General features: G+C 41.8%; 1 protein-coding gene across 2 annotated transcripts; it reads right to left on the bottom strand.

The window, feature by feature from the left end:
* Positions 1-33,916: 33,916 nt before the first annotated feature.
* LOC110498032 (paired box protein Pax-1) lies at positions 33,917-38,747 on the bottom strand. 2 transcript variants are annotated; one of them, XM_036954954.1, is made up of 5 exons: positions 38,441-38,747; positions 37,347-37,973; positions 36,254-36,387; positions 35,725-35,932; positions 33,917-34,617 (listed from the first exon to the last, which is right to left on the bottom strand). In XM_036954954.1, the coding sequence occupies exons 1-5, from the start codon at positions 38,442-38,444 to the stop codon at positions 34,598-34,600; spliced, it is 993 nt and encodes a 330-aa protein (XP_036810849.1). In that variant the 5' UTR covers positions 38,445-38,747; the 3' UTR covers positions 33,917-34,597. The 2 variants fall into 2 exon arrangements, with proteins under 2 accessions (XP_036810849.1, XP_021430251.2); XM_021574576.2 differs by having other exon boundaries at positions 33,917-34,624; positions 38,441-38,742.
* Positions 38,748-72,089: the final 33,342 nt, after the last annotated feature.

Genomic DNA, 72,089 nt, shown 5'->3' with positions numbered 1-72,089 from the left:
TATTTGTCAATGTGGCTCAGGACAACCTGAGTTGTTTGGTCTTTTTCCACAGTCATACAATTCCATGTTTAGTTCCCAGTTCATTTCTCTCTCACAATGCAATTCAAATGAATTAAAAAGTTTCGTCTGAACATTTCTTATCTTTTTCATCTTGGCCTATCCATTGGCTTTATTTAATTTTGACTGATGTAATGTTCTGGGTTATCTATGTGGAGCGACAGGAAACTCTCGGCTCACAGTCACTGCAGGGAACAGAAGCTGACGTTGGAGACAGATAGAGGGAGAGAGAGAGGGGGGAGAGAGAGAGAGAGGGGGATAGAGAGAGGGGGGAGAGAGAGGGGGAGAGAGAGAGACAGAGACAGTCACTGCAGGGAACAGAAGCTGACGTTGGAGACAGATAGGGGGAGAGAGAGAGGGGGGAGAGAGAGAGGGGAGAGAGAAAGAGGGGAGAGAGAAAGAGGGGGGAGAGAGAGAGAGGGGAGAGAGAGAGGGGAGAGAGAAAGAGGGGGGAGAGAGAGGGGATAGAGAGAGAGGGGATAGAGAGAGAGGGGATAGAGAGAGAGGGGATAGAGAGAGAGGAGATAGAGAGAGAGGGGGGAGATAGAGAGGGGGGAGAGAGAGGGGAGAGAGAGAGAGAGGGGAGAGAGAGGGGGGAGAGAGGGAGACAGATAGAGGGAGACAGATAGAGGGAGACAGATAAAGGGAGAGAGAGAGGGGGGAGAGAGAGAGAGACAGAGACAGAGAACCATGTTATCAGTGTCTGGTGGTAGAGCTCAGCACTGAGTTGTGGCTCCTTGTTAAACAGCTGACTGCCTCCAATTAAGTGATAATGCACTATAAAGTGGAGGAGACAGGGGTGGCTTTTTGACCAGCTGACCTGACCACCTGATGTATGTGCCTTTAGAATTACAGTAGAACATCTGCCTAATACTTATGCCATATTAATTTGAATTTAAATGTAAGAAAATTACTTATGTTATTAATATGTAATAAATATGTAGTGATATGGAGTTCTACATTTATCAGTAAAAAATAATAGAGCAACTGAATGTGTTTGACTTATTCTGGAAACACAGTAACCTGTTTTGATTGAACAATGACCTGTGTGTCTGACAGGGAGACAGAACTCCCTCCTCATTAATCTCCCAGCAGACCTCAGTGGCAGACTGGATCCTCAATGGGAACTTGAGCCTGCTACTGATGTTTGGCTTGAAAGAAGAAGAAAGAGTCTGAAACAATTCCTCCATTAAAAAGGCCAGACATTCGTGTACCTTTAGCTTTGTGGGACATCCTAAGTGACTCACAGCATTATCATTCTGGACAAACCAATATTTGCTTGGAGGAACGCCAAGCAGCCTCATTTACCTGGCCTTTATCCTAGTATGCCAATGCTGATTGATTAGCACTCACAGTGGAATCCAACCCTTCTGCAATGCAGTTTGATCTTAAGTCTTCAGATCACTGCTATGGTAGAGCAGCATTTCTTATTTTATTTAACTTGAGTCTGTATAAATGAGTTTGTTTAGGTGTATTCTGAAACACATACTTGCATTTGTTTGCAAACTGTTGCCACAGGACATCTTTGAGTGTCTCCTAAAATGAGAGAATATAAATCAATGTGCATTGCCAAGAATTTCGTTGACAAATTGTCTATCAGCTGCTGCTATATCATCAATGTGCAAATGGTTAAGAGAGACTGTCTCCAGCCATGATGAAACAAATTAAAGAAAAGTCAAATGACTGTTTTTCACTGAGTTCAGCAGGAAGGAGATTTGCAGCATTCTGAACATGAAAAGGAGCAAGTAACGAGCTGGTTTCAAATCCGACCACAGTATGGTGAATCTCTGTTTAAGTCTGCTTCTAATAAAAACTGATTTGCCTCCCCCTAAATTTAGTCTCCTAAATTACACACTCCTCAGAGCATTGTAGGAATGCAGGCCCTCCTGCACAGCCCAGTGTAATGAGAAACTGCTTGTGGAAGACACTGCTCATAAAAGCAAACACCTGTGATGATGAGAACAGGGGCATCAATCTTCCTTTATCCCCACCATCAACACCAACTAGAGAGAGCATTCTCCTGACCTCTCTATTATTCCCATGCGATGAAAGTAGGCAGACCACTTGAGGAGGTTGAGATGAAGACAGAGAAGGATGGGACACTTGATAACCAGCCATCGTTGGGAATGAAAAACTGCAACTGAAACCAACACAAATTGACCTCTGATGTCTTAGAGGAAACCTGCCAATAAGGATTAGAAGAAGACTGCCACTAAATATTAGAAGAAGACTGCCACTAAATATTAGAAGAAGACTGCCACTAAGGATGAGAGGAAGACTGCCACTAAAGATTAGAAGAAGACTGCCACTAAGGATTAGAAGAAGACTGCCACTAAGGATGAGAGGAAGACTGCTAATAAGGATGAGAGGAAGACTGCTAATAAGGATGAGAGGAAAACTGCCAATAAGGATTAGAAGAAGACTGCCAATAAGGATTAGAAGAAGACTGCCAATAAAGATTGGAAGAAGACTGCCAATAAGGATTAGAAGAAGACTGCCAATAAGGATTAGAAGAAGACTGCCAATAAAGATTGGAAGAAGACTGCCAATAAGGATTAGAAGAAGACTGCCAATAAAGATTAGAAGAAGACTGCCAATAAAGATTAGAAGAAGACTGCCAATAAGGATTAGAAGAAGACTGCCAATAAAGATTAGAAGAAGACTGCCAATAAAGATTAGAAGAAGACTGCAAATAAAGATTAGAAGAAGACTGCCAATAAGGATTAGAAGAAGACTGCCAATAAAGATTAGAAGAAGACTGCCAATACAGATTAGAAGAAGACTGCCAATAAGGATTAGAAGAAGACTGCCAATAAAGATTGGAAGAAGACTGCCAATAAGGATTAGAAGAAGACTGCCAATAAAGATTGGAAGAAGACTGCCAATAAGGATTAGAAGAAGACTGCCAATAAAGATTAGAAGAAGACTGCCAATAAAGATTAGAAGAAGACTGCCAATAAGGATTAGAAGAAGACTGCCAATAAAGATTAGAAGAAGACTGCCAATAAAGATTAGAAGAAGACTGCAAATAAAGATTAGAAGAAGACTGCCAATAAGGATGAGAGGAAGACTGCCAATAAATAGAAAATAACAAATCCCTTTTGTACAATTGACTGTGCTGATGACAGGATTGGTGTGGTCCGTTCATAGTACAGCCACTGACTTTCAAGCCTCTTCGAGTTCAACTGGTTATAATATACTGTAGAGAAGATTGTGTTTTCAATGGGCCAGCTAGTTCCTCTAGCAGGGGCATACCAGGGCAAATTCTGTAGGGAGAAACTTTCACCTGCATACAATCATTTGTCTGTTTTAGTTTTGCAGGTGCCAGGTGGAAGCCAAATAGCAGACTGCTAAATTCATACTGCATCATGTTTCTTTTACTGGAGAAAATGTATTTTTTGGGGGAAAATGAAGAAAACCTGAACTGCTATCAATATACTAACATAAACAGATTCCTCCCATGGCATTTTTAAAAAATGGTTTCTTCTTGTGTGAGGGTATAATGACAGACATTTTCACCAAATAGACCACGTTTTCATCAATAGACCTCCCCATTGAGAGACACACCCGGGGGCGGATTGGCCATCTGGCAATTTTGGGAAATGCCAGAAAGCCTGGGACTTCTTGTTTTGGGGTGAGCTGGTTGAAATTGACCAAAAAATATATGTTATAAATAAAAAACATTACATGGCTGGCGGCCCATGGGCCTGTTTTTTTAAATCATTTTTGCTCAATTTCGCTGTCGTCACTATAATCTATATTGAGCATTTGGCTGACCAGTGGGCAATGGCCAGCCTCCTACCAAGATGTGCCGGCACGGTTTTCTTATTGGCTGAGCTGAGGTGACACAAATTCACATTCAAAGTGAAGCATCCATCATCAAATAGAGTGAGACCCACTCTGACTCTCTGTAAGTCACTCAGTCAGATCAGAAAGAAGGAGAGGTGGTGCCGGAAAAATAGGGCTGGAGGCAGACGGTGCTGAACACGCGGTTCTGGTTCTGCTAGTCCAAGTGCTGTGTCTGTGAGAAATGACAGATCAGCTGCTATGGTGCAGTTGAGGTAGGAAGAAAACAGAGAAATACACATTCACACACATTGACACAGATTGTGTAGCCTACTCCTGCCAGTTAGGCCTAACAGGCACGTGCACAGATAGGGCTCATGTTTTTAGGAGGCACTGTAACTAGCTTGCTTACAACTTGTGATGATGAGTGTGTTGTTGCAGAAATAAATAGGACTATGCTAGAATTTTTGCTACAGAGGCATTTGGTATGTTGTGAATTTCAAGATATGAATTATGAAAGTATACATAATTATTTCTCAAGTGGGGAGCTTAGTCCATTTTGAGCACCTGCCCCCTGAAAGGGCTGTGCACGGCCCTAAGGCCTAATATTTTGGCTGTATATTGTATGAAATACCTACTATAGTAGGCTAATTAGAGAAGGGGGATTCGGGGGAACAATTAGACGCTAGGCTACTTGCAATATAGTCTAACAAGTAGTTTGATTGGCTTTTATAACACATAGGTAAGGTAATAGCCATCTAGGCCTTCTAGACATGTATACAGTGCTTTGTATTAACACAAGTCATCATGTATTACAATAAAGGTCCATTTGGGGACTCTGTGTAATTTCTTTGTTTTATGAATGTTTATTTGCTTCTGAATCTGTCTCTTCAGCCCAGCGAGTGGGTTTATGAGCTGTAGTAACGAGTGCCTCTGGTGTTGGATTACATTACATAGCCACCACCACTGGAGACTGGAAAGTCCCACCTATTTCATTCACTGAATGGCCCTTCACTTTTTCACTTCTTGTCAAGCACAACGCTAGAAATCTATCGGCATCCACATAAACTAGTCCCGGCATCGTTCTATGACAAATACAGAAGGTTGTATATGGAATTCAATCTAAGAAAACGGGAGAGAAAGTTCTAGTTATTGGTTCTGTGGGTCGGGCGGATGGGGCACCAGGATGGGGCACCAGCATGCTTCTCCTGAATCCTCCTCACAATGGCTGCAGAAGCTGGGGACTCCTCTGGAATTGAGGTCTTACCAATGCCTTGCCCAGCTCATCGAGAAAGAGCCATCTCCTCTGGAGTTTCCCTCTGTTCCAATCTGGGTTCAACGCCATCCAGATGACAAATGCATTGTACGCCGAGATGCCCAAGATGTGGAAGAATATCACAAGCGGCCAGTGTAGGGTTCTTCTTTTGCAGCTGTAGCCAGTCACCAGTTTGTCTAAATTGTCCACTCCCCCTTTTGTGGCATTGTAATCCATTATGATTTCCGATGTTCCTGGCCACAGATTCTCCAATCCCTATGCAGCATACTCATGAGTACCACATTTTTAACTTTTTTGGCACGGGGACACTAGGGACGTGTCGGCCGTGAACACAAACTTAGAGGAATTGATAGGCCTGTACAGTGTATTCAACAGCTGTGGTGGGAGCTCTGGCTTGTTTTTTTTGTACCGTTCCTATCATCATCAGCTTCCTCTTGAGGAGCTCCGGGCCCAGCATGTGTGCGAAGTAAAAAAGTTATTGCATGTGATGTTGTGGCCATCTGGTCCCTGTGTCACATCCAGGACAACCCGCATCCCTTGGTTAATCTCAGGGGCTCATCCATCTGGCTTCCCCATATACACTTGCAAGTTCCAGACATATGATAAAGCAGCATCACAGGCAGACCAGATCTTGATTCAATATTATAATATATATAAATATTATAATATTTAGACGATATGTACTGCCTGAAGGGGCCGTGGCCCCTAACTGTCATAAGCTGCTCATCAACAGTAACATTGGGCCCAGGGTTGTAAAACAGGGGAAGGCCACTTGTCCCACACTGACCTGATTGCAGCTAGCTTGTCTCTCTGACGTCGAGCTAGTCTGGTGTCTCGGTTATCAAAGCACATAATCCTGGAAATAATGTGGAAGTTTTCCAGAGACATTGTTGCATAGAAAGGTTATCTGCCAGTTTCTGCATCCCATAGGGATTCTGTGGATTCCCCATTGGATCTGAACGCTAGAGTAAGGATAAGCACCCTAAAGTATGCATGTACATTTGTTTGGTCCATCTCCTTCCATCTCTCTACAAAAACACACCTTCCCTCCAAATTTGTGCAGTCAGAATGATTTGAACAGTTCAAAAGATAACCGCCATCCATCTCGGCCCTGGATGCATCCTTATCACATTGGCAGCCATGCGGGGTGGCTCATTCCTTGGATATGAAGACCATTCAATTTCATATTTTCTTTTTTGCATCATATTTCTCCTCCTGCAGGCTGCTGATGAGCTAGTTGCTGACGGGCTGGTCCTGGGGCTGGCTGCTGATGGGCTGGTCCTGGTGCTGGCTGAGGGTTAATCTCATTCTCTTCTTCCAACTCACTGTCAGTCTCCGAATTGACAGAGACATGATCCTTGTATTTGGAAAATTCTCTATCTTCCAAAGTGGAAGACGCTCCTTCCACACTAGCATCTCTCTTTGCAAAAAATAAATTCTAAGGCCCTCTGAGCAGAAATAATTTTTGCCATACTGTTTGATTGTAATGAGTGCGCTGAGAGTCGGGAAGAAAGCTCAAGGAGTGAGTGTTTTAATAAATAAAATAAACATTGAACACGACAGAGTCGTTAACACCTGAGGAAAGAACCAAGGGGAGTGACAGATATAGGGAAGATAATCAAGGAGGTTATTGAGTCCAGGTGAGTGTCATGAGGCGCAGGTGTGTGAGACGATGGTGACAGGTGTGCGGGATAATCAGCATCCTGATGACCTAGAGGCCGGAGAGGGAGCATACATGACAGTACCCCTCCCGAACGCACGGCTCCAGCCGCAGGACGCCGTCAAAGGGGACGAACCCGGGGATCAGGACCAGACCGGTCACCCCTGCTGATGCGCGAGAACCTGTCACGCCAGCTGAGGCACGGGAACCTGTCGAGTCAGCTGAAGCACGGGAACCTGACAGATCGGTTGAGTCAGGGGAACCTGGCGATCCAGCTGAGGCATGAAAGCCCGACGAGTCGGCTGAGGCAGGGGAGCCTGGTGATCCGGCTGAGGCATGAGAGCCTGACGAGCCAGCTGAGGCAGGGAAGCCTGACAATCTGGTTGAGGCATGAGAGCCTGTAGCAGTTCCCGGACGTCAGTACTTTGACACACACACAACAACAAAAACGCTCCCTGATGCTTTCGTTAGGTGAGGTAATATTCTGTAACGAGTGCGCTGAGAGTCGGGAAGCAAGTTCAAGGAGTGAGTGCTTTAATAAATAAAATAAACAATATTCACGAAACTCAAACAACGCACTGACAGGAAAACAGAGTCATTAACACCTGAGTAAATAACCAAGTGGAGTGACAGATATAGGGAAGACAATCAATGAGGTGATGGAGTCCAGGTGAGTATCATGAGACACAGGTGCGCGAGACGATGGTGACAGGTGTGCGGGATAATCAGTAGTCTGATGACCTGGAGGCCGGAGAGGGAGTATACGTGACATTAATTGTGGTAAGGAGCCACACATGCAAAGCTATTTATTTGTTGTGTCCCTCCCCCAATTTGCACCTGGCTGGGGTAGAGTGTGGGAAAATACATTATTTTGATACAATGTAAAAAATGCAGTATCGAAATAAAGTATTGTATTAACATTGTGCAGGTTCCCGCAAGACATTGTGTAGTTTCACACACTACAAAGGGTAAAGAGTGCGAGAAAAGCAGGAGACAGGCAGACAGGCAGGGAGACAGACAGGTTATTGGAGCAATGTTGAAACAGCAGGCCCAGGGAGGAGTAAGACATAGTGAAGGCACACAGCAATCCTTTTTGCTTGTTTCATTTTTACTTGTTTTCACCTACACACACACACACACACACACACACTTTTCCACACTTTTATTACCCCAGAACACCACGTATGTAATATAAGTGTGTAGGGGGGTGCAGTGTGCACTCAATGAAATGTTTTACATGTTCTTCACAGAAAATGATCCAAGGCCAATATTCATTGTATAATTGTTTATTTTAGTAAAAATTGAAAATGGGTCCCACAGACCCGAACGAACACAACACGGGTTAATTATTAATAAGGTCTAAAAAGAGAAAAAATAATTCTAAACAAAACGAAAGAACAACTTGTTTTAAATAGGCTATGTCACACTTACAGGCACCATAATTTCTCCCTGTGGGAACACAATATTAAAACAATGCAGAATTGAGGGTTTTATGCACATCCAAACTTTTCACGGTGTCTGGACAAAGATCCAAGAAAGGGAGAATATCCACTCACCGTTGTACTGCTCCCAAATAGGCCTATGTTTTATGAACATAGTCGGAACCATCTTACAGATCAGTTCGCATTCACACATCTCCAGAAGTTGCATTGCAAGAGCGACACGGACGTTGTCACCATATAACTAAGAAGGTGGATCATTCTAATAAGTTTAGTTAAAATACAATTTTACGAAAAACCAAGCAATCCATATTTTTTTTAACATAATCAACAATAAATACATGTAAATGTAATGATATCATAAAATAGTCAGGATAAAAAGACACGCATTGCTGTTGTACCAGCCTTCATAACATAAGAAACAGAAAACAAACTATTTTTACAGGTTACAGATAACTACTTTAATGGTATTCACAGAGGTTCTCATCTTTCGTTTCATGATGGGCATGGACACATAGCATACATCATGGAGGGGTGATTTATGTATCATCTATAAGTCTTTGCTAGGTAAAGCTCCATCTTATCTCAGCTCACTGGTCACCATAGCAACACCCCACCCATAGCACGCGCTCCAGCAGGTATACTGGTCATCCCCAAAGCCAACACCTCCTTTGGCCGCCTTTCCTTCCAGTTCTCTGCTGCCAATGACTGGAAGGAATTGCAAAAATCACTGAAGTTGGAGACTATCTGCCTCACTAACTTCAAGCATCAGCTGTCAGACCAGCTTACCGATCGCGGCAGCTGTACACAGCACATCTGTAAATAGCCCATCCAACCAACTACCTACCTCATCCCCATATTTGTTTTTGTTTTCCAGCTATTTTGCACACCAGTATTTCTTCTTGCACATCCTCATCTGCACATATATTACTCCAGTGTAAATTGCTAAATTGTAATTACTTTGCCACTATTGGCCTATGTATTGCCTTACCTCCTTACTTCATTTGCACACACTGTTTACAGATTTTTGTATTGTGTTATTGACTGTACGTTTGTTTATCCCATGTGTAACTCTGTGTTGTTGTTTTTGTCGCATTGCTTTGCTTTATCTTGGCCAGGTCGCAGTTGTAAATGAGAACTTGTTTTCAACTGGCCTACCTGGCTAAATAAAGGTGAAATAGATGTCCAAAATGAGACCTGCAAGGCTAAAATAATGTGGGCATGCCTACAATGTGTAAAAAAATAAAAATGGAATGTCAGCTCGCTGTTTTACTCCTCTCAAACTTGATATTTTAATAAAGTTTTGTTGAATGAAGTTTATTTACAAGCAGTCTCAGGAGCCAACCCCTTTATCAACAGTCTACTTCGCGATGGCTTTGGACAGACAAAGAAAAGCCATTGAAAGAAGGGGAGAATATGCATGTTTTTTTTTATCAAATAAACAAAATGGGGAAAAATACAAAGTATACAGGCACCAAATGCACTTTTGGCTACTCTTGTTCCATGCGCATATGGGCAGTGTGTGTCACAGCTGGATAGGCTGCGTTTCTGCTGTCAAAATCCATGCCATAACCAGCTGTGTTGGTCCATGCCTTAACACAGTTGGTTGGTCTTAAATATCCCTATCAGCGCTGCCTGAAATTAGCACTTTGAATCATGTGTTTAAGGACACACCTCAAATATTTCCACCACTCCCATCTGAGCGAAAGCAAGTTGATTTAAGACAGGTAAAATGCCAAACCTGGCATTAGGCCTGGAAAATGCCAGTGCGCCAGTTTTTACATGACGAAATTGCAAACTAAACGTGCGCTTGACACTAGCACCGCCTTAACGCCAGCTGAAAATAGAGCCCATAATACTGCAGCTTTTCAAGTCTCTCTAATAGGAGACTCTCAAACAAAGCTCATTCATCTTATTCTCGAGTGACTGGACATTTGCAAATAGAACGGAGGGGAGTGACATTCGTTTTTTCTCTTCACCTCAATTTCAGCTCTTCTACTGCGTTTATGCCTGCAGCGTTTTGGTAGCCCATGTAATTAACAAATAGGGTCCAGTAGAAACAGTGGAACAGCTGAGTTGGAGTTGAAGTCATATTTGAAGCCAAAATCGATATTAGTAACTATCGATCTGATGTCCAGAAGTGCTTGGCGGTCATATGTGATAATGGTATGAACTTTCTGTACAGAAAAAGTCTAGATAAACACAATAAAAGTCACTATATTAAAAAGTGACCCCAACATTAGTAAAAGTGAAACATCGCCTTGGTTCATATTTCCATGAAAGTTGTAGCCCACCAGGGTACAAAGATTGTCCCAGTCATTTTTGACTGGGCAGTTATAAAATCATATACACACACACACACACACACACACGCACACACACACACACACTGAGGCATTGAGATTATGTGTGTTACTGACTGAACTCAGCCAGCAGCTCCTGAAGAGGAATATCACCATGGTTGGCACAGTTAGAAAGAACAAGCCTGAGCCCTCCCTGCACTCCTCGCAACAAGGGGTAGAGAGGCCTTCTCATCAAAGTTTGCCTTCACCCCCACCACCACTCTAGTTTCTTACCTCCCAAAGAGGAATAAGAATGTGGTCCACCTGAGCAGACTGCACAAAACGGCTGAGATCAGTGATCGTGAGGACAGGAAGCCAGCCATCATTCTGGACTACAACCACAACAAAGGAGATGTGGACAACCTGGACAAGGTGATTGGAACTGCAGGAGGATGACTGCCCGCTGGCCCCTGGTCATCTTCCATAACATCATTGATGTGTCCTCATACAATGCCTTTGTGATATGGATCAACCCTACCTGGATGCCTGATAAGTGGAACAAGAAGTGGGTGTTCCTGGAGCAGCTGGTAAAGGCACTTGTAAACTCCACACATTCAAAGAAGGGAGCGCCTCCCCCACAAAGCAGCGCTTGTGAAAGCTGTTCAGGGGGCTTTACTTATCCTGATCCACCTGAGGCTGCAGATGAGGCAGGCAAGAGGAGGAGATGCCAATTCTGACCCCCAAAGAAGGACTGTAAAACAAATACTATGTGCTGCGTTTGTGAGAAATACATCTGCAAAGTCCATGTACACACTCTTGGCTACTGTCCTACATGCGCTAATTAGAGTTGATTGATGTATGTTCTTCACTTTTTTGTTTTGTATCTATTGTCTTATTTTATTCTTGTTTATTGTTGTTGTTTACACACCTTGTGGGTGGGGCAATGATTCCAAAAATGGGAGAAGACTAGTATTTTGTAGTTGAATTCCTCATTGTACAGTATATAAGAATATGTCACTATCTTTCCAAAAAAGTTCAAGAATGTTATCGTTTCCCTTCAATAAAATGCTTTCAGAACTACCTTCTGCACATTTCTGCTAATTTCTTAGGATATACATGTGCTATCTCTTGCAAAAATAATTGTTTACTCCTATGCAGTGCCTTTTAGCAATACTAATAATAATAATAATAATAATAATTTAAAAAACTCTACTTTAGTAAAGAAAACAATTATGACAGGTGTGTTGTAATAAAAACGAGTGGTGTCCACTGATTAAATGCAGTCTTTCTGCATTGTGAAGAGGGAAAGCCTTGATATTCACAAAGTTTGTGATGAATGACAGGTTGTTTCTTCATGCAAAATAGATTTGGGTTTTAAAATTCAATTAAGCTGCTTTATTTTAGGGGTTTAGCGAAGGCGGCTAATTTTTTACCGTTAGGACAAGGGGAGTATACAGAATGTTAACACTACACAAGGGTTAAACATGAGTTGGTTAAGCCCCGTCTAAGCCGGGGGAGGGGGTTCTACTAAGCTATATTGAATTATTATAAGAAGGTCATACCAATGATTGTTTTGCTATTTGATTTTAAAGTATCCTCCCCCAAAAAATGTGTGTGTGTATATATATTTATTACTCTGCCTTCAGAAAGTATTCAGACCGTTTGACCTTTTCCTCATTTTGTTACATTACAGCCTTCTACTAAAATTGATTAAATAAAAACATTTCCTCAGCAATCTATGCACACGATACCCCATAATGACAAAGCAAAAACAGGTTTCTATTTTTTTTGCAGATGTAGAAAAATAAATAAAAATAATACCTAATTTTATATAAGTATTCAGACCCTTTGCTATGAGACTCGAAATTGAGCTCAGGTACATCCTGTTTCCATTGATCATCCTTGAGATGTTTCTACAACTTGATTGGAGTCCACCTATGGAAAATGTAATTGATTGGAAACCTGTTTATATAAGGTCCCACAGTTGACAGTGTATGTCAGAACAAAAACCAAGCCATGAGTTTGAAGGAATTGTCCATAGAGCTCCGAGACAGAATTGTGTCGAGGCACAGATCTGGGGAAGGGTACCAAAAGTGTTCTGCAGCATTGAAGATCCAAGAACACAGTGGTCTCCATTGTTCTTAGAAGGCAGACATTTGGAACCAACATGGCTCTCCCTAGAGTTAGCCGCCCGGCCAAACTGAGCAATCGCGGAAGAAAGGCCTTGGTCAGGGAGGTGACCAAGAATCCAATGGTCACTCTGACAGAGTGAGACGGAAGCCACTCCTCAGTAAAAGGCACATGACTGTCACACCCTGGTCAAAGTATTTTGTGTTTATCTTTATTTATTTGGTCAGGCCAGGGTGTGGCATGGGTTTTTGTATGTGGTGTGTATGTATGGGGATTGTAGCTAGTGGGGTGTTCTAGCTAAGTCTATGGCTGTCTGAAGTGGTTCTCAATCAGAGGCAGGTGTTTATCGTTGTCTCTGATTGGGAACCATATTTAGGCAGCCATATTCTTTGAGTTTGTCGTGGGTGATTGTCCTTAGTGTCCTGATGTCATTGTTCTGTGTTAGGTTACACAAGTATAGGCTGTTTCGGTTTTCGTTAAGTTTATTGTTTTGGTAGTGTTTGTGTTTAGTGTGTTACTTCATTAAACATGGATTGCAATAGACACGCCGCATTTTGGTCCGACTCTCCTTCTCATCAAGAAAACCGTTACAGAATCACCCACCACAAAGGGACCAAGCAGCGTGTCAACAGGCAGGAACAGCCCAAAGTGGAGTACAGTATGGACTATACTTCTTGGGAGGAGATAGACAGGTGGGCGGTCGACCCAGGGAGAGTGCCGGAGCCCGCCTGGGATTCGATGGAGCAGTGCGCGGAAGGATATAGGAGAATGGAGTTTGCGAAGCAAGCAAGGCGGCGCGGACGGAGGCCCCATAGTCAGCCCCAAAAATTTCTTGGGGGGGGGCTCAGGGAGAGTGTGGCAGAGTCAGGAGCCAGACCTGAGCCAACTCTCCCTGTTTATCGTGAGGAGCCAAGGAGGAGACCAGAACCAGAGCCGGTGTTGGAGGTGAGCGAAACAGAGACTGTGAAGGAGTTAATGGGGAAATTGGAGGAGAGAGAAATTAGGGAGTTGCTGTGTTGGTGTTTTAAACATGGAATTCGCCCGACGGAGCGTGTCGGGGATTTGATGGCACCTGGGTCAGCGCTCCATACTCGTCCTGAGGTGCGTGTTAGTCGGCTGGTGAAGATGGTGCCAGTCTCACGTACCAGGCCTCCTGTGCACCTCCCTAGCCTTGCACGTCCTGTGCCAGCACCGCTCTCAAGATCTCCAGTACGCCTTCACGGTCTAACCCATCCTGTGCCACCTCCACACCCCAGCCCTCCGGTAGCAGCTCCCCGCACCAGGCTTCCTGTGCGTGTCCTCGGCCCAGTACCACCAGTGCCAGCACCACGCATCAGGCCTACAGTGCGCCTCGCCTGTCCAGCGCTGTCGGAGCCCTCTTCCTCTCCAGCGCTGTCGGAGTCTCCCGCCTGTTTAGCGCTGTTAGAGCCTTGCTTCTCTACAGCGCTGCCGGAGTCTCCCGCCTGTTCAGAACTGCCAGTTAGCATAGAGCTGCCAGTTAGCATAGAGCTGCCAGTTAGCATAGAGCTGCCAGTTAGCATAGAGCTGCCAGTTAGCAAGGAGCTGTCAGTCTGCAAGGAGCTGCCAGTCTGCAAGGAGCTGCCAGTCTGCAAGGAGCCGCCAGAGCTGCCTGTCTGCAGGATGCCGCCAAAGCTGCCAGTCTGCAAGGAGCCGCCAGAGCTGCCAGTCTGCAAGGAGCCGCCAGAGCTGCCAGTCTGCAAGGAGCCGCCAGAGCTGCCAGTTAGCATGGAGCAGCCAGGGCCGCCAGTCAGTGTGGAGCAGCCAGGGCCGCCAGTCAGCATGGAGCAGCCAGGGCCGCCAGTCAGCATGGAGCAGCCAGGGCCGCCAGTCAGCATGGAGCAGCCAGTCAGCATGGAGCAGCCAGTCAGCATGGAGCAGCCAGAGCAGCCAGTCAGCATGGAGCAGCCAGAGCTGCCAGTCAGCATGGAGCAGCCAGTCAGCATGGAGCAGCCAGAGCTGCCAGTCAGCATGGAGCAGCCAGTCAGCATGGAGCAGCCAGAGCTGCCAGTCATCATGGAGCAGCCAGTCAGCATGGAGCAGCCAGAGCTGCCAGTCGACCAGACTCTCCCAGATCTGCCAGTCGACCAGACTCTTCCAGATCTGCCAGTCGACCAGACTCTTCCAGATCTGCCAGTCGACCAGACTCTTCCAGATCTGCCAGTCGACCAGACTCTTCCAGATCTGCCAGTCGACCAGACTCTTCCAGATCTGCCAGTCGACCAGACTCTTCCAGATCTGCCAGTCGACCAGACTCTTCCAGATCTGCCAGTCGACCAGACTCTTCCAGATCTGCCAGTCGACCAGACTCTTCCAGATCTGCCAGTCAGCCAGGATCTGCCGAAACCGCCCGTCAGCCAGGATCTGGTAGATTCATCAACCTGCCTGAGCTTCCTCTCACTCCTGAGCTTCCTCTCACTCCTGAGCTTCCTCTCACTCCTGAGCTTCCCCTCAGTCCCGAGCTGCCTCAGTCCCGAGCTGCCCCTCAGTCCCGATCTGCTCCTCAGTCCAGTGGGGTTCTGGGTGAGGACTACTAGGCCATGGTCGGCGGCGAGGGTGGACTATCCAGGGACGCGAGGAGAAGGGACTAAGACATTGATTGAGTGGGGTCCACGTCCCGCGCCGGAGCCGCCACCATGGACAGACGCCCACCCGGACCCTCCCTATTGTTTTGAGGTGCGTTCGGGAGTCCGCACCTTAGGGGGGGGGGGGGGGGTTCTGTCACACCCTGGTCAAAGTATTTTGTGTTTATCTTTATTTATTTGGTCAGGCCAGGGTGTGGCATGGGTTTTTGTATGTGGTGTGTATGTATGGGGATTGTAGCTAGTGGGGTGTTCTAGCTAAGTCTATGGCTGTCTGAAGTGGTTCTCAATCAGAGGCAGGTGTTTATCGTTGTCTCTGATTGGGAACCATATTTAGGCAGCCATATTCTTTGAGTTTGTCGTGGGTGATTGTCCTTAGTGTCCTTAGTGTCCTGATGTCATTGTTCTGTGTTAGGTTACACAAGCATAGGCTGTTTCGGTTTTCGTTAAGTTTATTGTTTTGGTAGTGTTTGTGTTTAGTGTGTTACTTCATTAAACATGGATTGCAATAGACACGCCGCATTTTGGTCCGACTCTCCTTCTCATCAAGAAAACCGTTACAATGACAGCCCGCTTAGAGTTTGCTAAAAGGCACCTAAAGACTCTCAGACCATGAGAAACAAGATAATTTTGTCTGATGAAACCAAGATTGAAATCTTTGGCCTGAATGCCAAGCGTCACGTCTGGAGGAAACCTGGCACCATCCGTATGGTGAAGCATGGTGGTGGCAGCATCATACTGTGGCTAGGTGTTTCAGCGGCAGGGACTGGGAAACTTGTCAGGATCGAGGCAAAGGTGAACGGAGCAAAGAGATCATTGATGAAAACCTGCTCCGGGGCGAAGGTTCACCTTCCACCAGAACAACGACCCTAAGCACACAGCCAATACAACACAGGATGGGCTTTGGGACAAGTCTCAGAATGTCCTTGAGTGGCTCAGCCAGAGCCAAGACTTGAACCCGATTGAATATCTCTGGAAAGACATAAAAATAGCTGTGCAGCGACACTCCCCATCCAACCTGACAGAGCTTGAGAGGATCTGCAGAGAAGAATGGAAGAAACTCCCCAAATACAGGTATGCCAAGCTTCTAGCGTCATACCCAAGAAGACTATGCTGTAATCACTGCCAAAGGCACTTCAACAAAGTACTGAGTGAAGGGTCTGAATACTTATGTACATTTGATATTTCAGATTATTTTTATACATTTCAAAAAATTCTAAAACCTGTTTTTGCATTATGGGGTATTGTGTGTAGATTGATGAAGGGGAAAAATAAGGCTGTAACGTAACAAAATGTAGAAAAACTGAAGGGATCTGAATACTTTCACAATGCACTGTATTTGCTCATCCTGATCTTTGATCTTTGTAATGACCCTGCTCATCCTGATCTTTGATCTTTGTAATGACCCTGCTCATCCTGATCTTTGATCTTTGTAATGACCCTGCTCATCCTGATCTTTGATCTTTGTAATGACCCTGCTCATCCTGATCTTTGATCTTTGTAATGACCCTGCTCATCCTGATCTTTGATCTTTGTAATGACCCTGCTCATCCTGATCTTTGATCTTTGTAATGACCCTGCTCATCCTGATCTTTGATCTTTGTAATGACCCTGCTCATCCTGATCTTTGATCTTTGTAATGACCCTGCTCATCCTGATCTTTGATCTTTGTAATGACCCTGCTCATCCTGATCTTTGATCTTTGTAATGACCCTGCTCATCCTGATCTTTGATCTTTGTAATGACCCTGCTCATCCTGATCTTTGATCTTTGTAATGACCCTTCTCATCCTGATCTTTGATCTTTGTAATGACCCTGCTCATCCTGATCTTTGATCTTTGTAATGACCCTGCTCATCCTGATCTTTGATCTTTGTAATGACCCTGCTCATCCTGATCTTTGATCTTTGTAATGACCCTGCTCATCCTGATCTTTGATCTTTGTAATGACCCTGCTCATCCTGATCTTTGATCTTTGTAATGACCCTGCTCATCCTGATCTCTTTATAATGACACAGTGTTTGCATAGGCCCACTTCAGGAATCTCTCCACTCAAATACAAATATTTGCTTGTGGGTCATGTTACCTTCCCCATTACCTGGCTATTTGGTTTCAGCTAAAACTTCAACATTGTTTGTGGCTAAAACTTCAACATTGCTCACCTTGCTTTCACTTCGGTTGAATAAATGCACCTTCACCAAACCATAATGGTTAATCACCATTTATAAACTAAATAAAACAGAGAACAGGTTGTCAATACTAGTCAGTATTCTCCCAAAAATGTGTCCTTATCTAAACTTAACTGTGCAGTAATATTTTTCAAATGTAGAATTTCAACAAACATTATACAGCAGAATTAATTTAGTTTTCAGATATATTTTTCTCCATTAAATGGTTCAGTGCCTCCTTCCTCAAAACATATGCAAGCATTTTCTTATTATAGTCCAATTAAATCAAATTTCAACAAAACCTTTTTTTATGAGAGGTTTTGGCAATAACAAAGTCAACATCAACAATGTGTATAATTTGAATGTTGTAATAGAGTTGTGTTGTTATTTCCAGGTAGTAATGAGTAGCAAAATGTCCATCCTTCAAAACTGCAAGACAAAGACCACATGAGTTGACTGGGCAGACAAGGTTCATATCTCTACACATTCCTCATTTGACAATAGCACATCAACTCCATTAACACGTCAGCTGTCTCCCCTTTCTCTCTGTGCAGAAATCTGGGTGAGACGGCGGTGGTCTGCTGTGTGTTTTGATAGAATGATGGTGAGATGGAAAAAACCCTCTCATAATTCCTTGTCTTCCACTCTTTTCTTAGACCTGTCTCACCCTAAACTAATTACATACCCCAATACACAGGTGTCAATTCCAACTGACTGTCACCAAACACAAGTCAAACATACAGTATAAGTTCATGAAACTGACTTTCCCTTTTGTTTTTGTGTTCTTGTTTCTTTAGCAGGCAAGGGCCCCACATGTCATCACAACGTCTCAAACTGGTGTGAGTTAAACGAGCCTCTGTCGTGTTAGTACACCATCCCCACTGAGTAGCAGGGTTGTTATTCAACATCAATCCCTCTGGCTCACCTAACATTAACCCTTGTTTACTCCATGCCATACTGACAGACAGCGTCTTGGTCAAAGCTCTACGTGAGTGGTGAGATGCAGATTTGTCTGAGTGAGCAGGGCCTATGGGAGTGACACACACGGCTCTCCGAGGCTTAATGGAGAGACAATGCAGGAACACAAGACAATGAAAACAATACCCAAACAATAGAAGGAGAAAGTAAACCATCCATCCAAAGCCGTATGAAACTGTCAGTTCAAAGAGCAGATGATTCACTTTCATTATCTTTACGATATGATGTTGCAGACACAGAGATATACGTAACATACAGTATCTTGACACAGATACATACGTAACACAGTATGTAGACACAGAGACATACGTAACATACAGTATCTAGACACAGAGATGCACGTAACATACAGTATCTAGAAAAGAGACATACGTAACATACAGTATCTAGACACAGAGACATGTGAAACATACAGTATCTAGACACAGAGATACACGTAACATACAATATCTAGACACAGTGACATACGTCACATACAGTATCTAGACACAGATACAGTGCCTTGCGAAAGTATTCGGCCCCCTGGAACTTTGCGACCTTTTGCCACATTTCAGGCTTCAAACATAAAGATATAAAACTGTATTTTTTTGTGAAGAATCAACAACAAGTGGGACATAATCATGAAGTGGAACAACATTTATTGGATATTTCAAAACTTTTTTAACAAATCAAAAACTGAAAAATTGGGCGTGCATTGGGACTATGTTTGTGTGTAGTTGCTTTCTGCACTGCATGTAGCTTCACATTTCGTTTATTCGCTTTATTGTTTTTGTGCTTTAAGTTTCTCTTCTAAATAAAAGGATGGAAACATACCACACTGCATCTTGGTCCACTCAGTATGACGAACGTGACAGTAACACAGTATCTCGACACAGAGACATAAGTAACAGTATCTAGACAGAGATATGCGTAACACACAGTATCCAGACACAGACACATACTTAACATACAGTATCTAGACACAGAGACATACGTAACATACAGTATCTAAACACAGAGATATACGTAACATACAGTATCTAAACACAGAGATATACGTAACATACAGTATCTAGACACAGACACATACCTAACATACAGAATCTAGACAGAGATATACGTAACATACAGTATCTAGACACAGACACATACCTAACATACAGAATCTAGACAGAGATATACGTAACATACAGTATCTAAACACAGAGATATACGTAACATATAGTATCTAGGCACAGAGATATACGTAACATACAGTATCTAAACACAGAGATATACGGGGCCCCAGCCACCTTTCCATGCTTTTAACAGGTTTATGTGATAGATCTGTTCCTGGCGCCATCAACCTGGCTGTCGGATCCGATCATTAACTTCTCCTATTCTCTCCAGTACTTCATATGGTCCTTTCCATGTGGCTAGTAGGGGATCAGCACTAACACATTATCTCCCGGTTGAAATTCCCTCAGGGTAGCCTGCCGGTTATAAGTGTGCCGCTGGTGCTCTTGTGCTTGTCTCATGTGCTCTCTGACGATGGGCATGACTGTGGCTATCCTGTCTTGCATTGCCGTGATGTGCTCTATGACACTAGTATATGGGGTGGATTGGTGCTCCCAGGTTTCCCGGGCGATGTCTAAGATTCCCCGGGGGTGCCTCCCATATACCAGCTCAAAGGGTGAAACTGCCAGCGAGGCTTGAGGAACCTCTCTAATGGCAAACATCAGATACGGCAACATGCAATCCCAGTTTTTCCCATCTTTATCGATTACCTTCCTGAGCAATGACTTCAGGGTACGGTTGAATCTCTCAATAAGCCCATCTGTCTGAGGATGGTAAACCGATGTCCTCAACTGTTTCACCTGCCACAATTTGCAAAGGTCCGCCATAAGGCGGGACATAAAGGGGGTCCCCTGGTCAGTAAGGATCTCCTTTGGAACCGCTACCCGGGTGAACAAGAGCACTAATTCTTTGGCAATATTTTTGGAAGCCATCGTCCGAAGGGAAATGACTTCTGGGTAGCGAGTGGCATAATCTAAAATGACTAGAATGTATTGGTGCCCTCTGGCGGATTTGGGTAGTGGGCCCACTATATCCATTGCTATCCTTTCAAATGGCGTTTTGATTATGGGGAGTGGCACTAACGGGGATCTAACAGCTGGTCGGGGAGCTGTTAACTGGCACTCCGGGCACTCTCCACAATGCCGAGCCACTTCAGCCTGAATTCCTGGCCAGTAAAACCTCCTTACAATCCAGTCTCGGGTTTTATCGATACCAAGGTGTCCATCCAGAATGTGCCCATGAGCTAGATCCATTACTGTCCTCCGGTACCGGGTGGGTACCAACAACTGTTCCACCACATCAACCCCTATTTTTGAGACTCTGTACACCAAGCCCTTTTTCATGCTGAAGTGGGGAAAACTATTAGGCATCATCCCATAATTTATGGGAGTACCATCTACGACCTGCACATCTGCTCTGGCATGCTGTAGGGTTGGATCCTTGTTTTGGGCCGTCCTGAAATTAGTCAAGGACCCTGCCAGGTCTGCTGGTTCTAGTTAGTCATCCTCTGGATTCAGATCGACCCCAGCCCCACCAGTACCGGGCTGTTTGTTATCAACGAGGTCTGCCGTACAATACCCTTCAACCAGGCCCACGAGATGGTCGGCGGAAAGTACCTCGTTCTGGCCAACCCATCGTCACACTTCTTGGGGTAGACCTCGCTGAAACTGGTCGAGTACGATGGTCTCAACGTTCTCGGCGGATGAACAGATCTCTGGTCGCAACCATTTCCGTGCCAGGTGAATCAAGTCGAACATCTGTGTTCAGGGGGGTTGTCCAGGCCGGAAGGACCACTTGTGGAAGAGGTGTGCCCTCACGGTATCGGTCACTCCCAGTCGAGTCAGAATCGCTCCCTTTAGTTTATCGTAATCCTGTGCATCTTTCAACTCCAGGTTGAAATACACTTTTTAAGCGTCCCATGCCAGGTATGGTGCCAGAAGCCCTGCCCATTCTTTTTTCGGCCACTTCTCCCTCTCTGCCGTCCTTTCGAAGGTGGTAAGATATGCTTCCACATCATCCTGCTTTGTCATTTTTTTAAGAAAAGGATTGGCCCGTCTCTGGGTATTTGCAGCTGGTAACTGGGCCCCAATTTGGTCAGCTAGCCCCTTTAGGCATTCTCTTAACTCCTGGGTGTTTCTCTCTTGCTCTTCTCTGAGCAGCTGGTTGCTGAGTTGCTGGACCTGTAACGTGTCCTGATACATTCACATTACATCCTGATGAGCTATTTGTTGAGCTCTAGTTGCCTCTTGTTGGGCGGCCGCCGCTTGTAACAGGGCTCCCTCCATACTCATTTTCCTGAGAAACTGTCCTAACCAAACAAAGCCACAAAAAAAAACCTGACTCCCCTTTGGAGTGTTAACATTTTTTTTTCTACCTTTACACGGTAAAGCCAGCCAATATATATAATCTCTTTCTCTATGGTTCACAGATCCTTCCAGCCGTCTCTCTCTCTTCCTGGTTTGTCTTGACTCTTTATCTCTGGGTCGGCCCCACCTTCTGAGGGTTCCGCTTGCTTCTGGGAATTGTAGTTTTGGCAGTCGGCCATTTTGTGATCTGTTGTTCTGATCGTGGTGGCCATTTTAGTGATCGGGCAGAGCCCGTTTATTAGTTCTGCTCTCACATATCTGCCATTTATCACTCGACCCCCTTCTTTGCCACACATCTCCCCCCTAGATCCAACCCCCTAGGGGGGGACCCACCCCCCCCCCCACAATACGTAACATACAGTATCTAGACACAGAAACATACGTAACATACAGTATCTAGACACAGAAACATACGTAACATACAGTATCTAGACACAGAAACATACGTAACATACAGTATCTAGACACAGAAACATACGTAGCATACAGTATCTAGACATAGAGATATACGTAACATACAGAATCTAGACACAGAGACATACGTAACATACAGTGTCTAGACACAAAGACATGTGAAACATACAGTGTCTAGACACAGAGACATACGTAACATACAGTATCTAGTCACAGAAATATACATAATATACAGTATCTAGACACAGAAAGATACGTAACTGTTACGACTTCCGCCGAAGTCGGCTCCTCTCTTTGTTCAGGTCGGTGTTCGGCGGTCGATGTCACCTTCTTTCTAGCCATCGCCACTCCATTTTTCGTTTATCCATTCGTTTTGTCTTGTTCCCTGCACACCTGGTTTTCATTCCCCAATCACAGTACATGTATTTATTCCTCTGTTCCCCCTCATGTCTTTGTGTGTGATTGTTTCGTGTTACGTGTTGACACGTGTTGACACGCTATTTCTGGTGTGTGTTTATTCCGTGTTTTATATTCACAAGGTATGTTTATTTGTTTGTACTTTATTGTTGTGACTGTTTGCGCGTTTTGCACTTTGGCATATTCGATGGAGGTTTCGATGCAGTGGCGTCCGTCTGTTGGTTTCTCCTGCCTAAATAAAGTGTGCGCCTGTTCACAACTCTCTGCTCTCCTGCACCTGACTCCACTCCCAGTACGCACACCATTGACTGTAACATACAATATTTAGACACAGAGATATTCGTAACATACAGTATCTAGACACAGAGACATATACATAACATACAGTATCTAGACACAGAGATTAATCTCAGCATACAGTATCCAGACACAGAGACATATACTGCACGTAACATACTGCACGTAACATACAGCATCTAGACACAGAGATTAATCTCAGCATACAGTATCCAGACACAGAGACATGCTGTATGTTCCAGATGTTGACAAAGTCAATAATTCACGTCAGTGTATGTTGGTTTAGTTGTGAAGCTGTCTTAGTTTATGAACCAAAAGTGAGCCAGGCCCTGAGTCTTTTAAAACACATGGCTAATGTCTGCTGGTTGCTGGCTGTACTAACTGGCCCAGGCTGTCATCCAAAATTCCAAGAGAGTGGCAGGAGCAGGGTGCTGTCAGAGGTCTGATTAATGACAACCTGCTTTGTTTTTCTTTTACCTTTTTGTTGCTTTATCTCTCACGATCACAGTGTTCTCCACGGTGACAGTGTTCATTTCGTGACCCATTGTACGTGATATTCCACCGCAGCTCGACAGGTTCTGCATGCCTCTGACATGTCACTCAGCGTAGACCCGGACCGCTGAACTTCCAGTCTCTTTGTCCGTCATCCCCAGACGCAGGATGCTGGCCACCCAGCTTTCAGATGCTGCGTTAGCCATCACTGGCTGAGTCATCCTAGACCAAGGTCTGGGAACTTGGGGCACACTCTAGTTTGGTTCAGTTTCAATCCTAAATTTACCAACCAGACCCATTCAGAACGCTGCATCATTGATCTTTATCGTACTAAGTTTCAAGCTCTTTGACATTACAACATCTAATCCTTGTGTTGTCAGCTTTATTACCCAACCTATTGCTGTATAAAGTTAGTATCACTCATCTTGATAGTCAGGGCATTCATGAAATTCAAGGCAATGAACAGGAAAGTCAAAATTGCAGTGTATGTGCACCTCTTCACCTTGGCCTACCTCTTCACCTTGGACTACCTCTTCACCTTGGCCTACCTCTTCACCTTGGCCTACCTCTTCACCTTGGACTACCTCTTCACCTTGGACTACCTCTTCACCTTGGACTACCTCTTCACCTTGGACTACCTCTTCACCTTGGCTTACCTCTTCACCTTGGACTACCTCTTCACCTTGGACTACCTCTTCACCTTTTACTACCTCTTCACCTTGGCCTACATCTTCACCTTGGCCTACATCTTCACCTTGGACTACCTCTTCACCTTGGCCTACATCTTCACCTTGGACTACCTCTTCACCTTGGCCTACATCTTCACCTTGGCCTACATCTTCACCTTAGACTACCTCTTCACCTTGGACTACCTCTTCACCTTGGACTACCTCTTCACCTTGGCCTACCCATGTTGAGTTACATGCAATATGCCTTTGATGTTGGGTATTTTTTACTTGAAAGCAAGCATCAATTCAATGGTAAAGACCATGTCTGTGATTGCATCCTAACATACCTACACAAAGTATACCTGTATGAAGACTTCCTAAACCTTTTATATGTTTGTGGGTTTTATTACACCATGATGGTTGTTTGTGGGAATCATAGGCCTAAGTTGTCATTGTACAAAAGAGGAACATTATGTTCAAGAACTTGTATGATGCCTTCATACTATTGTCTTTACTGTCAGAAAAAAAGGCAATGGAATCGATATTTGGGTCGCAGAGGTTTTTTCTGATGTTGAAGCTCATAACTAGTTCCCTTCTGATCGTGCTTCTTCAAACACCACTGTGATTCAAACACCACTGTGATGCACTTAATAATGTCTCATTTCTGTAGATACCGCAAATGTTGTTCACATGCAACTACATTTTCCTGCCCAAACCGACATTATCACCTAATAAGACTTTAAATCTGATGCCACACAGCTCGTTGGTAACACTTGGCATGTGGCAGCATTAAGCACAGTACAGTGCCTTGCGAAAGTATTCGGCCCCCTTGAACTTTGCGACCTTTTGCCACATTTCAGGCTTCAAACATAAAGATATAAAACTGTATTTTTTTGTGAAGAATCAACAACAAGTGGGACACAATCATGAAGTGGAACGACATTTATTGGATATTTCAAACTTTTTTAACAAATCAAAAACTGAAAAATTGGGCGTGCAAAATTATTCAGCCCCCTTAAGTTAATACTTTGTAGCGCCACCTTTTGCTGTGATTACAGCTGTAAGTCGCTTGGGGTATGTCTCTATCAGTTTTGCACATCGAGAGACTGACATTTTTTCCCATTCCTCCTTGCAAAACAGCTCGAGCTCAGTGAGGTTGGATGGAGAGCATTTGTGAACAGCAGTTTTTGGTTCTTTCCACAGATTCTCGATTGGATTCAGGTCTGGACTTTGACTTGGCCATTCTAACACCTGGATATGTTTATTTTTGAACCATTCCATTGTATATTTTGCTTTATGTTTTGGATCATTGTCTTGTTGGAAGACAAATCTCCGTCCCAGTCTCAGGTCTTTTGCAGACTCCATCAGGTTTTCTTCCAGAATGGTCCTGTATTTGGCTCCATCCATCTTCCCATCAATTTTAACCATCTTCCCTGTCCCTGCTGAAGAAAAGCAGGCCCAAACCATGATGCTGCCACCACCATGTTTGACAGTGGGGATGGTGTGTTCAGCTGTGTTGCTTTTACGCCAAACATAACGTTTTGCATTGTTGCCAAAAAGTTCAATTTTGGTTTCATCTGACCAGAGCACCTTCTTCCACATGTTTGGTGTGTCTCCCAGGTGGCTTGTGGCAAACTTTAACCAACACTTTTTATGGATATCTTTAAGAAATGGCTTTCTTCTTGCCACTCTTCCATAAAGGCCAGATTTGTGCAATATACGACTGATTGTTGTCCTATGGACAGAGTCTCCCACCTCAGCTGTAGATCTCTGCAGTTCATCCAGAGTGATCATGGGCCTCTCGGCTGCATCTCTGATCAGTCTTCTTCTTGTATGAGCTGAAAGTTTAGAGGGACGGCCAGGTCTTGGTAGATTTGCAGTGGTCTGATACTCCTTCCATTTCAATATTATCACTTGCACAGTGCTCCTTGGGATGTTTAAAGCTTGGGAAATCTTTTTGTATACAAATCCGGCTTTAAACTTCTTCACAACAGTATCTCGGACCTGCCTGGTGTGTTCCTTGTTCTTCATGATGCTCTCTGCGCTTTTAACGGACCTCTGAGACTATCACAGTGCAGGTGCATTTATACGGAGACTTGATTACACACAGGTGGATTGTATTTATCATCATTAGTCATTTAGGTCAACATTGGATCATTCAGAGATCCTCACTGAACTTCTGGAGAGAGTTTGCTGCACTGAAAGTAAAGGGGCTGAATAATTTTGCACGCCCAATTTTTCAGTTTTTGATTTGTTAAAAAAGGTTTGAAATATCCAATAAATGTCGTTCCACTTCATGATTGTGTCCCACTTGTTGTTGATTCTTCACAAAAAAATACAGTTTTATATCTTTATGTTTGAAGCCTGAAATGTGGCAAAAGGTCGCAAAGTTCCAGGGGGCCGAATACTTTCGCAAGGCACTGTATATACTGTACACTATATTTATAAAAGTATGTGGACACCCCCTCAAATTTGTGTATTTGGCTATTTCAGCCACACCAGTTGCTGACAGGTGTATAAAATCAAGCACACAGCCATGCGATCTCCACAGACAAACATTGGCAATAGAATGGCCTTACTGAAGAGCTCAGTGACTTACAACGTGGCACCGTCATAGGATGCCACCTTTCCAACAAGTCAGTTCGTCACATTTCTGCCCTGCTAGAGCTGACCCGGTCATCTGTAAATGCTGTTATTGTGAAGTGGAAACGTCTAGGAGCAACAATGGCTCAGCTGCGAAGTGGTAGGCCACACAAGCTCACCGAATGGGGCCACTGAGTGCTGAAGCGCGTAACACATAAAAAATAATCTGTCCTCGGTTGCACCACTCACTACCGAGTTCCAAACTCGAGAGCTCCTCTCACAGCACATTTATGACATTAAAAACTGCTGAAGCAATCACAAAAGTCTATATTTTTCCTCGGGAAACACACATATTCTTATGTGAAGATCCGCATTTTCCTTTTGGAAATGGTTGCTATATTTGCATACCCACGACTAAAACGGCACAGGAATGGCAAGCATAATTCTGGTTTGCAAAACTATTCTCTGCATGCACTCCTGACACTGTCCTATAAAGGGAACTATTTTAAATGTGTATGCAAAGATAATTTCATGCTGCTTTAGTCTTCTGTATGTAATAATCAGAGCTGAGGCTCAGCAATTCAAAGTGATCCTGTGGTTTTTGCTTATTGCTGCGTTGCCTCTGCTTCTGCCTCGCTCTGTTGACCAAAACAGCCTCAGAATCCCCTAGAGAGCCAGTCCAGAGCAACTGTGAAATGATACGTTTTCATTTAAAAAGACAAATGTCATCATCATGTCTCTATCCCTTTGCTTTCAGAGCGCCTCCTTGATGTGGTTAGCTGGCAGAGCAAGTCAGAACATGGGAGGGAGACATTTATCATCCTCTCTCTGGACTCTCTGCCACTGCCTGTTTGGAAATCATGTGGACAGGAAGACAGCACAGACAGACAGTGGAAGAGAAGTCAATGATGGTTGCATTGCAGGGATTACATCATTAAGGAACCATGGCTTTTGTGTTGTACTTTTTCACTAGGAGGTTTCGGAGTGATAATAATACCTCATGCAAACTTTCTTATTTTCACAAACAGCTATGTTTTTGTAAAGTCTCAACTTCTGTACATGATGTGCCGCATGTCTGCCACACAGACAATAAGATGTATGGGCATCTAGACACTGCCTCAAGAGACAGGAAAATCAACCTTTGAGTTGAATCTCTGCCAACAATCACATATCCTGTCACCTCAGCTCAAATTTTAATTGTAGTTTGCTACTAGTTTCCATGACAATGTCCATGATAATTAATTTGAAGTCGAAGACATCAAAACGTTGACATGGCGCTTCTTTTTAGAGTCAAACAGTTGCCAAGTTGCCACTTTCTCCACAGAAGGTTTCTCATGTATCATCCTCAGGAGCTGTCTCTGTCTTTTTTTTGTCATTCGTCCTGAGATGCTCTCCGTCTTGTTGAATGGGAGTCACACAAAGGTACTGTACACTGCGTGAGAGTCTTTTGGCCTGCCCAGGGTAGTTTCCCCCTTCAAAACATTGTGATAATTTAGAAGTCCTAAATCATACCCAGGCGAGTGTCAAGTACAGACATTGAGCTCTTGTCTGTACAAATAAAGTTCAATCTATCCTATACACACACACAAGACAGTGATGAATTATACTATTCACAGAATAGAGTGCCATTGCTTGGATTAAGCACTTGGCCTAATTTTAGACCCATTAGTATCAAAGATTTTGAGTCTTCCCCATATTCACTATTGTCTTTAAAGCTTGTCGCACTAGAGTCTTTACAACATTGAGTATTAGAAAATTATACACTCAAGCTCTTCAAGTTCAAAGAGAGGGGACTTTTTGGTGCATTTATTATATATTTTTATGTTCGGATATGCCGAGTGACTGGGGGCTTCGCATTGAAGGAAGGAACTAACCCTTATTAAGAAGAGCTCAGAGACGCCTCCCACTGGGCACAGACGTCAATTCAATGTCTATTCCACGTTGGTTCAACATAATTTCATTTGAAATGACGAGGAAACAACATTGATTCAACCAGTGTGTGCCCAGTGGGCTGAGTTTTTCCAGATACTCAGTCAAAGGCCTGTAGATGGGGAATGATCAATCCTCGGCTATATTAATGGGTAAGTAGATAATGCATCATTTTTGGATTTGAGAGTTTGAGTTTGTAAGATTCTTAGATTTTTTAACAAGTAAACTACACTTAGTGTACAAAACATTAGGAGCACCTGCTCTTTCAATGATATAAACTGACCAGGTGAATTCAGGTGAAAGCTATGATCCCTTATTGATGTCACTTGTTAAATACACTTCAATTAGTGTAGATGAAGGGGAGGAGACGGGTTAAAGAATTATTTTTAAGCCATGAGACAATTGAGACATGGATTGTGGATGTGTGCCATTCAGAGGGTGAATGGGCAAGACAAAATATTTAAGTGCCTTTGAACAGAGTATGGTAGTACATGCCAGGCGCACCAGCTTGAGTGTGTCAGGAACTGCAAAACTGCTGAGTTTTTCACGCTCAAACAGTTTCCAGTGTGTATGAAGAATGGTCCATCACCCAAAGGACATCCAGATAACTTTACACAACTGTTGGAAGCATTGGAGTCAACATGGCTCAGCATCCCTGTGGAATGCTTTGACACCTTGTAGAGTCCATGCCCCGATGAATTGAGGCTGTTCTGAGGGCAAAAGTGGGGTGGGGGGTTCCTAATGTTTTGTACACTCAGTGTATGTTTTCATACAATAGCGAAAAGAGGTTTCAGAAGCCTGTGGAGATTATTAGAACTAAGATAAACCATGGTCTGATTTTAATCTTAAGGGCAAGATGGAATCCCTCTCAATGAAATCAAAGGAATAATGGTAACACTCACTTTGAATTTGCTGTAACCCTGTTACAGTAAAAGGCAAACACCTAAACAGAAGTCTTACATTGAAGCAGCAGAAGTTGGTAGATGTGCTCACTGGCATTGAAAAGCAGCTGACTGTCACTTACAATGTCCACATAACATTAAGATAATTTTCAAGAGAGAATTATAGTTTTTATGGAACTTGTTCAACACTTTGAAGAATACACAAATGAAATATCAACATTAGATGTACTTGATTATGTCAATGTTTTATCTCTTTCTATCTTTCTCAATTGTTAATTGTACTTGATTAGACAAACATGGGAATGCTCATGTCAGCAACACACTCAGTCATTGATTGGTTGATTACTGTAACTGAGAACTGTGTCAACTGAAGCAGGAGACCGCTGGTCATGTGGCTTAATGGTGATCCTTGTCTATATCTGGACTGTAGTCTGCTTCACACACGATGACCCTGTAAAAATATTTCCTGTCTGAAGTCATTTGCTTCAACTAAGCTCTGACACCCATATTTTGATGACCCATTTATAAATGAAATTATACTCATTTAATTAAAACAGTCTGGTTTTCAAGACTGGTTTTCCTCGCTTTTTCACTTGGTGGCAACTTAGTTTAAGTTTTTGAATGTTTAAAACACAAGAAAAAAAATCAACTTGCATTATTTGTAAAGAAATTAAGTTAAATTAAATTGCTGCAACGATTATATATTCTCTGGCATAGCTTGCAGAGGCAACTGCATATCTTATGGAACCGCTACTGGCCCCATGTTGATTGAATTTGATAGCAGGAATAACTTTTATAAAATACAATTATCTCTTTGATATATTTTAATTACATCTAACTAAGTACGTTCTTTACTCATTTTTTATGAATATTACAGAGTGCTACACCAATATTGTTTTGTACAAACCAAATGGAGTAATAGCCTAACTGACAGATTAGGATGTCCAAATCATCAAAGTGTCCATCATCAGTTCCAAACCTAGAAATATACAGGTAATTACCTAAATAAAGGAAACACCAACATAAAGTGCCAAAAGGATGTTGGGCCACCACGTGCCAGAACAGCTTCAATGAACCTTGGCATAGATTCTAAGTGTCTGGATCTCTATTGTAGGGATGTGACACCATTCTTCCACAAAAAAAAATCCATAATTTGGTCATTTGTTGATGGTGGTGGAAAACTTTGTCTCAGGCGCTGCTCTGGAATCTCCCATAAGTGAGATTCAACTGGGTTGAGATCTGGGGACTGAGACGGCCATGGCATAGGATTTACATCATTTTCATGCTCATCAAACCATTCAGTGACCACTAATGACCTGTGGATGTGGGCACTGTCATCATTGGGGCATAGCCAAGGTAGCCAAAATAATGGGCAAAATAACAGCCTGCCCAACATTTTAATACTTGACCCTAAGCATGATGAAATGTTGGTTGCATAATTAACTGAAGAACCACATCTATGTGAAAGCACCTGCTTTCTATATACTTTGTATCCTTCATTAGTCAAGTGTTCCCATGTTTTTGTTGCCGTTACTGCTATGTGGCTAACATCAATCTTATGATCAACTACAGGGCTCAAAGTAATGTGTATGCATATTGTTTTGCCAAATTTACCATATACAGTGTCTTCAGAAAGTATTCGCACCTCTTGACATTTTCCACATTTGTTGTGTTACAAAGCGGGATTAAAATGTATTTAATTGTTATTTTTCGTCAACGATCTACACAAAATACTCTGTAATGTCAAAGTGGAAGAAAAAACATGTTTGTATTATTATTAATGGTAAACAACTGATTGTAGAATATTTGCCCATTATTCTTCAAAAAATGTGTAAAGCTCTGTCAAGTTGGTTGTAGGTCATTAATAGACAGCCATTTTCAAGTCTTGCCATAGATTTTCAAGCCGATTTATGTTGAAATTGTCACTATACCACTCAAGAACATTCAATGTCATCTTGGTATGTTACTCCAGTGGCCTTGTGTTTTAGGTTATTGTCCTGCTGAAAGGTGAATTTGTCTCCTAGTGTCTGTTGGAAAGCAAACTGAACCAGGTTTTCCTCTAGGATTTTGCTTGTGCTTAGCTCTATTCCATTTCTTTTTATCCTAAAAAAACGTCCTAGTCCTTGCCAACGACAAGCATACCCATAACATGATGCAGCCACCACCATTCTTGAAAATTTGAAGAATGATATTCAGTTATGTGTTGTGTTGGATTTTCCCCAAACTTAATGCTTTGTTTTCAGGACAAAATATTAATCTCTTTTCCACATTTTTTGCATTATTATTTTAATGCCTTATTGCAAACAGGATGCATGTTTTGGAATATTTGCATTATGCACAGGCTTCCTTCTTTTCCCTCTGTAATTTATGTTAATATTGTGGCTTAACTACAATGTTGTTGATCCATCCTCAGTTCTCATATCACAACCATTAAACTCTGTAACTGTTTTAAAGTCACCATTGGCCTCATGGTGAAATCCCTGAGCGGTTTCCTTCCTCTCCGGAAACAGAGTTAGGAAGAATGCCTGTTACTTCCCCATGCTCAAAGGGATATTCAATGTCTGCTTTTTTCACCCATCTACCAATGGTGCCCTTTTTTGCGAACCATAGAAAAACCTCCCTGGTCTTTGTGGTTGACTCTGTGCTTGAAATTCACTGCTCAACTTATGGACCTAACAAATAATTGTATGTGTGGGGTACAGAAATCATGTTAAACACTATTATTGCACACAAAGTGTCCATACAACTTATTATGACTTGTTAAGTACATTTTTACTCCTGAACTTATTTAGACTTGCCATAAAAAATGGTTAAATACTTATTGGCTCAAGACATTTCAGCGTTTCATTTTTAATAAATGTATAAACATTCTAAAAACATTATTCCACTTTAACATTTTGGGGTATTGTGTGTAAATCAGTGAAACACAATCTAAATGTTATTCATTTTAAATGTAGGCTGTAACACAACACAATTTGGAAAAAGTCAAGGGGTGTGAATATTTTCTGAAGCACAGGAGGCTGCTTAGGGGAGAACAGCTCATAATAATGTCTGGAATGGTGCAAATTGGATGGCATCAAACACCTGGAAACCATGTACTTGTTACCATTCCACTCCAGTCATTAACACTAGCCTGTTCTCCCCAATTAAGATGCCACCAACCTCCTGTGGTCTGAAGGCACTGTATACGATTTTCCAATAATATAGTCTATCCCATTTTGATTGTCGGTCGATGTACAGTATGCATTGTCTACTTAAATCACAACCCTTTAAATTTTAGATAAACTTTAGCATTTATCTCTAAATATAACTAATCATTGTTCGATTTCGAGGTGGATGAAAAATACAGGCTGTGAATTGGAATGCACAGTTTATGGAATGTAGCTTACAGTGTTAGTCGGCTGGAGTGAGACACATGCACTGACTTTTGGATGGGGGCTTGGGCCTGAAATGATCAATAATTTTGTGGACGTTATCAATATGTTGATTGTTAGTTTGAGAGAATGCAAATCCTTCAGAGACATCCGTTCAAGTTGTGTGGACATGGTATGTAAAATAGGTCTATGTCTAATGGTCAGATAACTCAAATGAATCAGTCTGTGAAGGAACTGATGAACCAAATGTCTACATGTTCGCACATTTCAGGCTATAATGACATAAAATCTTTCATTATTTCAAAATCCACAACATTCAAAACCAACAACACCATGCATATTCGGGGATTTTCAGCAGAGTATATCTTATGGAAATTGAATACTGAACACACCATGCAACAAACATAACAATAAACAAGTATTGCCCAAATCAAAAGCTATAGAATGTCACTGATATTCCACAATTTGCAAAGTATGCTCCAAATATATGTAGGTAATGTAACTTACTGCATTCAGAGCCTTCAGTGATGGTATGCAGTGTATAAATTGTCACACCAACCCGTGTGTGTGTGTGTGTGTGTGTGTGTGTGTGTGTGTGTGTGTGTGTGTGTGTGTGTGTGTGTGTGTGTGTGTGGTGTGTGTGTGTTATCCCAAACGCAGCCTCTATTGCAAAATAACATGCTCATGCTCTTGATTGGTTATTTAATTTGCCTTATGGCAAGTAGCCAGAAGAAGGAGCTAAGATACCATCACTGGAGGCGCCAAAAGCAGTAAGCTCCATTAACGCAGAAGCACGGTAGCGCCCATGAGGGCAAAGAGATTAGCACCTACACGTTGTCCCAGCATGATACGCAGTGATTTCCCTCATACATACCGATAACTTCACATATCAATTTTGGCCATCTTGCTGATATAGAAATCTAATTTCTTCCTCTAACAGCTTCCTAATGATCTACAACACCCAGTGCATTCTATATCTGCGCTTTAAATCGCTAAGCAAACACATTTGACTTAGAAAGATGGTATGCAGTACTTGTTTAGCATTTTTATAATGACAGGAACAGTTATATTTTACAATGCCTTTATTTAGAATATTTACAATGGATTTATAAAAATATATAATTAAAGCTTTTGCAATTATCTATTTTACATGTACACTGTATCACTTTGTTCACATCGTTGAGTTGGTCTGTAGAAACCAGATTTGTAACCAATTAAGAAAACAATTTACTGCGTGTACAGGATACAGTTCCATTGTCAACTATAGCAAACTTGTTTAATGAAACATCAATGACAGACATGATTGCATTTAAATCCTGCAGTCTTTTACAGAAATATACATGAAGTAGTTCAATGAAAAGACTACATAACCACCAAACACTAATTCTGCTGCATGAGGACAGGAGACTCCAATTCAGTTCAACATCCTCATAAGTTTACATTCATATGGCCACAGACCGACTGTAGTCTATCTATATTTGGCTACATTTGTATGCACATGTGTTAGGCTATAAGGGCCCATTCAATAGTTAACACTTTGGCAAACAAATCATAAATAGTGCTTGCACTTACTGTTTGTATTCTTGAAATGCCCTCAAATAGATAAGGGTCTGCAGCTCCTTACATAGTCCTACTGTGAGTTTTGAGTGCTCGGTTTGCTGCACGAGCTCCCTGGCATTACGAGGATGAGGTAGGGAGATTGAGTCCGTGTACACTGCTCAACGCCTCTTGCTGCAGTTGCTTGTTTAGGGGACTGGGGGGCTTTCTGTCTCCTGCAGAACACAAACAGGAGACGTTTGTATAGCACACAAGCCATTACTCTTTATTTCAGCAAAACTAAAAATGCCAATATTGATTAAAAACCAAAATGATTTTATCTTAGGCCTATACAGACCTGAATGACCTGAAAGTTAGACTAAGACATGCAACATTTAAATACAAAATAGGTTACTAACAATCACAATAGTCAACGTTACACTATAAGGCTATTCATTTGATACCATATTTAAAGTATTCCAAATTATTTTACGCAATGTTCTTTTTCTAAACTTCACATGACATTTAAATTGTACACTATGAATGAATTTACTGACAACATGGATCACATGCTGCAATATAACTTCCACATTTGTCTTCTTGGGTTCACACCTCGATTCATAATCGAATTTATTCATGCATTATTTTTGTCAAGACCATATCATCTGTAACTATTTTTTTAGAACACTAAATGTTTTTAATTGTATCATATATTTAATTTGAAATTAAAATATACAGCAGCTATCAAAGGGATAAGAACATGTTTTAATCGAAGCATAAGTAGAATAATACATGTATAAGGGCCGAGATCACTTAGTTCAAGCACCTATTTAGGCCTATCTCAGCCTAAAATAATTCTAATTTAGCTGTCATAGAGTTATAAACACTATAGGTCCGCACCATTAGGCCTACATCAATATTTTAGGCTGCTACAATTTCGAGACCCTTTGCTAATGTAGGCTTAGATTTATTTTGCACTAATGCCCTATATATTTTAGTCCCCCATTATGACATATAAATATAATTATTGTGGGACTTGACAGCGACATAATTTAATATTTAATGTCCACAATTAGACAGCCGGTGTTAGATTAATGGTTGCGCGCGCGTGTGTGTGTTTGAATAGGCTTTAAAAAGAAAATAGAAAATTATAGAAAATGCACATTGTGTTATTTTACGGCTTGTTATTGAACTTACAATAACGATGTTTTTTGCCATAGATGAAGGAAACTTGGAGGGAAACGAGTCAGCTAGCTGCCAGTGAATTATGCTAAATTGTGCTAAAATACCGCAGTTGTGATCAGAATGGAACACTATCAAACAGGATCTGGCCTACCTTCTCGCGATGGATGTTTGAACGGCATTGAAGAGTGGATGTCTCCAGCGTGCATCGTCATGCCGCTGCTTGGGTGGGACAAACTCGAGTTCTGGGACTGCCAAGGGTGCCCAGGGGTCACATAGCTACCTGGCGCGCTATAAACGCCGTACTGGTTTGAAGGTGAGTAGGCACAAGCAGGGACATAACTGGATAATGTTGACGAGGGCTGCAAGAAAATACGCACAAACACAAAGAAAGTATGTCAGATTTACGTTTCCCAGAGCGAAACATTTGCACATCTATGATATAAGTGTGTATACAGTATATATCAATTCACCCTATGTCATATTAATCTTCCTTGAATAGTGCTGGAGCAAACGTTGAACATTTTGACGAACATTAAAACAACTTCCGAATACCAAGCCTATATTAAACAGATTAATGCCTTTCAATACACATTATATTATGTTACACTTCGAACCCAGTCTCTCTGCAGATAAAGGACACAGCTATAGTCTTATGCATTTATATGAGTTCTTGTTTTTACCTGTGCATATTTTATGTCTGCATCAATGGCTGATTTGTCAATTCCGTTGACCGCATGAGCCGAGGGAAACGTCGCTCTGTTGATACTACTCCAGTCTTCCATTTTCTGTGGATATCCCTCTGCTCCAGCAATTGCTGATTCGAAAACAAAAAATTGCACTTTACATGTCAGATCATTAGGGGGAAACTGTCAAAATGCCTCTGATCTATTGATATTCATAACTAACTATCAAATGATCCTATATGAAGAAAGCAGCCGTTGCAACTGTAAAATATTAAATGATACCTAAATTATATGTTATACTTAATATTAATATTGCACGTTATGTCGGCTATATTTCTTAAAATGCTATCAAAACAATACGTTTTGAGTAGAGGAATAGTGTGCGTAATTGTGCGTTTCCAAGCAAGGCCTATTGTTTTCGTTTCTGAATCAAGAACTTTATAAGCTGTTTGTCAGGAATCTATTGGAGGAAATGTGGACAAGGCTATCACATGTTTATAGCAATTTAAAATGTTCAATGCCACATCAAATGATCGATTATTATATCGCATCATTGTACAAGCATGCATAATAATTATGCTCTTTCGAATATGGCTACATGCTATAGGCCTACTTGCTACCTTAATTTGTTTCCTTGATGGCAGCGCTGCAGCCACGGCCGACAATACATCTGGGCCCTACAGGCAACATATCACTAAGAACATGACGAGTAGGAACTTATAGTGAGTGACCTTAGGTCCTACGGGGAACGAGGAGGCTTTAACGGGTAGCCTAAGCAAGGTGCTTGCCTAGGCGCCAGTGAGTAGGCCTGCAGAGTAAGTCGTTTTCCTTGTGAGGCACAAAACCAAGGCCTACAAAGATTTATAGGGCAAATTTCCTCCCTGATGATAACACGTCAAACCATGATTTATAAATCATACATCATGGACAAATTAGTCATAAACTGAAAAGCACGTCCAATAGCTCAAGCCAGTCACCCCAAATGCACTTTGACAATTATTGGGAAATGGGTTAGAACTGTGTGTATGTATGGTGCCATATAAATCAACAAGCAATCATTTGTCTAGAAAATAGATTCAATATTACGCACCTTGATGATCCATGAAGGCCCTGATACCCAGAATGTTGGTGACAGTGTGCGCCGATGGCCAGGCCCTTGATATGTTTACATGCCCGGCCGTCACGGGTACTCCGGGACCGCTGCCCATTTTGCCATTGGGTGACATAGCATTGGGATATGAATAAGGGTATATGTGGTTGTAAGAGAGGCCGGCCTGTGTGGGGGCTTGCTTGCTACTCTCATACTGGTTTGGCTGGGAAAGATTTCCAATCTTGTTGCGTAAAATCCGGCTAATGGAGCTGACTGAGGGCACGTTGTATTTGTCACAAACTCCGTCTGCTAGTAGTCTGTCCCGGATCTCCCAGGCAAATATCCCCGGGTCACCTTGTTTGTAATCCCTTATGTTCTTCACTACATTCGGTGTGGTAACCCGTGGTTTGCTCCCCCCGATGGCACCGGGTAAAATGGAACCTGTTTCGCTGTACCGAGCTAATATCTTGCTCACACAGCCGTGAGAGACGCGAAGTTGCCTACTAATATCACAGGGTCTGATTCCGAGCTGGGCCAACTCCACTATCCGTAGTCGTATGGCGTTAGGCAGAGGTCGTCCATTGACGAATACACCACCCAACTGATTCACCTCGCCATAGGTTTGCTCTAACGGGAATAAAGATGTATTAACATATTCAGTCATGAAAGCAGACATAACTCCAGACTCGCACAGTAAATTTAACCATGCAAAATGGCGAGCTATTGTACGTTTTTGTTATTACTAATCACATCAGGAGGCGACATTTAACTTACCTTTGGATCTTAGTGCCACTTTTGCCACTTTTGAAGTTTTATGTCAATTCATTTCAATATTCTGTACATACATTTTTAATAAATAAACCATTGAATATGAACTTAATTATGGATATGCCGCATTAGCATATCGTGGAAAAAAAGACTTGTCTGTCGTGTAAACTATCCTTCCATTCGTTCTGTAAAGGGATATGTCCACTTTATCTACAACCCGAAATCAACTGTATAGTTATTTCTGGCGTTATACAGGCGTGTAAAGCATGGTTATGCTTCCATAAGCTTTCTTTCACTGAAGCATGCCGATGTTAACGCAAGCTTACCCATTTGCCTGTGGTTCGAGATGCTTTGAAATAGTTGCCCCTCAATGGTTGAATGCGGTGGTTCTCCCTTCTGCACGAAGGAAGCAAAACGTTGAAGAAAAAATGTGGACTTCTTAAAAGACTCCTTCCAATTGTTCTTCTCCCTCTTCTATCACAGTGCTTAGAGAGAAAATGCTTTGTACGACGGCACTGAAGTGATCCTCATCTGATAAAGGCAAAATTGAGTTATCCCAGAGGCTGAAGTTTGTTGGGATTAATTTGACGCGTCCCTCGACGTCAATTTTACCACGCTGGAGTTCTGGTTTTGTTTCATTGGCCGTCCTGACCGTGGATAGGCTGTTGAACACATGCACCATCCGGTTTGCGCAATTCAACCTCTCTCTGTATTTTACATAGGGACTAAGTGACTGAGGGGAAACATTTTATTGAACACGATGCATTGGTAAATAGAAAATACATTGTAAACCATTGAAGAGATTCTTTCGAATGAGGTGAGTTGTGCTTTGGATGGACACTTCCAAATGGGCACTTCTCCACTAATGTAGACTGTGTTTACAATATTTTGTGAGTGACATTTTGGCAATAGAGCCTGCAGTGTAGCCTATACATTTTGATCAAAGACCTATTAGAATCTTATCTTATCTTATCTTATCCACCAATTTGTATCATTAAAACATAATATTTCAGATTTGTTTCATTCCATCCACTTTGATACATTTTCACAAAATCCATTTTCATATAAATTCCATGAACATTTGCCAACTCCATTTTTATTTCAATCAATGTATTTATATTGCAATGCCTACTATTATTATGCTATTGAAATTAAGTCGGCACAATTGCTAATATATTTTCCAGTTGCGTTTTTTGGTCCATTGCGGAACCAACTGACCGCCGGTGCGTCCCTTCTGGGAGCTCGCTCGCGCCATAAGAGGCCGGAACTAGCAAACCATGGGAATCGCATAATAGTGTCACATGAAGTTTCGATTACAACCCAGACCAAGGGACTCACTAACCGGTAAGGCCTTTTACACCTCCATCCTTAGCATCAAACATGCTATAGGGCTCATGTAATCGATACCTTTGTGGGTTGCAATGCTCCTAGACTATAGGATATTGACTGAATTCCCGAGGCTAGCATTATCACAGCATGTTCTCTGTGTTTCCTGTGGAAATTAAGAAGGTATAGTTTATAAACTCGCAAAATGTCACTAGTAAAAGTTAACAGTCGAACCAACGGTAACAAGGTGCAGTGTCACTATCCCCTCTCTCTTGGCCACTTCACTACAGGTCTTGTAGGGATCAAGACACATGGAATACATCAGGTTGGGTCACCACAGCAACCTTGGAGGGAGGCGAAGAATGAGGAGAGGGCGATCGTTCATTAAAGTCACAGTGAAGGTACAGTTAGTTAGTGTGGCTCACTGCTCTAAATGTTATCTGCTAAATCAAGCATAAAGCTTGCACGATTTAATCTTTCTCAATAAATGAACCATTATTTCTTGGCTATCTTGGTGAAGTGATAGGCTACGTTATCTGTTTTGTTTAGGTTATTGACATTGCTTTGATTCTGTAGAATTCTGTTGAAATCCCCTTTCTAAATCCAAAGGACTGCACAACAGAACCTAAATTTTCCCTCATCTGGATAGAATAGGAATTACACCACCATCTAGATTAAATTTAACCTACTGTACACGACTGTGCAGATTCCTTGGCTAAAGAGGATCACTGGAACACAAACATGTCGCGATGTATCAGGTATAAATGCATGTTTGAAATATGTTTTTCAAAAATGTTTTTTTGAAAAGAAAGACCATGTGAAATAATTTAAGATTAAATGAGATCGGTATTAGACTCGTTGCGTGTCCATTGGTATTTTGGAAGATGCACAGTAAAACTATAGAGCTGTTTCTGCCGCTTACTACAGGGCAAATGACTTAATACAATGTGTCGATTTCTATCAATAACCAAATTACTAAGTATATTTATTCTCATTCAAGTTTTGTATTGTGTCTTTATGAAAGTATGTCTGAGGAGATAATCGTTTAAACGTCTGCACTTTAACGCGGAAGAGAGCACAGCATTTCAGGTTGTTAAGTGGCAATATTACATAATGCCAACAAGTTAGTTTAACTTTTTTCCACAGCTTTTTAAAATTCATTTCCATATTATCAAATCATTATTTATGACTATTTGCACCGTTATATATTTTGTCTAGCAGGTTTACATTGATACAAGCATGGTTTGACTAATCTTCTTTTACTTCTGGAATATTCATAAACAATGCTAAATTGTAGGCCTATAGTTTGATTATAAGCATTACGTGGAAATTGAATGTAATATATTTGATTTTATTATTTCTGTAGCCTATAATTATTTGAACCTTTTAATCGAGTCTGAGATTCTTAACACTTTCAATATTGCATTATGCATGTTTATAGCCTAAAAAAGAGACCCTCAAAATTGACTGAAGTCTATGTATGGAGTCTGTGAAGTATTTTTTTGGGGTGCAAGAATACATGTTGGGAGACGAAGGACATCCTGCTGGTAAAGTGGATAGGTTGGGTTCAAGTGTGGCTCTGCAAAAGTCACGTGACAAAACAAAACAAAAACTAAAAGTTTCCCCAAATGTCAGTTGTGAAACGAAGAACATTTGCATTAATTTTATTTTCTTTTTGTAACGGTTGACAGATATGCTCACTTTTTATTCAGTAGTCCTCACATACGGGAGCCTGCTCATTTAAATAAAACGAACATACTTTAAATAGAGTAAATTTGAGATAACGAATCAGCCTAAAACGTATATTGTCTCTCGTTTGATTTCCAGGAGAAGATTAATAGATGTGTTTCAGTCTAATGAATGCATTCTTTCAATCAAAAATAACACAATAATAAATAAATAAAAACAACCGACACCAAGTAGTTATGTTTTTCCATTGATCATTTGATCGAATAGTTCAAAAGTTGGTGTTACTGGTGTTGCTCAAACCAGGACACTCCAGTTGTGGTGGCGGCTGGAGGCAGGCCAGTGTGCGCACGGGCCTGGGTCCCTACAGGTGTCCACTTCTCGTGCCATGACACCTCTGTGGTTACACACTATTACACAGAAGGCTAGTGTGCCCTTACATCAGTTTGGCACCCACTTTACCACAGCATAACTGTACGTCCATTTTAAACTTCAACTGAACATGGTGTGTGAGGGGTGTAGGCAGACTGGTGGTTTCGTCACGGTACGTGTAGGGCTTATGAGTCGTGTTCATGTGAAGGCCTTATGCATTAAACGCCGTGCACACAGCAGGCTTAAATGTATCTATAGAAGAAGCGGAGCTCGTGTAATTTGTTTAGGTCCACGTTATCCAGAAATTACTCTTGTCACCTCAGTTGCGTCTCGTGAACACGCCAGTAATAGTATTTCACACATGTTACTGTAGGTCTTTATACTAGGCTATACCATTCATCTTAAAAGACCAGTGCAGTCAAAACTGTGATTTTTCTGTGTTTTATATATATTTCCACACTATGAGGTTGGAATAATACTGTGAAATTGTGAAAATTATGATAATGTCGTTTTAGTGTAAGAGCTGTTTAAAAAAACTGCCTGCAATTTCAGCCTGTTTTGGTGGGAGGGAGTTTTAGTCTTCCGTGGTAACGTCACCATGCAGCAAATTATTTAATAGACCAATAAGAAAGAGAGTTCCAAATCGCTATGCCAATAACAGCTAATCTTCAGTTTCAGTCCTAGCAAAATGATTGCTTGATAAATTGCTCTTTGCTAAGAAGCTTTACATTTTTTACCATTTTAATTGAAAACAATCACAGTACGGTAGATAATTGCTACCCAGATATTATTTGATATTGAGATAAAACGTCTGCATTGGAACTTTAAAGTATAGCTCGATAGGCTTATATTAGAATTTAGGCTTTAGCTCTTTCTTTGGCCTACAATAGTCTAGGCCTATTCTCGCCGACAACCCGTCTTCTGCTCTGCTTCTGCCTATAAGCCTAATCCATTTTTATTCCACACTCCCTTGCACGGATTCCTAAAAGAAAAAATACATCGTGATGCTCTGTCAAATCCTGAATAAAAAGATAGGCCTAGCCATGATAGATTTACACTTATTCTGTAGCCTTTTATAAACCCGTTTGATTCCTATTGTATTTTTCTTCAGATTTCGATTTTGCAGCACATTATTTTATTTGGGTGGAAATGGGCAGCTAGACCACTTCAATTTTGTTATGTTGCATTTTAGATTCTATTTCGTTTAGAAATTCATCCAAAAGTTGGCTATTTCAATGATCATCATCTAAAGTAATATTTGGCCATTAAACGAAATACAACTTTTTCTAGCCTACTGTTTACTGTCAACACATCATTGATCTTTGTTTAATGATAAAGAGATGCAACCATATGTTGGTGGACATCAGTTGCAGGCTATTTGTTTCCCGTCGCTTGTTTGAACTTTTTCTCGAACACTGTTGAAGTTTGCACGTGGACTGACACCAGTCGTTCAATATCTATCTTGGTTTCAAGTAACGTAAAAGGATTCCTCTCTTCAAGTTTGAATCTTATCTGTGGTTGAAGAATTCATATAGACGTTTGGTTTTCATATAGTTCATACGCTAATGAGTTTTACAGTGTAAAGAAAAGAAAAACTACTTTGTCTTTGTGCTTTAATGAAATTACTGCCCAGAGGAAAACAGAGGGGAACATATAACATAACTTACACACCCAGGGTCGTTACAATAATAAAGGGTTTCTTTCCAAAACGCTATATCCACCAATATTTTCACATTGTTTTTTTTCACTATAAATAATTGCTGAAGGGTAACTTAATGTGCGTCTAAAATATTACTGTTCTCAGCACTAGTTAGCTCTTAAAATGGTTATATCTTTGAATGCAATGCATTCAGAGCCATTCAGTGGCTACCCTGACTTCAAACATAATTTTACCAGGTTCTAGTGAAGCAAAGGCATTGATCGTCCACCACAACATACCCAACATACGCAAGTGTTCGCCTGTGTTAAGTTTCCCAGTCTTCGTTAGTAACGTGGCCCTTAAAAAACTTTTGCACATCTACGAGTGATCCAGACCAAAGCAGCCAAAGTGCATCGTTCTGCGTCACGTTATTGACAGAATATCTCTACTAAAGATAGAATCAAGATGTTTAGGCCATCATTTGGCCGTGACTGCCAATAACTCAAAACGAAGTTGACTACAAATACAAAGATGACTGCATTAGACAATACATAGGCCACACGGGTATGGGCCTATATAGGCTATTTCAATCATGTTGACATACATTTTATGTTCAATCAATTGAGTTTTATTTTGCGGCTGTAATTTTTTATGTGTGACAATGATGTGCCCAATCAGTGATTTAGTGCATTATTATTGGGTAACATAATAAGCCCCCTCAATAGCCTATTTGCAGACATAGGAGCTGATTCTGCATTATGGGATTCGAATGTTAAATTAAGATGTGAATGGAGAAGGCATGAAGAATGAAGGGGATGGTTGGGAAAATGTAACATTTTTAAAACACCTGAAACAACTTTTCCTGCAATCTAGATTGATAATCATTATGCCTAATTCTATGTAAAAAAAAAAAAATACATATATGTATTTTTTGCTGCATAGGTTATCTAAGCATACCTCTTCACAGGGGTGCAACGTTCACTGGGGACATCTCCCCCCAGTTTATAATTGGAATGTCATACAAAACAAGGTAAAGGTGTGCTTAAGGACCATGCGGATGCCTCCGAGCAATTGGGTAGGATGTTTGGAGTGTTTATCCAACTGAAAAAAAATAAAAGCTGTGTCCCCCCCACTTCTAAAACCAAAGTTGCACCCCTGCCACTTCACATGTTGAATTTACCCTTCGCTAAATACCCTCCCCTGAATTTTAGGCAACCAATCACAGCACCCCAATGGATAGCAACTGTTGACATGTTGACACCCCTGACAAGCTCATGTTTAAATTGCCAAAAAGCCACTGAGGGCTATATAAAAAACAATTATTTTTCTTCTAAACATTTATGCTTAAATGGCTAAGTGCACCAGGAGTACTTGCTACTGTGATTCCTGAAATGCAGAGCATTTTGATGGAGTATTTTTTAAATCCAAATGTATACTTTTGTTTGCTAGCTCAGCTGGTTAGCTAGCTCTCAGTCTTGACCACCGAACGCTGCTAACTCTAGCTAGCTATTCACTTAATATAACTTGTTTTCTCAAAATGTATGTAAGCTAGCTAAGTTAGCAATGTTACAACTCCCATCTGCTGTCAAAATCAGGAAATTATTTGAGAGCACTAGTTAGCTCCAAAAAGTTGTTTTATCTTTGGCTGCATGCTGACAGTGAATTCAGAGCCACTCAGTGGCTGCCTACACTGAAAACACAATTTTACCAGGTTCCCTTAAAGTATTTGCATTGACAGTCCACCACAACATACCCAAGAGTGTCCTGATTTGCAAGGGTTAGTCTGTGTTACATTTTATTGTGTATTTAGGAACCCAGTTTGAGATCATTGTGAGGGAAAATGTTGTCGGAGGTTGGTTCCCAAGGGGGACGGGGCTTATATAAAGGTCAGTTGTCATTTTAATTTATAATGCACATTGATTCTTTAAGAACTTTAATGCCTTAGGAGTTTACTACAACTACCAGACTGGTATACACTGATTGTACAAAACACCTGAGCTGTGTTCGAATACCCATACTAACATGATTTTTATTTATTTTATTTAACCTTTATTTAACTAGGCAAGTCAGTTAAGAACACATTCTTATTTACAATGACGGCCTACCCCTGCCAAACCCTAAGCCGGATAACGCTGGGCCAATCATGCGCCGGCACATCACGGCCGGTTGTGATAGAGCCTGGGATCGAACCAGCCAGTCGGGAGCCCAAGCATCTGCTAAATGACAAAAATGTCAAATGTAAATGTTTTCCTTACAGATCTCATATATTACTGTATTGATTCGTAAATTAAAATATATATATATATTGATGTCACAAATATAACATTTGCACATTCTTCATTCAAAATGCAGTTATTGTTTACATATGACTGTATAAAACCTAGCAGAACTAATTATTTTTCTCATAATGAGGCCGATATATAGAATTTGGCAAACAAAAAAAACCTGATAATATTTTCTCTGAAACGAAACCATCAAGTGATAGATTTCAAACACGTCTGTCATTGAACAACCCTGTGCCATGATTGGATAGTGAAATAAACACACCAATCTCTTTCATAAGTTCTTTAAACAATAAAATATAATTTACCAACATTTCTGAAAATGGATATATAGCGTTTTGGAATGAAACTCTTCATATGGAAATTGAAGGCTTGGCCTAATAATGGATTGCATATTCAAGTTATATAGTATATTTGCCTACTACCAATTTCCCATTGTGCACTTTTGAAATTGAAAATGTAGTTATTTGGGTAAGTGTGTGAGGCATTTAGAAAGTATTCAGACCCCTTTACTTGTTTCCTCTCATCAATCTACACACAATACCCCATAATGACAAAGGAAAAACAGGTTTTTAGACATTTTTGCAAATTCATAAAAAATGAAACACTGAAATGTAACATTTACATACGTTTTCAGAACCTTTATTCAGTACATTTGGTTGCGATTACAGTGATTACACCTGTATTTGGGGAGTTTCTCCCATTATTTTCTGCAGATCTTCTCAAGCTCTTTCAGGTTGGATGGGGAGCTTCGCTGCACAGCTATTTTCAGGTCTCTCCAGAGATGTTCGATCAGGTTCAAATCCGGGCTCTGGCTGTGCCACAAGACGTGACTTGTTAATTTTATGTCTTATTCTTATTTGTTTATATATTTTTTAAACTGCATTGTTGGTTAGGGGCTCGTAAGTAAGCATTTCACTGTAAGGTGAAACACCTGCTGTATTCAGGCACGTGACAATTTGATTTGATTTGATGATTTGAAGGACATTCAGAGACTTGTCCCGAAGCAACTCCCGCATTGTCTTGGCTGTGTGCTTAGAGTCATTGTCCTGTTGGTAGGTGAACCTTCATCCCAGTATGAGGTCCTGAGCGCTCTGAAGCAGGTTTTCATCAACGATCTCTCTGTACTTTGCTCGGTTCATCTTTGATGCTGCCACCACCATGCTTCCCCGTATGGATGGTGCCAGGTGTCGTCCAGATGTGACGCTTGGTATTCAGGCCAAAGAGTTCAATCTTGGTTTCATCAGACCAGATAATTTTGTTTCTCATGGTCTAAAAGTCTTTAGGTGCCTTTTGGCAAACTCCGAGCGGGCTGTCATGCGCCTTTTACTGAGGAGTGGCTTCCACCTAGCCACTCTACTATAAAGGCCTGACTGGTGGAGGGCTGCAGAGATGGTTGTCCTTCTGGAAGGTTCTCCCATTTCCAAAGTGGAACTCTGGAGCTCTGTCAGAGTGACCATCGGGTTCTTAGTCACCTCCCTGACCAAGGCCCTTCTCCCCCGATTGCTCAGTTTGGCCGGGCAGTCTCAGAGCTCTACGGACAATTCCTTCGACCTAATGGGTTGGTTTTCGCTCTGACATGCACTGTCAACTGGGGCGTCAGGGTAGCCTAGCGGTTAGAGCATTGGGTCTAGTAACCGGAAGGTTGCAAGTTCAAACCCCCGAGCTGTCAAACTCTGCCGTTCTGCCCCTGAACAGGCAGTTAACCCACTGTTCCTAGGCCGTCATTGAAAATAAGAATTTGTTCTTAAATGACTTGCCTAGTTAATTAAAAAAATAAAAAACTGTGGGACCTTATATAGATCGGTGTGTGCCTGTCCAATCAATTGAATTGACCACAGACAGACTCCAATCAAGTTGTAGAAACATCTCAAGGATGATCAATGGCAACAGGATGCACCTGAGCTCAATTTCAAGTCAAATTTCAATTATTTTTAAGACATTTGCAAAAAACGTGTTTTTACTTAATCAATCAGTATTGAGTATTGTGTGTAGATTGATGAGGAAAAAAATATTATTAAATCAATTTTAGAATAAAGCTGTAACGTAACAAAATGTGGAAAAAGTCAAGGGGTCTGAATACTTTCCGAATGCGTTACAGAATTGATAGTCACATGATTTCATTTCAATACAATATACAATGTCACCAATAGTAGTGTGATACACTGATTTTCATTTTCATAATTTTTTCTGAATTATTAGCGGAAAAAGTAATCCCCATGCATTTGGCCTTTAAACTATGAAAAGGAAGACGTATACGAAATACAGTATTTTTTATTGGATATGGTTTCAATTTGCGTTTTTCTACTGGATGAGCCATGGTGTTTTGTTGAAGACCCGTTGTGCCTCCGGTTTTGATTTAGTGTTTGTGAGTTTTGTGATCTCATACCTCAGTATGGGAATTGTTAGACAGGGTCCACATTGCGTGCATTCAACACACTAGGATCATCATGGGGTATTACGTATAAGACATGGTTTACTAGAATACAGTTCATGTCATTTGTTGGAATCGGCCCTGAGAGCAAGGGTTCCTGTGCATGGGTCAATTTCATGGACATCAATAAAGGATCTCCGTTGCCTATTTGTGCAGTTTAGATACTTCTCCCATGCCTTTACAGTGTCTTGCCAAAGTATTCACCCCCCTTGACATTTTTCCTATTTTGTTGTATAATTTGATGCAAAATAGTTTTTATTGTGAAACAAACAAAAAACAGAAAACTTGAGTGTACATAGCTATTCACCCCCCCAAAGTCAATACTTTGTAGAGCCACCTTTTGCAGCAATTACAGCTGCAAGTCTCTTGGGGTATGTCTCTATAAGCTTGGCTCATCTAGCCACTGGGATTTTTGCCCATTCTTCAAGGCAAAACTGCTCCAGCTCCTTCAAGTTGGATGGGTTCCTGCTGGTGTACAGCAATCTTTAAGCCGTACCACAGATTCTCAATTGGATTGAGGTCTGGGCTTTGACTAGGCCATTGCAAAACATTTAAATGTTTCCCTTTAAACCACTTGAAAGTTGCTTTAGCAGTATGCTTAGGATCATTGTCCTGCTGGAAGATGAACCTCCGTCCCAGTCTCAAGTTTCCCAGTCCTTGCCCATGAAAAACATCCACACAGCACGATGCTGCCACCACCATGCTTCACTGTGGGGATGGTATTCCCGGGGTGATGAGAGTTGTTGGGTTTGCGCCAGACATAGCATTTGGGGAGTCTCCCACATGTCTTTTGGCGAACACCAAACGTGTTTGCTTATTTATTTCTTTAAGCAATGGCTTTTTTCTGACCAATCTTCCATAAAGTCCAGCTCCTTGGAGTGTAATACTGAAAGTGGTCCTATAGACAGATACTCCAATCTTCGCTGTGGAGCTTTGCCGCTCCTTCAGGGTTATCTTTGGTCTCTTTGTTGCCTCTCTGATTAATTGGCAGGTTTGTTGTGGTGCCATATTTTTTCCATTTTTTAATAATGGATTTAATGGTGCTCCATGGGATGTTAAAAGTTTCAGATATTTCTTTATAACTCAACCCTGATCTGTACTTCTCCACAACTTTGTCCCTGACCTGTTTGGAGAGCTCCTTGGTCTTCATAGTGCCATTTGCTTGGTGGCGCCCCTTGCTTAGTGGTGTTGCAGACTCTAGGGCCTTTCGGAACAGCTGTATATATACTGAGATCATGTGACAGTTAGATTGCACACAGGTGGAATTTATTGAACTTATTATGTGACTTCTGAAGGTAATTGGTTGCACCAGATCTTATTTAGGGGCTTCATAGTAAAGGGGGTGAATACATTTGCATGCACCACTTTTCCATTTTCAATTTTTTAGAATTGTTTTGAAACAAGTTATTTTTTTCATTTCACTTCACCAATTTGGACTATTATGTGTATGTCCGTTACATGAAATCCAAATAAAAATCTATTTAAATTACAGGTTGTAATGCAACAAAATAGGGAAAATGCCAAGGGTTGATGATTACTTTTGCAAGGCATTGTATCTCCTCTTTAGATTTAACCTATATGGAGCCTATATATATGAACCTGTATGGTTCATTGGTATGACTATCTTCAAAGATACACATAATAATCATACTCTATGTTTAACTTTTTATTTTTGTATTATTTTTAAATAAATAATGTAAATTGGTGTCTTAATGATTGGGGGAAAACCATGTCCTCCTCCTGTCAGGCTTTGACTAATACTGTAACACACAGTGGGCCCTCATCCTCTCACAGTGTTTGCCTGTACTCCTTTCCCCTCATATCTGATCCAGAGGTGATGTGTACTTTCCCTTGTGCTTCTAACGCTGGTGGGTGCAGACCTATTAGAGGAGGGTTGGAAGGCAGGGAGCAACACAGTGCATTTATGGCCCACTCTAGGTTGCAGTACAGATATAGGATCTTCATTTGATCACCCTGTTGAAGGAGAAAGTTCCTGTAAATGCAAGAAATTGAAAAGGAAATTGAAAAGGTTTGAAATTTCAAGTGGAGGCAACATATTTTTTCTACTTGCATGCGTGCACACACGCACGCACACACACACACACACACACACACAGACACACAGAAATAAGTATCATGGACAGCCACATCATATTTAGCTCACGTTGATTGGACTAAATTGTTTTTGTTATCTTTTAGTTTTCACTGTATTAAACTAAGTATAGGTGATTAGATGATGTTGAAGTTGAAATGGTGCTGGAATAGTGGAGGCAACTCCTGTTTTCTTTGTAACTTGCTGTAACTCTACGTGGTTCTAAATCAATAGCTGTTTACTAGTCCGAAAATGTCGGAGACATTACCTTGCTTTACCATGCTATAAGCCTGTTTGTTACATGCAATATGTTTTGTAGACTTCACTGGACATATGGTTGAATATATTCTGCCACTGTGTCTTCTTATTGTCTCGGTCTTAGGCCAATATATCACGGTGTCAAGGCATATGAACTAACAGGTTATAGAGCAAACAACACAAATAACACAGGTTGTAATATGGCTTTTTTTCTGGACTTTGTTACATGCATTATGTTTTGTAGACTTCACTGGACATATGGTTGAATATATTCTGCCACCGCTACTGGAAATGTCGAACTTGATTTTCTCTTACGAAAAATGTATCAACCCCTAAAAATATCAATTATTTATAATTCACATTTCCTGTTGCTGCAGGATTATTTTCCTTTTGTAGCAAACTGGCTCAAATTAAAATCCTACATCTGTGCACGCCTAATGAGAGTGTGCAGAGCCATGTGAGCTTTTTTCAGGTTGGGTAATTGCTTGTGACCTTTACAAAACGCGTCCCGTGTGCAGGGGGATTCTAATTGTTACATGGGGAGGGAGCCTTGTCTAGCCGTGTATGGATATGCATCTCCTTTGATTCCCAGGCTGTATGTGCAGCAATCCAAAACTCACTCTGGCAAAGAAATTGGACTTGTACAGTACTGAAGTCCTTCATCTCAGAAAACAGCTTTTATACAGAAAATAAAAATGTATTTTGCCAGTTTTTCCCCTTGCAATGTGGCACAGCTGGGCCTGCAAGTTAATTCATTTTGATTTCATCTGTTAAATGTCTATTATCTGCACTGTGGATTGTAAAACGAGAATGGATGTGGACTAAAATGGTTCCACTTCATGTTGTATTTTGTTTACTGGAAATACTGGGCAATGTTGGCAGAGACGATCATTGCTGGTGAGTACTGGATATTTGTGGGTGTGTGTTTATATGTGTGTGCCATTTGACCTCTTCAACTTAGCAGCAGATAGACCTCTACAGTATGTGATCCAAATGCTTGTAATGGGTCCTAGGTGTAGCTGGTGTAGAGTCAGGCGCAGGACAGCAGATATGAGTGATCAAACGTACTTTACTCAAAAAATGAATATATTGGCCTCCCGGGTGGCGCAGTGGTCTAGGGCACTCTGTCGCAGCCGGCCGCGACCGGGAGGTCCGTGGGGTGACGCACAATTGGCCTAGCATCGTCCGGGTTAGGGAGGGTTTGGCCGGTAGGGATATACTTGTCTCATCGCACACCAACGACTCCTGTGGCGGACCGGGCACAGTGCACGCTAACCAAGGAGGCCAGGTGCACGGTGTTTCCTCCGACACATTGGTGCCGCTGGCTTCCGGGTTGGAGACGCACTGTCTTAAGAAGCAGTGCAGCTTGGTTGGGTTGTTAAATTATTATTATTATTATAAATGAATATATACAAAGTAACAAAATCTTTGTCACCATCTCAGACAGAAATACAAATAAACAATCACTCACAAAAACCATGGGGGGGAACAGAGGGTTAAATAATGAACAGGTGATTGTGGGATTGAAAACAGGTGTGTGAAACAAAGACGAAACAAATGGAAAATCAGAATCAGCGGTAGCTAGAAAGCCGGTGACGTCAACCGCCGAATCGCTGCCCGAACACGGAGAGGGACCGACTTCGGCGGAAGTCGTGACAATCCTTAATAAGAGACCAGCTATCGAACCGCATAGCTCTGTGATACAGTGTATCCTCTAACAAGTGAGCTCTTCATGCTTCATTGTTCAATTTCTATATTGTTGGCTGCTCTTGAAATCCATAACATTGTTGCAAAATATTGGGGACAAATCTGGCTTTCATTAAGAGTGGAAATACTGTATATTAAGGACAATATAAAAGCTGTGTTTTTTTATTTCTTGTGCTGTTATCCAAAAATTTGTTGTCAGAAAATATAAACAGATTAATGATAGCATTCCATTTGATCTCTCACACTTGTTGGCCTTTCTCACTGAGAGTGTTTGTAATCTGTTGTGTTTCAATGACAGAGATAGGTTAACCTGTCATTTGAACTCCCCTTGATGCGTGTTTGTCTGAAGGATTCTTTACAAACAGTTCACAAGTTCATGGACACACAGTGGTGTTGTGTAAACACAACCGTAAAAAAGCTATTTTGATTAGTCCCACAATACATTCACTGCATTGACAGCTGAAGGCTTACTGATACCCGTAAGAAGAGGCAAATCTGGAGAGAATGGAATGGGTGTCCTCTATAAAGAAAAAAACACAACAATCAGTGACCACAAATTGAATTTGATAAGTCAAGAGTGAGTGTATCCGCCACATAACAATATTATCTCAGATGATCATTGTCACGCCCTGATCTTAGAGAGCCTGTTTATTTCTCTATTTGGTTAGGTCAGGATGTAATTTGGGTGGGCATTCTAGTTTTCTATTTCATTGTTGGCCGGGTATGGTTCCCAATCAGAGGCAGCTGTCTATCATTGTCTTTGATTGGGGATCATACTTAGGCAGCCTGTTTTCCACCTGAGTTTGTGGGATCTTGTTTTGGCACAGTAGCTGTATAGCCCTGCAGAACTTTACGTTCGTTTATCTTTTGTTGTTTTTTGTTGTTCATTTTAAATAAAGAAGATGTACACTTTCCACGCTGCGCTTTGGTCTCATTCCGACGACGGACGTAACAATCATAATCAGACACACATATAGTGCATTCGGAAAGTATTCAGACCCCTTCTTTTTTTCCACATTTTGTTATATTAAAGCATTATTTTAAAATAGATTCAATCCATTTTTGTGAAAACAGATATTTAGACATATTTGCACATTTATTCAAAGTAAAAAATATCTTATTTAGATGGATATTCAGACTGTCACGTTCTGACCATAGTTCTGTTATTTTATTTCTTTGTTTTAGTATGATCAGGGCGTGAGTTGGGGTGGGCAGTCTATGTTTGTTTTTCTATGTTGGTTTTTGTGTTCGGCCTAGTATGGTTCTCAATCAGAGGCAGGTGTCGTTAGTTGTCTCTGATTGAGAATCATACTTAGGTAGCCTGGGTTTCACTTTTGGTTTGTGTGTGTTTGTTTCCATGTGAGTGTTTTGGCCACACGGTACTGTTTCAGTTTTGTTGTTATTTTCTGTTTAGTGTTCTGAGTTTGAATTAAAAATCATCATGAACACTTACCACGCTGCGCTTTGATCCTCCGATCCTTACTCCTCCTCAGACGAAGGAGGAAATCCGTTACACAGACACTTTGCTCTGAGACTCTAAATTGATCTCAGGTACATCCTGTTTCCATTGATCATCCTTGAGATGTTTCTACAATTTGATTGAAGTCCACCTGTGGTAAATTAAATTAATTGGAAATTATTTGAAAGGCACACACTTGTCTATATAAGGTCCCCCAGTTGCCAATGCATGTCAGAGCAAAAACCAAGCCATGACGTTGAAGGAATTGTCCTTAGAGCTCCGAGACAGGATTGTGGCGAGGCACAGATCTGAGTAAGAGTACCAACAAATGTCTGCAGCATTGAAAGTCCCCAACAGCAGTGGCCTCCATCATTCTTAAATGGAAGAAGTTTGGAGCTACCAAGACTCTTCCTAGAGCTGGCCGCCCGGCCAAACTGAGAAGAGAGAAGGGCCTTGGTCACGGAGGTGACCAAGAACCCAATGATCACTCTTACAGAGCTCCAGAGTTACTCTATGGAGATGGGAGAACCTTCAAGAAGTTAAACCATATTTGCAGCACTCCACCAATCAGGCCTTTAAGGTAGAATGGCCAGACAGAAGCCACTCCTCAGTAAAAGGCACATGACAGCTCGCTTGGAGTTTGCCAATAGGCACCTAAAGGACCCTCAGACCATGATAAACAAGATTCTCTTGTCTGATGAAACCAAGATGGAACTCTTTGGCCTGAATGCCATGGGTCACGTCTGGAAGAAACCTGGCACCATCCCTACAGTGAAGCATGGTGGTGGCAGCATCATGCTGTGGGGATTTTTTTTAGCGGCAGGGACTGGGAGACTAGTCAGGATCGAGGGAATGATGAACGGAGCAAAGTACAGAGTAATACTTGATGAAAACCTGCTCCAGAGCACTCAGGACCTCAGACTGGGGCGTAGGTTCACATTCCAACAAGACAACGACCCTAAGCACACAGCCAAGACAATGCAGGAGAGGCTTCGGGACAAGTCTCTGAATGTTCTTGAGTGGCTCAGCCAGATCCCAGACTTGAACCCGTTCAACATCTCTGGAGAGTCCTGAAAATAGCTGTGCAGCGACTCTCCCCATCCAACCTGACAGAGCTTGAGAGGATCTGCAGAGAAGAATGGGAGAAACTCCCAAAATACAGGTTAGCCAAGCATGTAGCGTTATACCCAAGAAGGCTTGCGTCTGTAATCGCTTGCCAGACGGGCTTCAAAGTACTTAGTAAAGGGTCTGAATACTTATGTAAATGTGATTTCTTATTTATTAATTTTTTTAATACATTTGCAAAAATGTCTCTAAACCTGTTTTTGCTTTCTCATTATGGGATATTGTGTGTAGATTGATGAGGGAAAAAAACAATTGAATCAATTTTAGAATAAGGCTGTAATGTAACAAAATGTGGAAAAAGTCAAGGGGTCTGAATACTTTCCGAATGCACTGTATGTGTTTAACATCTGATCTAGGGGCAATCAAGATAAAGATACATGATACTCTCTGATACATCTACATATATAGCATGGAATAATTTACAATATACCATGGCATTGTTGAATACTTGTTTCTGATTGGCTTGAAGATCATTCTAGCGTTTATTATTTATGTGATAATGCCAGAGAAGCCGGTGTTTGGAGGATATATTGGTATGGGTGTTGCTAGGCCCGAGACGAAGTGCCAACTATAGGTATTATAATCTGTGACGCTGTTGGCATTCCATTGTTAGTAGTTGGCACTGTGGCATGGTCAGATTGGTGTTCACTTGTTCTGCTATCTATTAACTGGTGGAACTTAAAATACTTTTGGAACACTTCAAACTCCAAACAAGGCGACTGACTCATGTTTGGCCTACTTGGATCTTATCTCATGATGTGGAACAATCCTGGATTACATAGATTACCATAGTATAACCATTGACTATACATTTCCTTTTTCTTTATACATTACACCTATGGTTGAAAAGGGGATGGCATATTACTAGAAACTTTCGAAGTCTACCAGTAAACTGACAGAATTTTGGTAACTTTCATATTTGTATTTTCTTTTATCGGATGATATCTGGTGGCCTTGTTGGGTACTTCAGATTATCAAATGCGTCTGTAATAATCTCTGGCCCTTTGTATGGCTTTATCACATTTAAAATATATATAATAATCAAATGAGATCATGTTTAAATATGACAAGAAATGGAATGACAATGCTATAAAACATGATCCTAAATATAAACCATCAACTTTGTGAATACCGTTGGTATTTATTGAACAGTATGGCAAAATGTACATTTACGCACAAATAAACATACACAAAGGTAATTATTTTTAATGTGATGACCACGATCTACTAGCACACAGCCTGGACACCCATGCATACCCCACAAACTTACCACCAGAGGTCTCTTCACAATCTCCAAGGCCAGAACAAACTATGGGAGGCACACAGTACTACATAGAGCCATAACCGTACTTCTACATCAACATTGCTTGCTGTTTGGGGTTTTATTCTCGGTTTCTGTATAAGTACTTTGTGACATCTGATGATGTAAAAAGGTCTTTATAAATACATTTGCTTGATGACTACATGGAACTTTATTCCACATCAGGTAACTGATGAAAGCAGTGGAATCTGATAAAAGAAACCAGATAAAAATACACCTTATGGAAGAGCAGGGACAGTGATGAGACTCACACACAGGTACAGAAACACGACTACCAGCACAAACGCTATCACACACATTCTACACACACACACATTGTACTATTGTTGTACGGCGGTATTATACATTTTGTATTGTAGATATTAAGTAGTGTTGTAATAATGTTATACGATGCATTGTGTCATCTTTTGTTTTATGTGTAATGTAAGTGTCTTAATGTGTTTGGACCCCAGGAAGAGTAGCTGCTGCCTTGGCAGCAATTAATGGGGATCCCTAATAAATACAAATACATAGAGAATAACTAGTAATGTTGCATAGTTCTAGAATGATTTGGAAATCACTTTTCTGTTAAAAGAGTTATACATTGCTGAAGTGTACTCACTTTTGAGAACACAAGCTCAAGTACATAGCATATTATGAAAATATAAAAATCCTATTTTTTTCTATATAATTTCTATATTTTTCCTATATAACAAAAGTATAGGGTTTGAAATGATTTAAATGCTTTCTATAATATAGGAATAATACAATTATAGACAGCTTACTATAAGATTTCACCTTTTTAAAACTGTAAAAAAAATATGACAATTTCATACAACTGATGGCAGAGCATTTCCTTTCAAGCCTCCTCTGAGCAAAGCAGAGACACCATTTGAATGTCTGCAGACTCCTTACAATTTCAGCTTTATGCACAAAGTGATTTTGTCCCTCTGTGACCAAGAGAAAGTGGTCGTGTTTCAATTCTTCGATATTATGTAGTTGTTTTTTTTCTTCATGTTGAGACCTCTAAATCCAGCTGAGAATATCACAGCGAGATGAAACCACAATCGCTGAAATCACCAGACTGTCCCCTTCCATATCCCATTTCAGGCTCCATTGATGAGGGAGAGCAAATCAATTCTTTGTCTGGATAGACCAGAAAATGTGGCACGTCACTCCCTATGCAAATGTGGGTGTGAAACCTAACCCTTCTGGTGTTTTCAAGACAACTGGGAATTCTGAAAAAAACTAGGTCAAATCATGATGTCAGTGATCTTCTGGTTGGAAGGTCAGATCTCTAGAAAGATGTCCACGTTTCCTGCTTGATATTCCGAGTTGGATGACATTTCAAAAATATTTTTCCCAACTAGTTCCCAGTTGTCGTGAACACACTGAGGTCCAAGTTCCCAGCTGCTTTGAACACAGCATTTAAGTAAACTCTGCTTACAGAGTGGTAGCACAGAGCAGACAGATGGGCCTTTCTGGCACTATAAAGCACTGAACCTGCAATGTTCACAGATCGCTTTGTACACCAAAATGTCAGTCGGAACCAGTCCAGAACCATTATACCATTATGACTTTGTTGTAAATGTTTTGCCGCCACACTGGTGGCAACTGTGAAAAAAGAGTTGCAGAGTTAATTAAAAATAACACCAAAGAGGGTTTCAGCATGAAATATACTTTATATCTTTTTTTACACAATTGTATTTATTTTACTATGTCATTATGTCTTTGTTGTAAATGTTTTGCCACCAAACAGCTGTGAAAAAAGTCAATAGTTGGAAGAGTTGCAGAGTTAATTTAAAATAATGCCATTGTTGATTAGCTGCTTTAAAAATGTATTTGGTTACTTCCTCTTGGCCCATATGGTCTATCTACTAAAAAGTAATGGACAATATGAAGACAGATATTTTAAAAAGCAATACTATATATAAATACATTTTAAAGTTATTCAAATATAAGTGACCAAAGTCACCATAGATTGCCATTGATTACATATTAATTACCAAAATTGCCTATAACTTTGGTAGTTCTAAATTACCGGTAGTTTTTTGGGGGGGTGTTAGGTAGCCTAATGGTTAGAGCATTGGGCCAGTAACCTTCAGGTTGGTGGATCATATCCCCTAGCTGACAAGGTAAAAAAATATATATATGTTGTTCTGCCCATGAACAAGGCAATTAACCCACTGTTCCCTGGTAGGCTGTCATTGTAAATAAGAATTTGTTTTTAACTGACTTGCCTAGTTAAATAAAAATGATAAGGACAAATGTTGTTGTGTGTTGTAAAGTAAGTACATTTTCATTTATTGCACTCTTCCTCTGATGTTTTTATGCCACATATTTTCCAGTATAAGTTTACCCAGCACGTATACTGAGCACAAGCTTGAAGGGACAGAAGCCTTGAAGTCATGCCCACCTGTTTTATAACCTGCAACATCCATGGTTTGTGCTTTTTGAGCGAAACTCAGCATGGAGAATCCCCATTGAGCAGTACCCCTCATATGTCTAAATTTAGAATATGTGTATGTGTAGTATTGTTTTTTCATCTAGGTTAGGGATAGTGTGTGCTGTCCTTATTCAGATAACAATGCTGAGGTGGGGCCAGCATGGCAATGTGCACTGGGACATTCAAGTCCTGCTATCGAGAGCCAGTGTGATATAGTTTTCTGCCAAACCAGAAATCAAGGCCTTGGACATGCCTTTTCTCTGTTGGGGATAGGGGCAGTGTATGTTTTCTGACAGTTGCGCCTTTCAAGATGAATGAGTTTATGAGAACCGTGTGTCTTCCTCCAAAAGCCGTCAGTGTTACCAGCAGCATAATAGTGCAATCCTGACATTGGAATCCAAAAGACAGAGTGAGTTTTGATGTCACAAGAGAACAGAACAATGTGTGTGTGTATGCGTGTGCATTTTTGTGTGTGTGTGTGTGCATGCGTGCGTGTGTGGCGGATAAAGCTAACCCCTTTTGTTCCATATGTTGACCTTCTTCTGAAACAACTTTTAAATATTGTTGATATTTGTAGGGATGGTAAAAAATATTCAGCAATGTAGGTTCAGCATCTTTTAGTTTTTATACATTACAAAATGAAAACAATTGCATAAAACTTAAGAATGTTCCTCACATTGATTCAAGTTACTGTACTTGATTTGATCCCTCTTGTAACGGCATTCCTCCTCCTCTTCTGAGGAGGAGTAGCGAGAAGGATCGGAGGTAAGTGTCCATTATGTTTAATACGAAAAACAACAGAACACTAGAACAAAACAAAATAACGTGCATCAACAAAACAGTTCCGTGTGGCGACAAACACTGACTCGGAAAACAAACACCCACAACTCAAAAGTGAAACCCAGGCTGCCTAAGTATGATTCTCAATCAGAGACAACTAACGACACCTGCCTCTGATTGAGAACCATACTAGGCTGAACTCAAAACCCCAACATAGAAAAACACACAGACTGCCCATCCCAACTCATGCCCTGACCATACTAAATAAAGACAAAACAAAGGAAATAAAGGTCAGAACGTGACACCTCTGTTGTTGCAAGAAATTCAAATGTGCCTTGTGATTTACATAAAGTCACTGAAAACTTGCAGTTCTGTTTCTCTCACTAGATCTCATAGCCTACTGTAGCACATCAAAACTATAATGATAATAATAATTAGAATAAAACATTTTATTAAAATAATCTAACCCTCCTGCTGCAGGATAATTTTACTCCTGCGATGAATCTGGTCAAATATCCGATATCTGTATCTGACTTGTCATTCTTGTTTACTCTGTAGACTAAGCAGAGAAGAGTAATCACACCAAATTACATCTGACCAAATTATTTCGGTTTTTTATTTGAATATTGTTATCTAACCATGTAATTATACCACTTAATGCTACAGCATTTAACTTATCTGATTTGTTTGTGTAATTACTTACACATGGCGGAGGACATCATTGGATGTTTTTTTGCATATTTGTATTTTGCATTCTAGAAATAACACCAAAATAACATTTACTCTATCACATTAACTTAAATTACACTTTAACAATTAGATTTAAATTCATAGTACTTGAAATACAGTGCACACATTATTAATAAAGCCCTGATCTTTAACTTCCAAAATGAGGGCCATAGCTCACTCATACAAGTGGTGAAATGCCTGAGATGTTTGCAGACATGTTTGCAGAGAGTAGGGATAGACAGGACTGCAACCAAGCCAGGACTTGCTGACCAAGAAAACATTTTGAATCTACCCCCAAATTCCCCCATCGCCCCCACTGCCCCATAAATCTCCAACACAGCTTTGGTTTCGTGAATTTACAGGACTTTTTGGGGAGTAAAAATGTAGAATGTTAATTCAAATTATGCTAACTGATGTGGCTCATGCAATAGTCCTTTTGCACAACGTTGCAACGCCCACTTCTGCTCAACTTCCTACCAAATACATAGCTTCCTCTTCCGATCGCGTCCTGTCAGCCTGATTGTACCCATACTAGCCTCGAAGTCGCTCGTTTTATCATTAATATACTGAGGTAATCAATTTATATTTAAAATTGTGTTTATTCGTTCAATTAGTGATTTTTGTAATTTGATTATTGTGGTCTGTGTCTTTTTTTGTCTCTTAGCTAGATAGCTATTAACGCGCTAACTAGTAAGGTGGCTAGTCTCCAGCTACCTTCTCAAGTATGAAGGTAAGTGTAGCTAAGTTGCCTATCAGACCAGACATTTACTCAAAGCAGTAAGGTAGTTGAAGACATGCCTTTTACAGTAACTAGCTAACATAATCGCTCATTATTTTTTATTCAAAACAGTTTCGAACAGGGACAAAGTGACAGGAGAAGTCAGCATAAGGGCTTATTCTATAGGTCCATGAGTAAAAATGAGAAACCACACAGTTTGAGTGTAGGGTGAAAAGTCAGCTGTTTGTGACACACTACATGCTGGTTACACAGTCAGAAATGAAGCCTCGTCTTAGACTAAGAAGTTCCTGTCAATGGAGATCTGCATAAAGAGGCATTTCTTAGTCTAGGACTACGCTTAACCCATGTCTATGAATCCGTTCTTAGTGTAGTAATTGTTCAGTTGTCCTCCTTGCTCTTTCTGTAAACTCTGTTATGTTGGACGCATTAGATTACATTTAAACAAGGGCATGTACCCTTAATAGAAAAGTTTAAACCCATATTTCTGGAATGAATTTAGTAGCTGTTGCATGTTGCGCCAGTCACTTCTGTTTGCTGGTCGTGACAAATGTTGAGGATAAGACCCAGATGCAGACAGTTTGAAGTAACAAAAGTTTATTACAAAAACAGGGGGCAGGCAAACAACAGGTCAAGGGCAGGCAGAGGTCAGTAATCCAGAGCAGAGTCGGAAAGTTACAGAACGGCAGGCAGGCTCAGGGTCAGGGCAGGCAAAGGTCAGTAATCCAGGGCAGTGTCAACAACGTACAGAACGGCAGGAAGGCAACAGGAGACAAAGGGCTGTGAGACATAGGTTTAATCCTATACACATGAAAAGTGGGATGTATATGGAGGGTACGGGGCAACACAAGATGAACAGCAGAGGGGCTAATAATACAGGTGGAAAGTTTGCAGGACTCTACCCGGAGTGGCAGATCCCAAGTGGACAGCCATACCCTCTGCCCAAGACGATAGCGGGGAGTTGGGGTCCGGTGGTGGTTCGCCTGTCAATGATACCTGGAGGTGGTCTTGAGAAGAGAGGACCAAGCTCTCTTCCAGGTACGCCAACAGCGGCGGACGAACATCTGGGCAGAGGATATGTTGACCTCTTCATCTTGCCTAGGGAAGAGTGGGGGCTGATAACCCACAGAGCACTCAAAGGGCGAGAGCCCAGTGGCCGAGCAGGGAAGGGTGTTCCGGGCGTACTCCACCCACACGAGTTGCTGGCTCCAGGTGGTGGGATTGGCCGAGATGAGGCACCGAAGAGTCGTCTCCAGGTCCTGATTGGCACGCTCTGACTGGCCGTTGGATTGGGGTTGAAGTCCAGATGACAGGCTGGCCGTCGACCAATGAGTGTGCAGAATGCCTTCCAGAACCAGGATGAGAACTGAGGACCATGATCGCAACCTTGCCCTCCGGAAGTCCATGGGTCCGGAAAACATGCTGCACCATGAGCTGGGCCGTTTCCTTGGCAGAAGGTGATTGGGGAGGGGAATGAAATGGGTGGCTTTGGAAAGTAGCAACGAACGAGGAGACATCTGGAACCATGGTGGGCCACCAAAAGCATTGTCGTACAAAGGCTAGGGTCCGGCAGGAGCCAGGGTGGCAGGCAAACCTGGAGGAATGAGCCCATTCCAAGACCGAGGGGCTGGCAGCGTCTGGGACAAACATCTGGTTAGCTGCCCCCCCCCCCCCCCCAGCTGGGCCCCCCCAGATAACCGGGTGAACAACAGGGCCCATTGAGCTTGCCTGGAGTTGAGATGCTTAGCGGTGCGGAGACACTCTTGTGAGGTTCTTGTGATCCGTCCACACTATGAATGGAAGTTCTGCCCCCTCTAACCAGTGTCTCCCCTCCTCCAAGGCCATCTTCACCACGAGTAGTTCTCGGTTCCCCAAGTCATAATTCCTCTCCGTTTTGATAAGGCGATAGGAGAAGAAGGCACAGGGATGCAGCTTAAAGTCCAGGGCAGAATACTGGGACAGAACAGCCCCCACTCCGACATCCAAAGCGTCTACTTCCACCACTAACTGACGGTACGAGTCCGGATGGATTAATATGGGAGCTGTGGTAAAGCGGAAGTGGCCATAGGAATGGGCAAATCCTAAGAAACGTTGCAGCTACACTCTGGAGGTGGGTTGGGGCCAATCCACCACGCTCTCACCTTTTCCGGATCCATCTGCACATTCCCAGCAGCAGTGATGTATCCAAGGAAGGAGATGGTGGAGCGATGGAACTCGCATTTTTTGGCTTTGACAAACAGCTGGTTCTCCAGGTGATGCTGGAGGACTTGTCGGACGTAAAGAACGTGTTCTTGAGCCGAGTGGGAAAAGATGAGGATGTCATCGAGGTAGACGAACGCAAACCGGTTCAACATATCCTGAAAAACATCATTAACCAGGGCCAGGAACACAGCAGAGCATTGGTCAAACCGAATGGCATTACCAGGTATTCACAGTGTCCGCTATTAGTTTTGAAGGCGGTCTTCCACTCGTCACCTTCCTGTATCCGTACCAGGTGGTAGGCATTCCGCAGGTCTAATTTAGAGAAGATAGTGGCCCCCTGGAGCGTCTCGAAAGCCGAGGCGATGAGTGGTAGTGGGTAGCGGTTCTTAACCGTGATGTCATTGAGGCCTCGGTAGTGCAGGGTTTTGTCCTTCTTCTCCACAAAGAAGAACCCTGTGCCGGCGGGGAGGCAGAAGGACAGATACCCCCTGCAGCCAGGGAGTTCTTGATGTCTCCATAGCCTTGATCTCCAACAGTGAATAAAGCCATCCCTGGGGTGGTGTAGTGCCCGGGAGAAGGACGATCCCGCAATCATGGGGTCGATGCGGAGGAAGTGAAGTGGCCTGGGCCTTGCTGAAAACCTCTGGGAGATCTTGGTACTCCGCAGGAACGGTGGAGAAGTACGAGGCTTCTTCCGAGCCCACAGGAAGATGTTCTGGACCGACTTCAGTCAATGGGCGTGGCAGAATGGGTCCAGCCCACGATAGTGCCAGCAGTACAGTTGATAAGGGGATTGTGGAGCTGGAGCCAAGAAAATCCCAATACTACGGGAACCTGAGGAGACTTGATGAGCATAAACTATATAGACTCACTGTGGTTCCCTGACACACGCAGGTGGATAGGAGTATTATTCTGGGTGACCCTTTCTATAGAGCGTCCATCTAGTGCTCTAACGTCCAGGGTGCTGGAGAGGGGCTGAGTGAGGATGCCCAGCTCAGACACCAGGGTGGCATCCATGAAACTCGTGTCAGCCCCAGAGTCAATAAGAACCCTGAGAGATTTAGACTGGTCACCCCACAGCAGGATGGCATGGAGAGGGGTGCGAGTAAGGGGAGAAGAAAAAGTATCTGTATGGCCCAGCAGAGTACCTAGTGATAAGCCTGGACTCTTTAAAGGACAGATAGAACATAATGACCGGCAGTTCCGCAATACAGACAACTCTGGGATTTAAGTCTGTGTAAGCTTTAGGCTGGAGACAGCCTAGCTTTGCCGAGTCGCATCGGCTCCGAAAAAGGCGAGTCGGCAGACCTCCTCTCCCTCCTACATTCCCGTAGCTGCCCATCAAGCCGGATGGTCAAGGCGATGAGTGAATCAAGAGTCGTAGGCAGCTCCCAGGCTGCAAACTCGTCCTTCATCTCCTCTGATAATCCATGAAGGAATGTGTCGAACAGGGATTCAGGTTCCAGGCACTCTCGGCAGCCAACGTGCGGAAATCAACCACATAGTCCGTCACACTGTGGGAGTCCTAGCGAAGCTAGAGTAACTTCCGGGCAGCATCTCTCCCGAACAACGGAGAATCGAAAACCTTTTTCACCTCAGCCACGAACTCCTCCAGGCTGAAACACGCGGCAGATTGTTGTTCCCACATCACCGTTGCCCAGGTGGGAGCCCTCCTGGACATTAGCGTTATGAGACAGGCTACCTTCGAGCGGTCCAAGGGGAAGGATGAGGGCTGTAGCTCGAAGATGAGGGAACACTGGGAGAGGAATGCCCAACAGGTTCTTGACCCTCCAGCGAAGCGTTCCGGAGGAGGTAAGCAAGGTTCTCGGGAAGCCAGGGTGGCCTGGAGAGACGCACTGCTGACAGCGGTGTTACTGGGGGGCTGGAAGGCTACTGCCATGGCCGGCTGCCTTACAGATAATCCGGGGAATTGCTCCTGCAATGTATTCAAGGCACAGTCATGGCATTCTGCTAAGGTCTGGAATCCGTCCAGAAGACCTTGAAGTAACTCCTTGTGTCTCCCAACAGTGGCTCCTTGGGAGGAGATGGCGTTGCGGAGCTGGTCCGAGTTTGGTGGGTCAGTCAAGGCCAATTCGTACTATGAGACCTCAGGATAAGACCCAGATGCAGACAGTTCGATGTAACAAAAGTTTATTACAAAAACAGGGGGCAGGCAAACGACAGGTCAAGGGCAGATAGAGGTCAGTAATCCAGAGCAGAGTCCAAAAGGTACATGCTCAGGGTCAGGGCAGGCAGAATGGTTAAAACTGGCAAAACAAGAAACAGGGACTAGAGCACAGGAAAAATGCTGGTGGGCTTGACGAGACAAGACAAACTGGGAACAGACAAACAGAGAACACAGCTATAAATACACAGGTGATAATGGGGAAAATGGGCGACACCTGGAGGGGGGTGGAGACAAGCACAAAGACAGGTGAAACAGATCAGGGTGTGGCAGATGTTATAGTCTAATCATTTTCTTTTTATATCCCCACGTACGTTGTACTGAAGCCCTCTGAGCCCGTAACAATGACACAACATCACTATTCATGTGTTGCTGGCACTGCATTATGCAACCACACAGTTGCGTTATTATTCCAGTGTGCACACTATTCCCAGATGTGAACACCTGTCGTCATACCTGTGCATAGCTGCACAGAGGCCAAGCAGCAGTGGCATAAGCCAAGGACTACGGTATGTTTTAATTGCTATACCACATACTGTATCAACATCATATGGTTTTAATCACATCATAATGCCAAGAAACTATTTAATAACCTCTTATGGCTGCATCCCTTGTTCTCAATTTCCGCCTGAAGACATACCCTAATCTAACTGCCTGTAGCTCAGCCCCAGAGGCAAGGATATGCATATTCTTGGTATCATTTAAATGGAAACATTCTGAAGTTTGTGGAAATGTTAATTGAATGTAGGAGAATATAACACAGTAGATCTGGTGGAAGAAAAGAGAAAGAAAGAGCATACGTTTTCTATTGTTGTAGCATCATCTTTCACATGTACTAGAATAGCCACAACACAAGAGGGCCACTGTAGGTGTGCAACATTTCAGACTGATAACTTCAGGAATGGGTGAGCTACATGACATTTAGCATGAAGTCACCCAGGTGTCCCACACAAGTTGCCCAAATGTACCCAAGTGGCTTCAAGTACATTGATTTCAAGTACCAGGTGGTTTAAAGTACATTCTTTAGATTGGCTAACCAAAGTGGCTGCTTTGCTTTGCAGAAGTACACTCTACAGGGCCCTTCTTGGACCGCTCCCTGACCTCTCAGTTCTCCAGATAGAAGAGGCATACAATAACTGTAACCCTATTTCCAAGCCATTGATTTGCCACATGGGGAAGTCTGCTGAAAAGCTTTTAGTCGACTCCCACTTTGGAAAGGTAACAGTTGGGGAACCTCCTGTCTTACCAGCAGCCTCCAGTCATAACGTGACACATAGTTCACCATAAGGAGACCCCACCATTCCCCTCACTGCCCCTGGATGGCTACAGACTGGAGAGAAACTTTCAAAGCTGTACATTTGTGTTCAGTGAAGAAGACCAGCTTCACATAGTCTCTTCAGGTGAGCTTCACAACAGCCCATAAAATAGAGGAAGCTGCTAGAGAACAGAGTGCTGTCTCCAACTGGCAGGAGCTCCGGAAACCAAGACTGACCTCATCACGGTTCCGAGAGGCTTGCCATGTGAGAGGGCTGACATCTGCAGGCAATCTAGCTGAAATGATCCTCTAAGACACAGCACCAAAAGCTGACATGTAGAGAGGACTGGATATAGAGATAAGCAGCTAATGACTACTGCAAGATGCAGAATGTCAACTTCTCAACCTGTGGCCGCATCAGACATGCTGACGTCCCTTGGCTTCCCTCTTCTCCCGATGGCCTGGTCTACGACCCTCTCGAGCATCCACCCTTTGGCCTAGTTGAGATTAAGAACCCAAAGAAAAAGGGTTTTGTGGATTGCAAGTACGTTCACATGCAAAACAGTGAACCTTCCCTGAAGTGGCAGCATGCCTACTACTGGCAAGTTCAAGGTCATTTCTATATCACTGGGTTGGAGTGGTGTTACTTTGTTGTCTGTGCGCATGAGGACATTCTGGTCGAGAGAATACATAGAGACCAAGTGGTGTTCTCACTAATTAGAAAGAAGGGTGACTAGTACTATTTATATGTGTACATGCAAATGTTCTTAGGCAGGGAAGACTAAAAAACTACGGACAGGCTCTTTTATCTTTCAATTAATGAAAGAGAAACAATCCAACAAATCTGTATATGCAATTAATTAATTAATAATTTTAAATAATTCAGTTACATTTTGTCTGTTCTGTTGACACTATAAATAAAATGTTGCATTATTCAATATGTAATATGTTTTAGAAGTAAAGTTTATGACATAACAATACTAGGGCTAGGTTTAGGGCTAGGTGTAACCACCTTGTGAAGGGCTGGATCTGTGCATCTGATCCCACAAATCGCTGCAGCCCAAAACGACTTCTCACAGTCAACTCCTCTACTTTGTTCCGTAGGTCCTCAATCTCTCTCTGCATCTCTTCCCTCTCAGTCAAAACCAGGTTAACTGCAGCTGGCCCTGGCACTGCACAGTAGTCGTGGTCATGGTAGCTATCCATCTTTTCATCCTCTCCATCTTCAACATGGTTGTCCTCTACACATCCAGTCCTTGGTCTCTCTCTTCTTTCCCAAACACTTGCTCTTGCTTGGACATGGTAGTTATTTCACTGGAACAGCAAAGGCACTGCTCCCTTCTTCAGACGTCGAAGCCCACTAGAAGGTTCAATGAAATCATGTGGTAAATAGTGTCTACCACACACCTTGGAGTGACTTGTGATGGTGAAGTTTTCAATGCAAGTATTGATGACCCATTTTGCTATCTTGGCTCAGGATCACTGGAAAATGAGTGAAAACTCAAGTATTTTTCTGAGGAGGTACACAACAGAACAGAGCAATATTCCGTGGAGATGACCTCTCAACTCATTAACTTGATGTTACTCTTCTTTATTTCCTAACTTTCAATAAAGATGCCGCACCAACTAATAACGTTAACGTTAGCACTAACGTTTGCTAGGTACTGGTAGCTAACGTTTGCTAGCTAAAGAGACAAAAAAAGACATGGAACACAATAATCGAATTACAAAAATCACTACCTGAACGGATAAACACAATTTTCAACAAGAATTATAAAAAAAATGCTATAGACATATGATTATATTCATATACTGAGGTAATGATAAAAATGAGCGACTTCGAGGCTAGTATGGCTACAATCAGGCTGACAGGACGGGATCGGGAGAGGAAGCTGTGTATTGGGTAGAAATTTGAGCAGAAGTGGGCGTTGCAACGTTGTGCAAAATAACTATTGTATGAGCCACATCAGATAGCATAATTTGAATTACCATTCTACATTACCATGGAAAGTATTGCATCACAATACCAGACAGCCATTGCAAGTGTACCCATGAGTTTACCAGCGTTAGAGGTTCCAAGTCCGTTCTGTTCATTATATTTCTATGGGCTACAGAGTAAAGCTGTTCTTCTCTTTGTTGTAATCATGAAAATGATGAATGTTAGGATGGTGATGAAGATGATTACATCCCTTAATTTGACCATTTTCAAATACAGTACTTGTATTCAGTGGGGTCCTATTTTGAACATGCCAGCAGTGACATCACTGTGTAAATAACTTCTAAGCGTTGCATATGAATATGTGCATCGTCATACCTGACCACTTGAGAAGAGATACCCTTTCCCGAGGAGGAGGACTTGAGGTCTGTTGTGCTCTGGAAAATTGTCAGTATGGAAATGATCAATCTGCATGATAATGGGAAGAGCCAGGTTAAGCTGGCCTCCGTCCTTGGCTTTCACATCAATAACACGGAGGAATGCCTAGTATTAGAGGGGAACATTCGAGGAGCCCCGCCAGGAAGGCTTGAATGGATGCCAGACCCAAATAGACCACTAATTCCCCATGGAGACGGGCCCACAACCTCAGAGCCAAGCAGAGACCAGCAGGCCTCCTGTGCTGTTCTGTGCAGGGGCACAACTTTCACTGGGGACGGGGGGACATGTACCCCCCCCCCCCCCCCCCACACACATTCTGAAATTGCATTTTTGTTCCCTGCCAGTTCTATCATTGGAATGCGATACAAACGAGGCAACAGTGTGCTTTAGGACCATGCGGACGCCTCCGTGCAGTCGGGTAGGCTGTTTGGAGTGTTAATGCGACTGGATAAAACTTTTAAAAATAAGTTATGTCCACCCAACTTCTAAAACTAAAGTTGAGGCCCTGGTTATGTGTATCCCGTTGCTCTCCCACCATGTAGCCATGCCCTTCCCAAACGTAGAGGGCCTTCACACTTACTAGACTTTTCGCAAAAATACCCTCGGCCACACATATACTGCAATGTAAACTTGCGAACTTGTCTCAACCGCTACCTCAAATACCGTCGGCCACACATATACTACAATGTAAACTTGTGAACTTGTCTCAACCGCTACCTCCGGAGGAAGCGCATGACACCCGCCCAACAGTTGCCTCCCTCTAAGCAGGGCCATGTAAACATAAATGTCTCGTTGAGCGAACGCTCTTACAGTAAAACATTTAATAAAATAGCAATGTCTTTGAAGCAGCTTATGTGTACAGACATTTTCCTTATTTTTGAGACTTGTTTATAGATTTCCTAACCTGCAATTGTAGTAACAGTCTGTTACATTCCAAACTTGTCACTGTGGTTTAAAAACCCATGTTTGTTTTGTTAGTTGCTTGATTGCATTGAGCCACAGAAGTCCAGGCAAGAAGCCACTCCCCAGGGAATTATCACAATTTTTAGTTGCAGTTTGCATTTACCTCATATAAAGACTTGTATGATATTGATAAAATGAAGCCTGGCTTGTTCTAAGATAACTTTAATACAGTAGCTAGTGTAAGCCTAAGAGCTCCTGTCTAGCTACAGTTCAGGTAAATGTCACCATTTAGCTACAGCCAGCACATTTGTGAGGATGCAGACATTATTTTACCTTGCTAGCTAACCTTACCTAGCCGTGTAGCCTATTTTATAATATGAATAACACTGTATGATACTATTATTGTACATTTATATTCATATGGAAAAGGTAAACATTCATTATTGATATGCTAGCTAACGTTACTTGATCATGAAGCATGTTGTTAGGTAGCTATCAGGAGTTAGCTGCGTATTATCAGCTAATTTAATGTGTATGGATGAGTAAATAAATAAACCCTTTAATTGTCTGCAAACCTTGTGGATTTTTTCTTTTGCATTATTCAAGAGTGTAATATGGTTTGGTTGCATTATTCAATATGTAATGTGTTTAAGAAAAAAAGTTTCTTGAATTGTTAAATCGTTTGTGCTTACTGGCTAGTGGCTACAATTTGAGCTGCAGACCAAGAATGTTGCTTTGCCAGCCACAACGAAAGGTATGGCAAGGATGAATTGCGAATTGAAAGTAGAAATAAATCTCTTTCGCCACTCCTCTCCTTCATTTATCTCAGTGGGAATACGTCCATATATACTGAACAAATATATAAACGCAACAATTTCAACGATTTTACTGAGTTACAGTTCATGTAAGGAAATCAGTCCATTTAAATAAATTCATTAGGCCTAATCTACAGAATTCACATGAATGGATACGGGCGTAGCTGTATAGTGAAAAGTACTAACAGTGTCTATGAGCTACCGTTCAATGAGTAAGAGCTCTTTCAGTATATCGAAATATCAGAAAACTTGATGATATCAAATAAGAAAATAGGAATGACCGGCATACAAAAAAGGTACATAATATCTATATTTTAGTGATACAATTAAATTCAATTTGTGCTATCAGCTTATTGGTTGGTTTCTCTGCTTTATTTTTTTACCTTTATTTAATAGAGCTCTAGGGGCGCTATTTCATTTTTGGATAAAAAACGTTCCCGTTTTAAGCGCGATATTTTGTCACGAAAAGATGCTCGACTATGCATATTCTTGACAGTTTTGGAAAGAAAACACTCTGAAGTTTCAGAATCTGCAAAGATTTTGTCTGTAAGTGCCCCAGAACTCATTCTACAGGCGAAACCAAGATGATGCATCACCCAGGAATTAGCAGAATTTCTGAAGCTCTGTTTTCCATTCTCTCCTTATATGGCTGTGATTGCGCAAGGAATGAGCCTACACTTTCTGTCGTTCGCCCAAGGTCTTAGCAGCATTGTGACGTATTTGTAGGCATATCATTGGAAGATTGGCCATAAGAGACTACATTTTCCAGAGGTCCGCCCGGTGTCCTTTGTCTAAATTTGTGCGTAATCTTCAGGTGCAGGCATTTTCTCCTGGGATTCAGGAGAGAAAGCATGTTTCCAAGAACGATGTATCAATGAAGAGATATGTGAAAAACACCTTGAGGATTGATTCTAAACAACGTTTGCCATGTTTTCAGTCGATATTATGGAGTTAATTTGGAAAAAAGTTTGCGTTTTGAGGACTGAATTTATGGATTTTTTTTGGTAGCCAAATGTGATGTATAAAACGGAGCTATTTCTAATACACAAGGAATCTTTTTGGAAAAACTGAGCATCTGCTATCTAACTGAGAGTATCCTCATTGAAAACATCAGAAGTTCTTCAAAGGTAAATTATTTTATTTGAAGGCTTTTATGTTTTTGTTAATGTTGCGTGCTGGATGCTAACGCTAATGCTAACGCTAAATGCTAACGCGAAATGCTAACTCTAGCTAGCTACTTTTACACAAATGATTGTTTTCCTATGGTTGAGAAGCATATTTTGAAAATCTGAGATGACAGTGTTGTTTACAAAAGGCTAAGCTTGAGAGATGGCATATTTATTTCATTTCATTTGCGATTTTCATAAATAGTTAACGTTGTGTTATGCTAATGAGCTTGCTGATAGATTTACACAATCCTGGATACAGGGGTTTTTTCATAGCTAAACGTGACGCAGAAAACGGAGCGATTTGTCCTAAACAAATAATCTTTCAGGAAAAACTGAACATTTGCTATCTGAGAGTCTCCTCATTGAAAACATCTGAAGTTCTTCAAAGGTAAATGATTTTTTTGAATGCTTTTCTGTTTTTTTGTGTAAATGTTGCCAGCTGAATGCTAATGCTAAATGCTACGTTAGCCATCAATACTGTTACACAAATGCTTGTTTTGCAATGGTTGAGAAGCATATTTTGAAAATCTGAGATGACAGTGTTGTTAACAAAAGGCTAAGCTTGAGAGCTAGCATATTTATTTCATTTCATTTGCGATTTTCATGAATAGTTAACGTTGCGTTATGGTAATGAGCTTGAGTCTGTATTCACGAACCCGGATCCGGGATGGGGAGATCAGAAAGGTTAACTAGGCAGTTAA

The sequence above is a fragment of the Oncorhynchus mykiss genome, chromosome 19, assembly GCF_013265735.2.
Source record: "Oncorhynchus mykiss isolate Arlee chromosome 19, USDA_OmykA_1.1, whole genome shotgun sequence".
NCBI lineage: Eukaryota > Metazoa > Chordata > Actinopteri > Salmoniformes > Salmonidae > Oncorhynchus > Oncorhynchus mykiss.
Note: the sequence above shows the minus strand (reverse complement) of the source record. Positions and strands in the feature narration are given on the sequence as shown.

What these genes read in the sequence shown, in the direction of transcription:
- LOC110498032 (XM_021574576.2), bottom strand. An exon ending in GGCCTTCATGGATCATCAAG is followed by an intron (nt 36,388 to 37,346) that starts GTGCGTAATATT and finishes TTTTCGAATCAG; the next exon opens with CAATTGCTGGAGCAGAGGGA. An exon ending in CAGACATAAAATATGCACAG is followed by an intron (nt 35,933 to 36,253) that starts GTAAAAACAAGA and finishes ATTTTCTTGCAG; the next exon opens with CCCTCGTCAACATTATCCAG.